General features: G+C 42.9%; 1 protein-coding gene, 1 long non-coding RNA gene, 1 other non-coding gene and 1 pseudogene across 5 annotated transcripts; 3 read left to right on the forward strand and 1 right to left on the reverse strand.

Annotated features, from left to right (window-relative positions):
• Positions 1-10893: 10893 nt before the first annotated feature.
• On the reverse strand, positions 10894-13086 carry LOC136529605 (uncharacterized; annotated as a pseudogene).
• A 9946-nt stretch (positions 13087-23032) lies between these two features.
• Positions 23033-23138, forward strand: LOC136530048 (small nucleolar RNA R71). Its single transcript, XR_010777556.1, has one exon. It is a non-coding gene; the product is annotated as a small nucleolar RNA R71 (small nucleolar RNA).
• Positions 23139-38895: 15757 nt separating this feature from the next.
• Positions 38896-51778, forward strand: LOC136525270 (uncharacterized). Of its 3 annotated transcripts, XM_066518275.1 has the most exons (16): positions 38896-39170; positions 40428-40561; positions 41812-41945; positions 48608-48761; positions 48896-49166; positions 49268-49370; positions 49471-49610; positions 49722-49803; positions 49879-50005; positions 50110-50260; positions 50356-50740; positions 50826-50881; positions 50986-51049; positions 51136-51233; positions 51318-51392; positions 51542-51778. In XM_066518275.1, the coding sequence occupies exons 10-15, from the start codon at positions 50250-50252 to the stop codon at positions 51367-51369; spliced, it is 666 nt and encodes a 221-aa protein (XP_066374372.1). In that variant the 5' UTR covers positions 38896-39170; positions 40428-40561; positions 41812-41945; positions 48608-48761; positions 48896-49166; positions 49268-49370; positions 49471-49610; positions 49722-49803; positions 49879-50005; positions 50110-50249; the 3' UTR covers positions 51370-51392; positions 51542-51778. The 3 variants fall into 3 exon arrangements, 1 of the variants encoding a protein (XP_066374372.1); XR_010776469.1 differs by lacking the exons at positions 38896-39170; positions 40428-40561; positions 41812-41945; ... (4 more) ...; positions 51318-51392; positions 51542-51778 and adding exons at positions 43260-43328; positions 43420-43515; positions 43596-43667 and having other exon boundaries at positions 50110-50254; XR_010776468.1 differs by lacking the exons at positions 38896-39170; positions 40428-40561; positions 41812-41945; ... (4 more) ...; positions 51318-51392; positions 51542-51778 and adding an exon at positions 46393-47745 and having other exon boundaries at positions 50110-50254.
• A 2544-nt stretch (positions 51779-54322) lies between these two features.
• LOC136525299 (uncharacterized) lies at positions 54323-55179 on the forward strand. The gene is made up of 3 exons (XR_010776483.1): positions 54323-54452; positions 54550-54627; positions 54828-55179. It is a non-coding gene; the product is annotated as an uncharacterized lncRNA (long non-coding RNA).
• Positions 55180-63496: the final 8317 nt, after the last annotated feature.

Genomic DNA, 63496 nt, shown 5'->3' on the forward strand with positions numbered 1-63496 from the left:
CCATTGATCTTTTTTGGAAAATTGGATCGGGTGCTCGGACCAGTTAAGGTACTTTGGTGTTGAGGGCTCTCCTGCCATGATGTCCTGAAGAGCCAACTTCCCTGAGCGCTTGTTTGATGAAGTCAGTAGCCCCAGAAAGATTACTACTATTTGGCCCTTAGACTATTGAAAGCCAGGGTTAGCATTGTCATCTTCATATTTGTTGTTATTAGCTTTACCCTTGCCCTTGTTGCTTTTATCATAGAAACCTAGTTCTTAGAGTTGTCTGCACTCGGCTAGCGTGTGCTTGTCATTCTTGTGGAAAGGGCAGGGTAAGTTCTTGAGGTCTTCGAACTTCTTATTGTTTTTGTTAGACTTCTTGGACGTGTCCATGGAAGCAAGGGTGTTGTCAGGTCCACTCTTTCTACCGGCCTGTCCACCCTGATTGCTTCTAGGGTCGTAACCTTTGTCTTCTTGGCCGCATGGGAATCGTTCACGAGTACGCTCTTCAGATGCAATCATCTTCTGTACTATATGCTTGAATTCCTTGGTGGTCTGTAGATTATTGTCGCATAATTTTTCAAACTACCACTTGTACTTGATCCCATTGGCGAAGTGATCTATCACCTCCCTGTCTATGATATCATAGACTTGGGCTCGTAACTTAGCAAAGCGGCAATAATATTGTTGGAAGGTTTCATCTGGTTTCTGCTTGCAAGTTCTGAGCTCGTTCTGAGTACTTGGGTGGGTGAGGACGCCGCAAATTTTTTTATAGAATTTATGCTGAAGCTGTTCCCAAGTATCAATGGAGTTGGCTCATAGCTTATCAAACCAGGCAAGAGGCATAGTGTCGAGTGCCATGGGAAAATATAACACTTTGATGTCATCGTCGTTGCCTACCAACTCGATGGACTGAGAGTAGATGCGCAACCATTAGTTGGGTTCTATCTTCCCATCGTACTTGGTATGGTTGGACGGCTTGAACTTGTAGGGAAGCCAGATAGAGAGTAGTCTATCAGAGAAACATGGGAACCTATCCGGTGAGATGCCAACCTCTCTGTATTTATACTCGCCTCTACCTTCCCTATTACTATATTGGTGCCCATGATAGGCCGACTGTGCGGCACCCTGATTCTTGTTTTGGTTACTCTACGGCCCTAGATGGGAGCGAGCTAGTACTCACTGTCCTCCTCCTTGGTTACCCTATGGTCCCAGATGAGAGTGGGATGGTGGCCGCACCTCTAGTCCTTAGGAAGTGTTAGCTTGGGATGTTGCTTTTGTAGCCTGCATCTGAAGGGCTATGGATTCCAGAATGACTTTGAGTCATTGCTGATCTAGAGTAGGGTTTTCTATGGCCACCATCTCTTCTACCAGGCATGGACGTTGGCATAAGGCATAGTGAAGACCCTATGGCTAGCTACTTCCATGAACTCAGGCTTAAGGTTGTGTGATGTAGAGGTTCTGACAGCATCATGGTCTTGGCGCTGTCATTCTGCTTCCTCATCCCGTAGACGCTGTTCATATGCTACCTCTACAGCCAAGCACCATTGTTCAATGTCTCAACAAGCCGACTAATACCGCTACCACTCTTCCTTGTGGTGTTGGGCATGGTTGCGCTGAGCCTATCGAGCTCTGTTCTTCCTTTCCCTAGCTGTCTTCTGCTCATCCGTCTCTCCGTTGGGTGGCGCAGTGTCCGAGGATATGTCGGACAAGGCTTCCTCTCCATCTTGGATATCTGGTGGGTTAGGCATAGGGATATGAGGTGGTTGCCCATCCATAAAGGCTTCTTTGTGAGTTCTAGATTCTGCAGTTGTCGCACTGTCCAAGATCTCTGTAGAACCATGATCGTTGTTGTCCGCTGGAAGAGTTCTGCTGTCCTGATAAGGCAAGAGTTCCACCATACTGACTAGATGAGATGGATCTATTAAAGGAGCACCTGGCCAATGGACGATGCCTCCTTTGGGTGTGATGGATAGAACCAAACCCCTCTAGGCACCCGTTAGAGGGATCTCTTGCTTAGACTGCATAAGGTAGCTGATCGTATCTTAATAGATTGAAGCTGAGTTCTTGAGTCCGAGTGGAAAATGAACTGGGTCTTCATGTTGGACTTTAGATGGGATCACTAGCCCGGACAAAGGTGATGTGTCCGAGTGGGAGTCGTGGTTGATGGTGACCTCCTAAGTCTGAGTTGGATCAGAGATTGAGAGGTGCAAAAACTTCTCGGTGAGTTGATCCAGCGTGGTTATCGAGACGTCTAGTAAAGCTTGAGGCGTCAGGATCTCCATGAGATGACTTTGGAGCTTGTCATTGTCATCTGCCTTACAAATCCAGGAGCCAAACATAAAGGTGGTACCCACCAAGCAAATCATGTCGTTGAGGTCCGCCAAGATCTCGATCACGAAGTCACCGAAAGCCCCTACCTGACACGCCAGCTGTCAGTGTTTGATGACTAGCAACTCATCACGGGGTTACCCGGGATGAGGTTCGAAGGGCTTCGGCGTACGCAAAACTCGATAGTAAATGCAAAGAGATGAATGATTTATACTGGTTCGGGCCCTCTTGTCAAGTAATAGCCTTTATGTCCAGTCGGTGTATAGCCTTTTGCATTGGATTGATTGTATGATTGTTAGGGTTATAAGAGGGTGCGCCGTACCTCTCTTTATATAAGGGAGAAGGTAAGGGCACGTATCTAGTCCTATTACAGAATCTACCTTTCATAGTAAGCCGACTAAGTCGATCTGGAATAGCTTGCAGTCTACGCCACCTTGTCTCGCGTCCTTCAACAGATCGTGGGCCATCCTAGGGCCCATCCAAGTAGTACCCCCATGGGGAACCCCTAGGACCTTGGTTCGTCAATAGTGTCATGGATGCCGAGGCACATGCACAAAGCACCAGCGCCACCCCCGCAGGCACCCCTCCACGATCAGGAGACTCTGCCGCCAAGAGGTTAAAGCGATTCACTAACAAGATCCTGTGTAAGGCGCCATCGCTGTTGCTGCCTCAACCAACTATGGAGGTACAACCAAAGTTGCCAACCCGTAGTAGAAGGATTGCCGCATAGGCGCTCTCATGCGTCCCAGCCTCTAAGCGAGGAGAGGTACTAATGATGAAGTGGATGGGTTTCATCGATGAACAGGCGAGACCTTCCATGGCAGACCAGAATGCCTATGATAGCATCTTCATTGACCAACTCAACCCCTCGCATGCTGAGGCAATGAGATAGCTCTTCCCGGACCCACAGGGAGAGCAGCCGAGGTGGTCGAGGCACCACGCAGGCCAGCGTGTCTGATCGTCAGTGATGGATAGGTAGCATGATTACTGAGTAATAGGCTATGATATCCTTCTGCCTGGGAGGGCAAAGCTGATTGTACAACACTATCCCCCTAGTGTGCCATTCATGGCGCGTCGTTGTAACTTTCACTATTTCTTGTTCTTAGTACAAAGATGCGCAAACCTTTTGTGTATTCAACAAAAAAGGTGTTGTCTAAGATTTAGCCAACCTTAAAAAATATCTTCATTAGATCACACAAGGGAGCTAAAGTGGAATAAAATTTGGCCCTTAACTTTCAACTAAACTTTAGACTAGGCATCCAAACACGTGCTTAGCAGGCATGCTTCCTGAATTAATTTTCTTTGTCTTTTAGACGAAGGAAACAAATTGTTGGCATTTCTAAATGCAATTACCAAGTATAAAGTTTTTAAGTCCATCCCCTGCAACGGCGCCAGAAATGCCTGTTGGCACTGCCGGGCACACGTGCGGCACTGCCGCATCCACAGACACCTGTGGAAGCACAATTCAAAAACTTCCCTAGGAAAAGTAGATCGAGCAAATTACTAATGTTCCTAGGGTAGTGTAGAGCCTATTCCACCACCTGGATGTTGGCGGAAGCACACGAGCAAGTAGATCAGGACCAAACCCTAGAATCATCACAAACACAAATATAGTAATGCAAATCACAAGAACACAAGTGAGACACCTAATTATCCCATGGTTCAGCTCGCCACCAAGGCTTGCCTATGTCCACATTGTTGAGGAAGCCACTATGGCTTTGGTCTCTTTCAACCTTATCCTCGTTCTCAAGTTAAAAGAATGAACTCTTGAGATGATGGGTGATTTCACTAGATGATTGGGGTGATTACAAACCTCTCGGGGCAACCACATAAGTTGGCAAGCTCCATGGACGATGCTCTAGCTGGGTAGGAGCAAGCTCCAAGAGTAACAAACACAATCCACCGGCTTGAACATGAATCAAGTGCTATAGGAGATGAACAACATATTGGCGAGCTCTCTAATGGAGTTTAGAGGCTCAAACTCTCATGGATTTGCAAGGGAAGCAAAGGAGAAGCTTGAGGGACTCCAATGGTGAGTGAGGGAGAGAGAGTTGTCCTGGTCACACTTGGGAAGGGAATGGCCAAGCTAACCATTGGGGGGAAGCAGGAAGGAGATAGACATACCCCCTGTTGTCCAATGGTAACTTTTAAGTCTCAGTAGTGCCGCTTGGAGAGCGGCAGTGCCACTCAAGCCAGGCAACTCAAAAGATAGGATTGTAAAGCTTACTGTCTTGGCTGAGGCTTTAAGGATATATAGTGGGTAAATGAGCACTTGGTTGCACATTAAAGCTTGTGCATTGTATCCCCCTTTATAGTACGGCTTTTCCTGAGCTCAAAATCAAAATATCAAATAATTTAAACACATTTGAGTTGGTCACCGCATCTTTTTATAATTGGGGACACCACCATCGAATGTATTGTCCTCTTTCTCAATATTACTTCATAAGGTTTGCAATTATCTTTGTCTCAACTCTTCAAGCAAACACATGTTGATCTTATGACTTGAATCTTTCCAACACATGTGAGTTCAGTCCATTGCTTCAAGTCACTTTCACTAATGATTTGATCCTTAACACAATATGACTCCACATAGCTTGATTAGTTCCTTGACTCAATGCAAGTACTCTCTTATTCACCTTAGCCATGGTACCTTGGTCCTTAAGCCATCGCTTGCCCTTCACATCTGATTAGTCCCTCGAAGCCCTTTCCTTGCTATCTTCACCTTATCAAGCCATACTCAAGTCATATCATACTAAGCATACATTGAAAAACCATTTCTTCAATATTGTGATCCTTGCTTGAATATCTTCTAGATATGAAAGTTTAGATCAATCAAGCTTTAGTTCGACTCACATAGAGACATATATGGATCAAAATCAATGTGGTCAAGCCAATTCACGATTCCTTATCTCCTCTTCATTTTGGTTTGACATTCTAAACACTCACTTCAATCTCTATCTTCATACTTCTAGCTTGATCAAATCAATGCAAAGTGATTTTCCAAATCTTTATCCATACAAGCAAACCAACATAGAGACCGACTTATATACAATATGAGTTGTGTCCTTTGCCATTTAACCTTTGCTTGGTATTTCTTCACTTATGCATTCTTTTTCTTAAATCCTTGATCAAAGCTAATCCACTATCAAACTCTTCTTGTTCACGATAAGCAAGCTAATATTGAGACCAATCCAAAATCATTAATTCATGTCTCATTTACCATTTGCCAAATATGCTTGCTTTCTCATGATACTATGATATCCCACAACATAGAAGCCATTTTAACAACTCCATTTGCATTGTTGTCTTTCTCTTGAACTATATTGTTTCTATGATCTTCCAACACAACAATACACTATTTTGGCCTTTATTTGAACATTATATGAAACATCATCAAGTTTGCCTTCTTGTTGAACCTATATACCCTTCTCATTCCACAATCCACAAGTGTATAAAATAAACACAATTTCCTATTCAACACTTAGCAAACTTGTTAGACCTTTAATGGTATTATCATTCAATTCATCAACCCACTAAAGGGCTAGATGCACTTACAATCTCTCCCTTTTTGGTGATTGATGACAACACAATTAAAGCTTACATGAGATTGATAAATAAGATTTTGAATCCTATGATATAGTGAGCTCCCCCTAAATGTGTGCATAGAATAGAATTTCAAATTTTGTCCTCAAATGCCAAATGCACATATTCAAGATGAAGTGTAGGAACTCTCTTATATGTTAGCATCCATGTGGTGCAAGGTGTCATCATGATAAATGTGATGCTCATGGCAGTTCATGCACTCAAGAAGTTTTTGAAGCTGTCATGTGCGACACTTCTGCTAGTGAGCGCAGCACTGCCGCACAGTGGCAGTCAGACAAAATAAACAATACAACATTCGAGGCATGAATGTCACACACTAGCATAAATGATCCTTATCAAGAGCATCAATTTAAACTATCTTTGCACACACCACACAATAAAAATTAAAAAATCTTATATGCCTCTCTTTTACCTCTTTAAATCCACACATCAATCTCTCCTCTCTTACACTCTCCCCCAATATTTCTCCCCCTTTGGCATTAATCTCCAAAAAGGATCTCTCCACCAAAAGGAAGAAATAATGGTAGACAAGTGAGGACAAGAGGTTGGTAAAAGTTCAGCATATAGGATTTCTCTCTTGAGTTTTCTACCAAACAAAGTATGCAATCATTTAAGTCAAGATTCTTGAGAAGTTAGCATATTTAGCTCATACCTCACTCTAGATGACACTTTTAACATGAGACTAACTCACACCATCACCACAAGAGGTATCAACCAAATAACTAACTCATTCTTTAATCGTCACCATAAGAACAAACTCATGGTGTGACCCAGTGTATTGCATACACATGCACACACTAGCATGTAAGGGGCCTAGATGCACAAAGGTAATACAAGAGTTCATGGAGCGATATACCTTCGTTCTAAGCCTCATAATCTCCACCATGATAATGATTTTCATTAGTTCAATTTAGTGCTTTGATGGGCTTAGCACTTCTTTATGCAAAAAGATTTCATTTGTGCCCATCTCTCTTCATCATCATCTTCAAGGAGATCTTGTGTTTGATTTAGGTGGAAAGTCCATTGCTAGCTCTTGTTGTCATTTTGAGGTACCAGTTGAAGACATATTTCTTGATATACCAAATTAAAAGATTTTCCACCAGTACCAATTGAAATATTATCTTCATAATTTTGACACCAAATAAAGGAATCTTCACAAGTTGATGCCAATTGGAAAGAATGCTCGTATCTCATAATGTCACCTAGGGAATGCTCACAAAGACAAGAGATAGAATTAAATTGCACAAGCTATAGTTTCACAACTAGTGACCCTTTAGATGTGGAAGGCATGTAAGTCACTAATTGCAAAACCTCATAACATAGACTAAATTCCCCCTTTTTGATAATGCATACATATATATGTGGAAGGCAAGAACATATGCACTTTTGGTCAATTAAGTCCAAACAAGGGAATTTAAGCTATATTATGGAGAGTAGCTACTTAAGAGATAAAAATACAATCTAAATGAATATGAGAGATAACTTTACCAATTTGGATTGAGTCAATGTACCATACCCATGAGAAACTCATTCTCACCGAGAGGCTACACAAATCACTAGAAGAAAAGGTTAGTCTCAAAAGACACGAGACATAGAATGGGATCCCCCTTAATATGTGCATCAAATACTCGAATTACTTGTGAAATGCACTTGAATCATTTTAAGAGTCTAGAGGAGTTCATCCTATATCTTGGTCAAGGCATAACAAATTTGCAATAATTGAAATTATGCCAAAGAACATACCACCACCAAGGTAGATAGATCAGCACACAAATTTTGATTGTCATGACCATCATAAATGAGACTTCAATGATTTGGATGGCCATAGTTCTCACTTGATGAAATGTGGTGAAATTGAGTTCTTGTGATCATCCAAGATCCATATTAGGTTCCTAGTTATTTCTTTACCTAAGGCAACCCACATAGAGAGCAAAAAGGTAAAATTCATGAAATTTGCAAATTGTAAACTAGGAGTTACCACTCTTTGTTGACAAGATCCTGGGTGATCAATGGGATGGATCATGTGCACTTGATGAGCTCTTGAGAGGAGAAATAACAATGAAAGTCCACTCTTCAATTCTTTTCTCCAACTCATTCAGATTTGGTTCCACTAAAGGATTAGGGCATCCGACACTAGATTAGAAGCACTTGGTTTATAAAGACCGAGACCTCCTAGAATAACCTTTGGAGTACCCAAAGATTCCATTGGAACCATCCATCCTCCTTTGATGTTCTTCTTTCTCCAATGTGTGAGACTATTCAATATGAACTTGAAAGAAGCCATTAGTCTCATAAGATATAAGCTAAACTCCTCAATTTATGCATACAAGAGTACACAAAGTATGCTCATGCATATCAATACTATGAGGTCAAGGGAGAAGTTTACACTATATTCCAACTGATTCAAACTCCTTCAAGCTGCTTGCAATCCGATTAGTTTCACTGGTTGTAGTTGCTTCTAATTGATTTCAGCTAGTTCCAACTGATTGTAACTTATTTCTGCTACTTGTAACTGCTAAAGTCAACCAGTTTCGTCTAGTTTCAATTGATTTCAGCTGCTATTTCTAAAAGCCTGCAACTGATTTCTTTTAGTTCCAACTAGTTGCAACTACTTGCTGCTACTTGTAATTGATTGCAACTCCTTTAGACCCTTGTATGAGTCTTTCTCTTTCATTGCAACTCCTTTAGACCAAACTGATGCATCTCATTTTTATTGATTCTTCATAACCAACTTGAGAGCCAATTTAATCTTGTTGATACAATGCCATCCAATTTCATCCAGTGAATTTTCAGATTATTTCTTTCTTGAAGCACAATTCTTATCTCCCAGACTACTAGTCCAATATGCATGAAATTTGGTAGATATGTGAACATATAAGTCCTCTAACTGTTATAAAAATTTCAGCTCATTTGGACTCTATTTGATCAGCCAAATTAATTTTCTACCAAAACTACTAGAGTCTGAAACTGCAATGCTAAAGCTGACAGAATTCATCTCAAAACTTACTTTCTTCTAAACCAATCTTCATGCCAATTGTACAGAAATAAGTATTAGATGTGTATAGCATGCTCACAAAGTTTCATCCCAATTTATCAGTATTTGAACTTCCAAATCCATGCTTGAAGGCAGCCAACTCAGAATTTCAATTTTCTGGACAGATTTGATAATTCCCAATTCTTCTCTTCTTCTTGTCCAATCTTGAGGTGAATTTGGTTGAGAATACCTCCAAGACTTTATTTCCATTCAGGCCTCTTATTAATACTTGTAATCTTGTGAATTCTTCCAATATAGCTTATCCAACTCAACCTTAAACTTGATTTTATCCAATACTTGAGAATTTGGTCTCTTTAGCCTCTAACACCCTCATCTTACTTTAGGTGAAGAGTGACCTTTAGACTTGTGATTTATTCAGTTAAACAAGCACAACCTCTTCTTCTTGATTTTCTATAAATAAGCTCAACACAAGAGGGCATTAGTAACACAAGCACTAGTTTCTCATTTAGTAACCTTTTATGTGTGAAAGGCAAATGGGTTACTAAAATAGAAACCTCATAACATGGACTAAATCTCCCTTGATGCCTCATGCACACGCTTTTGAGTGGAATGGAAATGTGAATATACATGATTGGTCAATTAAGTCCAAAGGGTATATTTAAGCCATATTATGGCGAGTGGCTAACATCGATGAATCAATTCTAAATTAACTAGAGAGAGAGTACATCACATAGTTGGATTGATGATCTTCCTATGATAGCACACTCCATTTGAGAAACACATTCGCATTTAGTGAGACTGCACAAATCACTTGGAGAAAGGTTAGTCTCACAACTCTAGTCATAGAGTAATTTCCCTTTTAGTAAGTGCTCTAAGTATTTGAATTTCTCATATAGCACTTTATTCACTTAAGAACTTGGGATTTCACTCTATGTCTAAGTCATGGCAACAATACATTTATCAAATTTAATTATGCCAAGAAATACTTACAACCATTATAGCATGTAGATGCCCATAAGATAAGAATGAGAATTTGGCAATCTACCATAAGACAAGATTCTATCAAGTAGAGAGTTCTTGAATTGTGAGTGATAAGTGCTTCTACTTGAGCTTGATTCTTTATTCTTGTCTTTCTTGAAATTCTTGGTTTGAAGTCCACAAAGGAAACCTAAGTCATGTATGTTGCTTGTTGTGGATGATCAATTCAATTGAAACCATACATATCTTCCATGACCAACAACCAATGTATATCCTCAAGTGCTTCAGTTTCCTAAGTGGCTACAAGAGGCACAAAGGAGTAAAATTTGATAATAGCATGCACTTGAGATTTTGTTATTACCACCCTTTTTGAATATAATGGACGAGGTGGTCTCTTCATCTTCACTTTGCTCATCATCATGTTGTAGGTTTTGTCCATGAATTGGACTATTGTCAGCTGCTGCTGTCTGTAGAGGCATGGTAGTGCTGCTTCTCTGTGTGGCATTGCTGCTTGTGTGAGCAGCACTGCTGCTCATACTTCAGCAGCAGGTGCAGATCAGCTGCAACATGAGGAGCTTCCACTTCTATAGCCTGTGCTTCTTGTGGTCTTATATCACCAATGGCTAATTGCTTGTTTGCCTCACAAGGTGGTTCCTCATTACCTACAACATGAATAAGATCATGCTCTACTAGAGAGCATTAAAAGCATCATATAGCAAATGATTCATTTAAACTTTAAGTACTCTAGCCACTCCTAATAATTCACAAACACATACATATTTGTGAACTACTAGAGACTACACAAGTTAAGTGGCTAGCTAGCAAGGGTTAGGTACTAATTACATAGGTGAGTATGAAGTTAGAAATATAACCATCAATTTGTCCTTGGGTCAATCTTGAGAGAATAAACAATATGAATAAGATTGATAGCTTGAAATCATATTTTTCAATAAACTTGCTCAAGTACCCCAAAGCTTCATATCACCTTCAAGCACCTACAACACTCATCAAGCACACTTTGGTACCCAAACTATGTTGGGTCCATCAAGGTTAGTCACAAGAGACTTAGGCACCCAAATGGCCTTTGTGCTAACGCGTGGTGAACCAATCACCTTTCTAGCACAAGTGTCATTTTTGGGCCTCCTAAGCAAATTTGAATCAATTAATGAGTTGAGCTTAGGAGTGTTACCCATGGGACAATCCATACTTAGATGTCCCTTTCCTCGATAAGTGTAGCAAATGCGGTGTTTGTTCTTGCAAGAAATCTTCTTCTCTAGCTTCTTGTTTGCTTCCTTATCGATGAGCCTCTTTCTTGATGACACAAGGCCTTCACTTTTCTTGTTAGGACATAAGCCAAGTTTATGTCTCTTCTCATTGCATCCATAACACTTTCTATTGATTTTTCTTGTCTTCTTGTTTGGATGTGTGGCTTGGTCATCAACCTTGTTGAAACACATAGATGCATTGTGTCCCATGTTGGAGCACTTTACATGAGCCATCTTCTTCTTCTCTTGGATCTTACTCATGCCCTTCTCTTTTTTCTTCAAGGAGCAATCTCTTCCATGGTGACCCTCCTTCTTGCACTTAAAATAAGTGATGAGAGTCTTCTTTGGTTGAAGTTGCACCTTGATGGCCTTGGGAGCTTTGTTGTTCTACCTAGGCATCTTCATTATGAGCTTAGTCTGATCAAGAGTCAGATTGGTAGCCTTCCTATTTTTGCGGGGCACAACACTATCGCCCTTGGGATGCAGCACTACCACGGTCTATGTTGGTTGAACTGTACCCATCTGTTCCTTCCTCTTAAAATGTACACATTCAAAGCCATTCACCAGTTTCCTACCATTTGTCATGGCTCCTTTTGTGTGCCTGAGCTTATCTTTGATTGAGGGATGACACCCATTCTTGTATTGTGGCCTTTTTGTTTCCTCAATTTTCTTGCCACCATTTTGAGTCATGTCATCCATGCATCCTCCTGCTATCATTTCATTGAGCCTAGCAATCTCTTTTCTCATGGCCTCCATATTAGCAAGGTTAGTGGAATAAATATTCATATCAAGATTATAACATTTTTCACAACCTTGACTAGTGGAAGGAGTAGAGGCATCATTTCTCTTAGAGGGATGTGAGTTGCTATCCCAAAAAATGCTATATTGCTCCTCAAGTTCTTTGTGTTTTCCATCCAAGATACAATACTTTTCCTTGAGAGCAATATGTGCTTTCTTTGTGATAGCATGGGCCTCTTGCTCTTTAGCCAAAGTCTTGCTCAAGGTGTCCACCTCACTTCTCTCCAATGTAAGAGCTTCCTTGCTAGCAATGTACATATCTTCTTGTTTAATAAGAGTGTCCTCTCTAGATTCTAGCTCGGCTTGAGTACTCTCTAATTCTTCCATTAGTTTAGTGATGAAGAATTTGGTCTTGCTATCTAAATTTTTAGTTATGTTATTAATTTCTTCATCACTAGAGTAATCACTTGTATCACTACTAGAGATGTCATTATGGGAAGAAGGTTTAGGATTGGATTTGAGTTTTACCTTCTCACCCTTTGCCATGAGACACACATGAGAAGTGGCATAGATAGTTGAGCTCCTTGATGAGGTGGATTCATCATTTGGCCTCCACCAATCACAAGCTTCTTCTTCCTTCAAAATGTTAGAACCACAAAAACTAGAGGAAGTAGAAGTAGCACACATAAAAGCATTATTCTCACCAACCATTTTATGGCCTTCCATTAAGTCATATGTTGGTGAGGAAGTGGATGTGGCATAATCACTTAGGCCTTTTGGGAGAATCACTTGAGCCTCTTCATTTGTCGGTGAAGTTGAACACTCCTCTAGTGGTTTCTTCAATGAGAGCAACTTCTCATCACATTTGGACTTGTCATATCTTTCTTTGAGCATGGTCCAAATGAGATGAGCATCATCAAACGGTTCACCATCTTCAAATATGATGGCATTATAAACATCTTCACTCAAAGCACTAAATAAGACATTAGTAGCTTGAGCATTGTGTTGTAAGCATTTCACTTCCTCTCTAGATCAAATGGCCAAATCATCACTAGGAGGTGAAATGCTCACATCTACAATACGCTCAATATGAGGACCCATGTCCCTAAAAATAGTAAGCACACTAGCAGACCAAGATGTATAATTTGAACCATCTAAAAGTAGAAGTTATAGAGATACCTCCTCAATTGTCGACATCGTCTCTCAAGGCGGTTAAGTTTGAAATTGAGAGCCTAGCTCCGATACTAATTGAAAGGACCTTGATGTTGCCTAGAGGGGGGGGGGGTGAATAGGCCTATTTAAAACAAAACTCAAAAATTGCTGTCAGTTCTAGAGCAGTACTACCGCTCTGTGACGGCACTGCTGGGCACACGTGCGGCACTGCCGCGTGCACAGACACCAGCGGAAGCACAATTCAAAAATTGCCCAAGGAAAAATAGATCGAGCAAAAATTACTGATGTTTCTAGAGTAGTGTAGAGCCTATTCCACCACCTAGATGTTGGCAGAAGTGTACGAGCAAGTAGATCATGACCAAACCCTAGAATCACCACAAACACAAATATAGCAAGGCAAATCACCAGAACACAAGTGAGACACCGATTTATCTTGTGGTTTAGCTCACCACCAAGGCTTACCTATGTCCATGTTATTGAGAAAGCCACTAAGACTTTGGTCTCTTTCAACCTTATCCTCGTTCTCAAGTCAAGAGAATGAATTCTTGAGATGAGGGGTGATTTCACTAGACGATTGGGATGATGACAAACCTATTGGGGCTACCACACAAGTTGGCAAGCTCCATGGGCGATGCTCTATCTAGCTAGGAGCAAGCTCCAAGAGTAACAAACACAATCCATCGGCTTGAACGTGAACCAAGTGCTATAGGAGATGAATAGATTGGTGAGATCTCTAATGCAGTTTGGAGGCTCAATCTCTCATGGATTTGTAAGGGGAGCAAAGGAGAAGCTTGAGGGGCTCCAATGGTGAGTGGGGGAGAGAGAGCTGCTCTGGTCGCACTAGGGAAGGAAATGGTCGAGCTAACCATTGGGGGGAAGTAGGAAGGAGATAGACATACGCCATGCTGTCCAATGGTAACTTTTAAGTCGTGGCAGTGCCGCTCCACGCGTGGCAGTGCCGCTCGAGTAGCAGTGCCGCTTGGAGAGCGGCAATGCCGCTCAAGCCAGGCAAATGAAAAAGATAGGATTGCAAAGCTTGCTGTCTTGGCTGAGGCTTTAAGAATATATGCTGGGTAAATGAGCACTTGATTGCGCATTAAAGCTTGTGCATTGTATCCTTGTTTATAGTATGGCTTTTCCCAAGCTTAAATTCAAAATATCAAGGAAGTTAAACACCTTTGAGTTGGTCACCGCATCCTTTTATAATTGGGGGCTCCACCATTGAATGTATTGTCCTCTTTCTCAATATTACTTCATAAGGTTTGCAATTATCTTTGTCTCATCTCTTCGAGCAAACACATGTTGATCTTTTTACTTGAATCTTTCCAACACATGTGAGCTCAGTCCATTGCTTCAAGTCACTTTCACTAATTATTTGATTCTTAACACAATATGAATCCACATAACTTGATTAGTTCTTCAATTCAATGCAAGTACTCTCTTCTTCACCTCCGCTTAGTGCCTTGAAGCCCTTTCCTTGCTATCTTCACCTTATCAAGCCATACTCAAGTCACATCATACTAAGCATACATTGAAAAACCATTTTTTCAATATTGTGATCCTTGCTTGAATATCTTTTAGATATGAAAGTTCAGATCAATCAAGCTTCAACTAGACTCACATAGAGACATATATGGATCAACATCAATGTGGTCAAGCCAATTCATGATTCCTTATCTCGTCTTTATTTTGGCTTGACATTCCAAACACTCACTTCAATCTCTATCTTCATACTTCTAGCTTGATCAAATCAATGCAAAGTGATCTTTCCAAATCTTTATCCATACAAGCAAACCAACATAGAGACCGACTTATATCCAATATGAGTTGTGTCCTTTGCCATTTAACCTTTGCTTGGTATTTCTTCATTTATGCATTCTTGTCTCATTCTTCAATCCTTGATCAAAGCTAATCCACTATCAAACTCTTCTTGTTCACAATAAGCAAGCCATTATTGAGACCAATCCAAAATCATCAACTCATGTCTCATTAACCATTTGCCAAATATGATTGTTTTCTCATGATACTATGATACCCCACAATATAGAAACCATTTCAACAACTCCATTTGCATTGTTGTCTTTCTCTTAAACTATATTGTTTCTATGATCTTCCAACACAACAATACACAATTTTGGCCTTTATTTGAACATTATGTGAAACATCATCAAGTTTGCCTTCTTGTTGAACCTATATACCCTTCTCATTCCACAATGCAAAGTATATACAATAAACACAATTTCCTGTTTAACACTTTACAAACTTATTAGACCTTTAATGGTGTTGTCATTCAATTCACAAAAACCCACTAAAGGGCTAGATGCACTTACAAGGCATGTTCTAATATAGCCATGCAAAGAACAGTTAATGATCATACAAATTACATGATTAGAGTTAGAACTAAGTGTAAGATAGTTTAGGAGGCCACTGAGTACTGGTCTGCCAGCAACCTCATGTGACCATTTAGACTCTACACCTACCTGAACGTGGAGGATTACAAGGGATGGATAGGGCTATCACCACATACTACCTACCCCTCAACCATGGAGTAGGAAATGCATTCACCTGTCCCTATGTACCCAGGCACCATGCTCGATTACACAGAAACTACCCACATCCCCCAGGACTCCGACCCTACGGATCGACAAGCATAGAACATGGGCACACCCAAAGGCACGATGAACCGCCACCTCAACTTAGCCCTAATTCTATTCATATAAGTTATATGAATGGTTAAGCATAAAGTTGCACATGATAAGATCATAACACTCAAACTATATTCTAGTTCTTATGTCATGATTATAACATGTAAACTATACTCTAATTCAATAGCACAACTATATTGATAATATGAGAGCAAGACTTTGGAAGAACTCTTCATACTATTGATACCAAGATGTCTCTCTTCTTTCAAGGAGCCAAGCTCTCCTTGATAGCTTTGTTAGCTCACAAAAGACTACTAAAGGTAAAAATACAAGAGGTGGTAGTGAGGTGTGTAGATCCAAATGGTGTGTGTTTTGAAGGTGAGCTCTATCTTCCTATTTATACTAATCCATGGTCAGTTTGGCGCAGGTATTTTTGGAAACCACCAGGAGCCGCCTCAGCATGCCGCCATGCAACTGTCAAAGCAAGGTGGGCTCGAGAGGTGGTGTTGGGGGGTATGGGACACCCCAGGTGTGGCCGCACCAGGGCTAGCCCTGCTGGTCACCGCCTTGCTCTGGTGGGCTGCTGGCTGGGCCTGGGTTGCTCCCCCGGTGGTGCTCGGCCCAGGTTTTGTTGTGAAGATGGGCTACTCCACTTGTTTCATTGCGTATTTCTGCATTACGCTTTTTGAATTGCGCCTTTTTTCTTGTTTTCTACTTGTATTCAAATGTATGTCCTACAAAACATGTTTCTTCCAATATAAGTGGAACTAGGCTAACAGTAAAAGCATATGTGCTACAAGTTTGTTTATTTCTTTTGTTTTGGATAGTTATTGCGGTCGGATTTGATCGTGAAGGACCGCTAGCAAATCCCCCAAGCTTAACCTTTGCTTGTCCCGAGCAAATAGCTAAGTACTTGGTTGTTGATCAGGAGTTGCTACTATGCCGAATATATTTCACAAGTGCTATGCCTATAACAAAGTATTCTTCTGCAATTTAAATAAGTCAGCATTTTTATCCACCCTTTTACCTTGATCCCTGTGGGGCATATAGCTTTTTCCAAGTTCTCGGGCGGTTGCAAGATAGAACGGTTGTAACAGAATCACCAATCATTCATTCCTCGATTAACCATCTATCTGGAAGTTTTATGAATTTTGTAAAATAAAAGTAAGTTCCTCAAATGATTCTCTTGATCGCTCAATGTGTATGAAACCTCACCAAGACATTTTGATATTGCCTTCTTTTCATCCTACCACTAAAGGCTTTTTCGTGGAGTTTTGGGTAGGTATGAAATTGAGGCATACTTGCATCATATATTTTGCAAAGTCAAAAACCGAACCTCAAGGAGATGCAAGTCATACACATTGATCAAGACGTGCAAGTGTGTGAAATTTTTATAATTTCCTAATTCTAAATATTTTTTGTACTCCTTCGAATCATAAATCTCTCTCTTTTTGAATAAATGCCTTTTATTTGAAAGTATGGGCTATCTTTCTTTCTTTCTTTTTTCTTTTCTTTTCTTTATGCTCTTTGGCATGCATTTTTTTTCTCTTATGCCTTTTGGCATGGATATTTTTCTTTTCTTTTCCTTCTTATTTTTTTAGCATTGCCCATACTATTCTTTTGGCATATGAAACTTTAGAAAGAGAGACTCATGATAAATGGATAGAATAATTATTTTGGTGGACAGAAAAAGTATGTTTTTGTGTAACTCAGTGTAAGAGTTAGCATTTTATTTATGGGTGTATGTGTGTCTTGATCATGGACGCATGATGAGAATCTCAACAAGGGTCACAACAATTTGACAAAGCTCAATGCTCAAACAAGTAGCATATGACTAAGGTTTGAATTTGAATCATGTCATATGGCCTTGGTAGGTATTCATAATGATTGAGGAACTTTGAATTTTAGCATTTTTGAAATTTAAAACTCCGGATGTCTAGTCTCTCTTAGAACAAAATCATAGTAAATTCTATTTGTACCATATCATAACTCGTAACAACTTAGAAAAGGAGCATTAGCAACTCATAAGTTTTCAAGTTTTTAGGATGAGTCATTTTTAGCTAACAAACTTAAATCTTGGGGAATATTAAGTTACAGCCTAGGCACAGATGAATTATAGACAGAGCAACTATTTATCATTTTAACTTAGAAGAAACTAAAAATTCTTAAAACACATATGAAGAGTGGAATTCATATTTTTGGTATTTTTATCATATTTCATTTTTTGGTATTTTTAATTTTTTCAATTTTTAATGCTAATAAATAAATAAATGTAGAAAAATAAATACGAAAATTTAAAATACGAAAAATAAAAGATACAAGTTATCTCAGCAGGGGTCTTTCCCCAAGCTAGCTCATGGCCTATGGTCCAGGATTGTATCCCATGGACCGCCAGTAGGCCACCTACGCGTCGTGCTGTTGCATCAACAGCGCGTTCATTTGCGCCATCTGTTGCTGCTACTGAAGCCGCCACTAGGTCATATCTTGCACATGTATTTTAAATTTCACCTATGCGGATCTCCAGTCCTCTCAGGCGTGTGTTGATGCCGTCTAGCTCGCGACGATCCGAAGTAGACTGTGGTGGCTGGATAGGTGGTGGTAGTCCCTCGGAATCGGAGGAGTGAGCATGTCTCCATGCTGCATCGTTGGCCTTGTGCCATCTCGATCCACTGGCATCGTGTGGTTGCGGGGTGTTGAAAGGTCCAAATATGGCTAGAGGGGAGTGAATAGCCTATTTAAAAATTCTATGAAGCACTAGAGCAATTGATTAGTACAACAAACGGCTTAATGCAATTTTGTTCTAGCTCTACAAGGGTTGCAAGCCACCTATCTAAACAATTCTAGTTGCTATGATTACTAGGCACACAACAAGTTAGGTCACTGCTCACTAAGCTAGTGTGCTCTAAAAGACTAACTAAAGAGCCATATTAACCAAACTAACAAGCTCTCAAAGACTAACTACACTGAAGAGCTTGACAACTAGTTTGCAAGGAATGTAAAGGAGTGAGTAGGGTGATTATACAGCTGTGCCGAGGAATGAACCAATCATAATATGATGACCACCAATCACCGAAAGAAATTCAATTACAAGAATGACACATGATTTTTCTCTCGAGGTTCACGTGCTTACCGACATGCTAGTCCCCGTTGTGTCGACCAACACTTGGTGGTTCGGCGGCCAAGAGGTGTTGCACAAACCTCGTCCAACAAATAGACACTGCAAGAACCTATCCACAAGTGAGGTAACTCAATGACATGAACAATCCACTAGAGTTACCTTTCGGCTCTCCGTCGGGGAAGGTACAAGACCCCTCACAATCACCGAAGCCAGCCACGAATAATCACTAACATGTGCCGAAGCTTCTTCGCTGCTCCAAGCCATCTAGGTGGTGGCAACCACCAAGAGAAACAAGAAATCTGTAGCTACAACAATCCCCACGTGCCACTAGATACAATCACTCAAACAAATGCACTTGGAATCACTCACAATCTCATTATGATGATGAATCAAAGATGGAGATGAGTAGGAGGTGTTTGCTTAGGCTCACAAGGATGTATCACAGGTCAAAATGTGCAAGAGAGTGAGCCAAAGCCGAGCCACTTCTATTTATAGAGCCCTCAAGGCTCCACTAGCCAGTATGCCTCATGGAGGACCATCAGACCATCCCTGCAGGGGCGTTGGACTATCCAACACAGGGTCCAACACCCTACCGCGGCCACTCCTGAGCTGCCACGCGTCCCTATTCAATTGAGACGACCATTGCTGCCAACAACTCTCTGTCATGCGCTCATCGCTGTTGTCGAACTGAGCCTCGGACCCACCATAGGACCACGCACCAAGCAAGTCTGATGCGGTCCAATAAGGTCTAGAGAGGGCAAAACTCGTCGAACACCGGTCCCACGCCCTTCGTTGGACCCAGGGGCGGTCTGACGCTACCATGCGTCACACCCTCGCGCGCCTCGCTCTCTCCCACGAAGTTGAACAGTGCACGCGGTCAGTCCAACGCGTTTGATCGGGAGGGTCCAATGCTGCGGCACTCAAGCTGCCGCTCTCGGGTAGACCATCGAACCCAACCAGGCAGGGTCCAATGTCTCCTGAGCTAGGGTTCGACGCCCCTAACTCTTCTACTTTTCTTTTTCAAACTCAACAACCACTTCACCCTTGCTTCCAACTTGCTAAACACAAGGTGTAGAACTTGTGTGCACATGTGTTAGCATTTTTCAAAGCATTTTACATGGGTTAAAGTTAGCACACTAGGTTCCTAAATGCATATACAAGAATCATGTCACCTAGTGGCACTTGATAAACCGATTTGCCAAAGATTTCCCCTCTTTATAGTACGGCTATCTATCCTAAATGCACTTGCACCCTCTATGGTGTCTTAAGTGCCAAAACAAAATCATATTAGATACATTTGCCTTGATCTCCTTGGATTTTGTTTTTCTCTTTCTTCTTTTCAAGTTGAGCACTTGATCATCATCACATGTGGCCATCTCATTCACCATGACCATCTTCTAGCTCCACAATTTGGATTGGACCACCTTGTCTAAATCACACACTTAGATCAAAGGTTAGTCCTAGGTTTCATCAATTATCCAAAACCAAACTATGGCTTTCAGGTGTGCCCCTAGCCAGGCTGGTACTCGGGTGTGAACCCAGGCATCTACATGGCAAGGAACCACTCCGCATGGTACGCCTGAGGTACAAGTGGCATCAGTGTTGGCGGTGGCTATTGAGAGCCGCCTGCTTCGTTTCTAGTCCTGCTCCTTGTTGCCCTGTGAGAAATAGAACTCCTACATGCTTCCTCTTGCTCGACAAGAGTGAAAATTAGCTCCGAGGACTTATACAAAGAGAATTCTGGGTTCGGTAACAGAATCTCGTTTGTATACCCCGGGAAGAAAAACACAAGGTTCCCTGTATCATCATATTTCGTATCATCATATTTCAAATGATGCCCTTGCATCAAGTAGTGCTCATCAATATCGATGCGTGGAGTAGAGAAGTATGTCACATCTTGTCCATCCAATGCACCAATACTAGCGGCAATACGAGTCATAAGGGACGTGCAAGAGATAAATGTAGAAGCCTTGAATGTTTCTAACCAATGTTTAAGAATAATTTATTTCATAGGAGAAATTTAAGTCTTTTTAAGCATAGCATAGAGAATTTGCATTTCCGCATGGTAAACAAATTGAATACTTGTCTAGCAAACAAAGTCATGGCAATCCATCGATGCATGAACCTCAAAGTAGGATGGTGAATATTCATATTTCGAGTTTGAAACTTGCCAACTACGTTTTGACCTGAAATTACTCTCCAAAATTCATGGCGATTAAAACCTTTGAGAGCATGATCTAACTCAATTGAGCATTTTGTACTAAAGCCTAAGTGAGAACTGAGATTCCTCCATGTAAGATAATATTCTTTCTCAAAAAGATAGAAAGTAATCCCACCCTCAACTTCTTGCAAAGAGCATAAGAATTGAATTGTTAGGAGCTGAGAACCTAGCTCGTCAATGGGAGCAGCGTTCTCCCATCCAATGGCTTTCCAGATGGTAATGAATTCGGTGTCCATACCTATCTTTTAGAGAAGGTCGGGATCATATGCAGGCATGTGGACAAACTCATGATTCTTGATGAGGTTCTACGCTTGCATCTCCCGATCTCCCTCCAAATCAAGGTGTGGATCATCATCACCTTCCTCCATTGGTTGCTCTTGCTCTTTCGGCGGCTTGGTTTCTTTATCTTCATGCATCGGGCTCTCTTCAGGCTCGGTGTAGCATGCGCTTGAGCTTTCACGGGAGCGACTTGAGCTTGCTCTTACAACCTTCTTGAAAGCACCGATGAGCTTCCTACCGAACTTGCCCATGGCAAAAACAACACAACAAGCTCAAAAATGGGTTACATTAGCGAAAATAAATCAAACAGCCCACGAGCTTGACTTGGTGGTCTTGAGTTTAGGAATTTTCAGTAGAGTTTCCTTGCTCTCAAGCTTTGTGGAAAAATATTTTGCAAGTGGTGAAGCAAAGAGAGTGAGAGGGAGTGAAAAATGGACAGTGTGAGGATGAGCAGGGCCTCAACCCGAGCTCTCGGTATTTATAAAAGGGAGCACCGGCTGAGAGGGCGAGGATGCAACGGCTAGGAGTCGTTGGAGCAGTAGCAGCTGTAGCGGCGCTAGGTAGGGTGCGGCCGCACCCCTAGTGCACCCACACCCCTGGTGTGCCCGCTCGATCCCTCCTTTGGCAGGTTGCTCCCAACGACCATTTTGAAGATGTAGCCATTGGTGCTTCCCTTGGTTTCAAAATTTTGCTCACGAAATTGATTTTTTAACAAAGCTTTTTATTATATTTTGAATTTACATAAATATTTTAAAAATAAGAAATGATAAGAGAAAAATCTATACTATTAGAAAATGATTTTATTTTACTTTTCTAAAAAGTTTATTTTGAAGTAAAATTTTAAATTTTGAATTTTGAAAATTTTAATTTTTTTAATTTTTAAAAGATAACTACCGATTTACCTTCAGCAAGGGCTCGGCATTTATAGTCCGTTGGTAAGACTTCTCCTCCTCTATTGCTCTGTAGCTGCATGAACAATCTCGGGGGAATTCTCGGGTTGCCCCGAGATTTTCCTCGAATGGTTGACATGAATAGCGGCAGCTATTTGAGCAATTTGAGTTTCAATCATTTTATTAAAACTTAATTGATTCTTGATGGAGGAGGATAAACTTTTAATTTTAGAATTAATATTTTCAATCATTTTATCATTATACATCAACTTTTTAGTGATATTTTCATTAATTTTAGCCTGGCCTAAGACCAGGTCTTTCAAGGAAGGTTGATTTGAATTAAAATTTGAGTTGAAATTTGAATTATAATTATTGTTACCTCCTTGTGGGCGGGACTGGTTGTTCCACCCGTTATTATTTTGCTATCCGAACCCGTTGTTGATATCTGCGGCGTCTTCACGAGTTTCGGGGCAATCATTCCCCGAGTGTCGACTTCTCCACAGACTTCGCAAGTCATTTGCGAGTCCATGGCCTTGACAGTGCCTTTCATTGTCTCCTTGTCGGTGGCACGCTCGTCAAGTCTTTTTAATAACAAGTCCATTTTTGCGGCAAGCATATCCGCCTCCTTCATGGTATGCATGTCTTTTTGTTGTTTTCTTTCTTCCCCCAACTCTGATTGGCTTCCATCTTTTCAAAGATAGCCGTGGCTCCAATGATGGTGAGAGAAAGAAACGTGCCTCGAGCAGCGGCATCTACGTGCCCCTTCGACATGGGCGTAAGCCCCTCATAGAAGTTCTAGAGCATGAGCTAGTTTTCCATCCCATGGTGCGGGCATGTCTGGATATAATCCTGTAGCCTCTCCCATGCCTCGGGATGGATTCCATTAAAGTCTGCTGGAAAATTAAAATTTTCACCCTCAGGGCATTGGTTTTGCCCATGGGGAAAAATTTCGTGAGGAACGTCGTGAAACATTTGTCCCATGTGTTGACAGCTTCCTTCTCCTTGTAAAACCATTGTTTCGCATTCCCCGTGAGGGAGAAGAGAAACGAACAGAGCCTGATGCTAGCTGGTGCGACGTCTTTGATGATAATAGTGTCGCATAGCTCCAAGAAGTGTTGCAAGTGTGCACTTCCATCTTCGCTAGGCAAACCACAGAATTGGTTTGCCTGCACCATGGTGGTCAGGCCAGTGCGCAGCTCGAAGTTTCCATTGCCCGTGTTGACAGCGAGCCCAATGGGCACATTGGCAACAGTGGGGGTGGAGTAGTCGCGGAGTGTCTTGGCCATAGCGGTAGTAGCGGATGGTACGGAGGTGACTGGTTCACTTGCCAGTGGAGTATAGAAGAAGAAACGGCACGAAACAGGCTCTTCCATAGGAGTGCCTCTGGGTTTTTTGTGTAGTTATTCGACAGGTCGAAACCACTCATACACTGTCCTATTTTCATCCACAACAGAAAGAAAACAAGCAAAGTTAGCCTATATAAACAATGGCTACCCATACATGCATGTGATCATGATCATGTCATTCTAGATTCTTTTAACCTATGCCTTCCTCGGCAACGGCGCCAAAATGCTTGTTGGCATTTCTAAACGCAATTACCAAGTATGGAGTTTTTAAGTCCATCCCCGGCAACGGCACCAGAAATGCTTGTTGGCGTTTCTTAACACAATCACTAAGATTTGGTAAACCTTAGCAATGCCACTAATAAGCACCAACCACGATAGTTCTTAACGATTACAAAAGTAATATCCGCAAGCGCACGGATCTATCGTTGTAGCATTTCACCCGAAAGTATTCAGGGTATCGTTATTTATATTTTCCCAAAGGAGGGCAAGGTATACGAGTCTAACAAAGATATGAACAAGATTACATACTTGCATAGTAAACCATTAGTATATGACAGGGGTAAAAATGGTATATTCAGGATAGTGGACACACACTTGGGCCAAGCTCAAGGATAAAAGGAAAATAAAGAATAAAACAATAATCCTAAGTGGAGCAGGCATGTTCTAATATAGCTATGCAAAGAACAGTTAATGATCATATAAATTACATGATTAGAGTTAGAACTAAGTGTAAGATAGGTTGGGAGGCCATTTAGTACTGGTCTGCCAGCAACCTCATGTGACCATTTAGACTCCTACACCTACCCGAATATGGGGGATTACGAGGGATGGATAGGGCTATCACCACCTACCGCTTATCCCTCAATCGTGGAGTAGGAAATGCATTCACCTGTCCCTATGTACCCGGGCATCGCGCCCGATTACACAGAAACTACCCACATCCCCCTCGGGACTCCGACCCTACAGATCAACAAGCATAGAACATGGGCACACCCAAAGGCACAATGAACCGCCATCTCAACTTAGCCCTAATTATATTCATATAAGTTATATTAATGGTTAAGCATAAAGTTGCACATGATAAGATCATAACACTCAAACTATATTCTAGTTCATATGTCATGATTATAACATGTAAACTATACTCTAATTCAATAGCACAACTATATAATATGAGAGCAAAACTTTAAAAGAACTCTTCATAGTATTCATATCGAGATGTCTCTTCTTCTAAGGAGCCAAGCTCTCATTGATAGCTTTACTAGCTCACAAAAGACTACTAAAGGTAAAAATACAAGAGGTGGTAGTGAGGTGTTTAGCTCCAAAATGGTGTGTGTTTTGAAGGTGAGCTCTATCCTCCTATTTATACTAATCCATGGTTGGTTTGGCGTAGGTATTTTTAGAAACCACCGAGAGCCACCTCAGCATGCCACCATGCAACCGCTAGAGCAAGGTGGGCCCGAGAGGCGGTGCTGGGGTGCGGGCGCACCCCTGGTGCGGTTGCACCAAGGCTGGCCCTGCTGGCCACCGCCTTGCTCTGGTGGGCTGCTGGCTAGGCCTAGGTTACTCCCCCGGTGGTGCTCGGCCTAGGTTTTGTTGTGAAGGTGGGCTTCTCCATTTGTTTCATTGCGTATTTCTGCATTACGCTTTCTGAATTACATCTTTTGTCTTGTTTTCCACTTGTATTCAAGTGTATGTCCTACAAAACATGTTTCTTCCAATACAAGTGGAACTAGGTTAATAGTAAAAGCAAATGTGCCAAAAATTTGTTTATTACTCCCGCTTTGGATAGTAATTGGTTGTCAGATTTGATCGTTAAGGACCGCCAACCCAAATCCTGCTTCATCTCTTAAAACCAAATGGTTCACACGAATTATTATGATTTTAAAAACAAAAAGCCACAAGTGTCAAACTCAAATATCAATTTTAAAATTGTTTGGCCATCCAAAGTAGACAAAGAAGTTCGTTGCGTCTGTCTTTAATGATCGATAAACTTGGAAGTTGTGTTTCTTGTTATCTTCATGTTGTTGCAACTGCGCCCACTGGCGTAACTAATGTGTTTCTCTGAACACTAAACATATACAATCATTGTACGCATAGAGATCAACATGTAGGCTCCGTTTGGCGCGGCTCCACTTCATTACTGAAGCCATTTTTTGTGCTTTAGCTCCATGAACAACTCCATCGGTGAAGTTGGAGCCATTCTAGTAAACTGTTTGGCAAAACAGCTCCACATATAGAGCTTATTACAGCATGCTCTCACACAACACTATGCAGGGCCCACCAGGACGAGGTAAAACCGGGTAGAGCCACTATTTTTTTTGTCATCATCCTGCCTCAAACCTCTATGAGAGCATGATTTAAGGAGCTTTCTAGATAAAGATATTTTATTTTATTCCGTGAGGTACAAAATAGCTTAGGACAACTTTAAGGCTATCCGCACTCATCCACCTCTATTTCCATCTCTTAAAAGGAATATTCTATCCTAGTCATCGAGATTCTCTACTCTATATCCATTTCTTCCGCACATGTGTTATCTCTATCCCATACTCTATATCAACTATTCTATATTTTATTCACCTCCCCCCCTTACTCTCTCTCACCAACTCTCTCTCGCTACAGTGTTGCTACCTCTGTTTAGCGTGGCCTCTCGCGTGCACTAGCTCTAGCGGTTTCCTGTACAGCCGGTATGCTACCGCGCGCATTGCAGGCGCGCGGTGCGGGCGCGCAGTACGCCACCACTAGCGTACCGGCCGCTTTAGCGCTCTGCGGTGCGGACAGCCTAAAGCCGTGCCGAACGGCGCCGTAGTAACTGCACGTGCCACTGCCGTGTGTAGCACAGTAGCACGTATAGTTACGGCAGCACACATATAATGCCTGCCCCAATAAACACCTAGCGGACATTGGACCTTCAGATTTAAGAATAACAATTGGTCGAAAAAATATTTAAGGATAACAAAGTGACAACATACTTACTATTTACATCTGTTTATAAAAAAAAGCATAACTGTATCGATGAACACAGCGGTACACCGAGAAGTTTTATGTTATTTTATTTTCTCTTCTCCAACACATTTTCAAATCAGTATAATTTTTAGAGGGATCAATTTCTGTTTTTATAAGTGCCGCTGTGGTCCTTGGAAATTTTCCAAAGAGACATCACCCAATTGCCCAAGCCAAACCACGTCGCTTTAATGAAAGGGTGGGAAGACTTTTATAGTTACTAGGTAGCGTGTCTGAGCGTTACTACGGGACAACTAAATCTTTTGTACTAAAAACACACGGATCGCACGATAAGATAACAATAATGTTAAATTAAATACCGACGTTAAAGTGATATTTAATTCAAAAAGCAAAGTTCGTGAAATTAACACAGTCACGAATAGCACGGCGTCGCAGGCTCACAAACTCTACTGTATAGACTTTTTCGTGATATGGCTAAGATAATATTTTATATCGGCAGAAATAATTCTCCGATATCCATTTCTTTCATGTGCTAATAAATCCATGAATAAGTTCCGCTGTATCTCCATATAATCATGTACACACAGGTTCGAGTATATATATAAATATTAGTGCCTGTCACATAGATAATACTGCGTGTCTTAAAAAATCTCTCATAAAATTTTAAAACAAAGTATGTTATACTCACCGTATAAATATGTGTGGCTTTAGGACTATTCCACACAGACATATATTGTAGAATAAGGTATCCACTTAAGTGTCTGTTCCAAGATATTGAATTAAGTGTTGTAATTCTTAATTTCGACATATTTTTCAGGTCAAGGCAATCAATGGTGACATTTTTCTTAGTGGTGCATAATTTTATGGTGCACCTCTTGACTATCTAAGTAAAGACAAGTTAGCTCTGCAAAGGCTCAGAAAAGCTGCTGAGAAAGCCAAGGTTGAGTTTTCCTCCACTATGCATACTAAAATCTATGTCCCCGTTTCTCATTGCTGATGCTTTTGATGCAAAGCAATTCAACATTATCATGATCAGATATAAGTCTGAGTCTCTTGTGAGCAATCTCATAGAGGAACTCTCATTCTATATGTGATCTGTCTCAAGGATATTGGCCCGACGATAGACCCATGTTGGAATATCGTACCAAAAAGTGTCCACGTTTTGTCCACGATTTATTTCCCATGAATATATATGGGTACTATGATAACACTAACTACACCCAAATGAAAGATTAAAGAGAATTTGCATTACCTCCAGAAGGATTTATTTATTAAGTTCTTTAGACTCTACAGGTAGTTTTAAAATATCTGTTTGCATGTCTTACCTCATATCCTAATTCAAAATTTTGTAGTTTAATTAGAATATTTAGGTGATTGTATATATATAATATTCAATACAAGAATAATCTATGCATGATCTTTTTGAAAGATTTCTGCAGTGTAAAGACATCTTCGTTTTTCATGCATGCCCGTGCTAACGCTACGGTAAAAACAGAAGGACAATATATCAATTAAAAAATAAAAACAAAACTCATGCTCAAAGTCAAAGAGATAAATTATGGATGCTTGAATTTTGTCATCCATTATCTACCGACGTGCCTATAAAATAGACTGAATAAACAATTAAACATAGATAGAAAACTAAATTAATGAAAGGATCATTGCAAGACATCAATCATCTCATAGCTTCGGACAATATCGCAAAGCTACTAAAAACTACAACCGTGCCCTGACCTCAAACATTGTCCAGATAAATAGATTATAATGAAAGAAATGGATATCAGAGATTTCTTCCTGCCAATATAAAACATTATCTTAGCCGCATCACGAAAAGGTCTATAAAGTAAAGTTTGTGAGCCTGCGACGCCGCGCACTCCGTGATTGTGTTAAATTCATAAACTTTGCCTTTTGGATTAAATGTCACTTTAATATTGGTATTTAATTTTTATAGTATTGTTATCTTATCGTGCGATCCGTGTGTTTTTAGTATAAATTATTAGTTACCCCGTAGCAACGCATAGGCACGCTACCTAGTATAAATATAAAGAATGAAAAAGACGACAAGAATGATTGGCATTAGGCAAACTCCTTTTGATTCTTTACAAACACATCTGAAAGTTAACATGTGAGCTGTGGGCTGTGCGCATCAAATCAAAACAACAAAAAGAACATGGATTCGACCATAAGTAGCATTTGTCCTCTTTTTTTTTAAAGAAAAAGAAAGGTACTGCAGAGTTACAGGATTATCAGTCTTATCAGCACCATCAATTTTTTACGATTGTAGAACCCAACCAAGACATCTATTGAAGTGCTACATCCCTGGCTCGCAACCCAATTAAGAGTAAGTTCTCGCAAGCCTAGCTCCACAGCCATTATTAAACTGCATGAAGGGCTCCGAATTGAAGATCACTATTTAAAAAAAAGTAAATGATTATTGTTTCTTTCCATGCATGATTGTTTCCTTCCGTGCATGATTATTGTTTTCTTCCATGCATGATTATTGTTTCATCCCATGCATGATTGTTTCCTCCCATGCATGATTATTGTTTCCTTCCATGCATGATTATTATTTCCTTTCATGCATGTGGCCTCAGGTGATCGATTTGTTTACTTCAAAGCAGGCGGGGATCGCAGGGATGACAGTTTCTTTTTTTATCGCGCGGGGTATCGCACGGGGTGGGCAGACAGACGAACCGAAACAAATGTCGCACCAAAAGATGTCCATGTTTTGTTCTTTTTAGTTGTAGGAGATTCTAAATTAAACTTTTGTAAATTTATCGAAGTTTATAGAAAACCACAAAAGTTTATGTATATCATGACATAGTATACTTATTTCATTCTGTAGATGTTGATATTCCTTTTTATAAATAAAAAAAATCAGTAATATGATAAGATACAAAAGGGTCGACATAAGACAACTCTGATACGTTGACTTATATTTGGTAACGAGGGAATATTAGGAATGGTAGTCGATATAGAAAATAACAAAGGATCCAAAACAAAAGGGCCGGTCAACGAAAAAATTGTACCTGCAAGAAATTAAAAAATGTACCATGGATTGTGAGGCACGGCATGCCATGGACAAACTATTCCGAACACGTTCTATTCTATTCTATTCTATTAATAACCCCGTGGTCAAACTACGTTTCCCATTGGTTCGATCTGGTGCACCGCTCGATTATTCTTCCAGCATGTACCTATTCGAGGAGCAGTTTATATTCCATAATAAATAATATACATGTAGATTTCCAAATTCCCCATGCCTCTCTCTATCTGGTCAACTAACGAACAGACGACGACTTCCAATGCCACATGTCACGTAATTGATCGAAGTGCTCGGCTAGCTAGGGTCTCCATGGAAATCAAACGTACAAATCAGTTGTGTCCGTGTATCCATCATCAATGGCGAGTTGGCGACTGCAAGGCTACCTGGGTTCATGCATCCTCCCAAACCAATGCAACTCCACTGCCACGGTGACAAGTTGGGGCCGGACTTGTTGACACGAGCCACGGGATGACGGGACAATCAATCCAACGGGAAACGAGCTCTGATCGATCAACTCAAAAGTCAAAACTCAACAGATCTGCGCGCGGACCGGCCGGCAGCGAAGCAAGCCGCCTCGGACAGTTCACGGTTGGACGACGCTCGGCGGTACACGCGACGGAATGGATGCGGCATGCGTCTCGATTGTATCTCCGGCGGCCGTTCAGCCGACGGCGCGTGGCGCGCGTGCAACTGCCGCCGAGTCTGGTCTGAAGAGTGGCTGGCAGGAGACGATGACGCCTGCCGTGGCATGAGGTTCAGAATCGAACAATCGTGGACCGTGGTTTTTTTTTTCAGAAAAAAAAAGAACCTGAGAGCGGCTGTTGCACAACGAACTCGTATCATAAATATCCACGCGTTCGTGACGCCCGCCGCCTCCCGCGCCGCACCATGGCCAAGTTGTCCTCGTCCACGCGCCGGCCTCACCAATCTCGATGCATTAGCCTCAGACAAGAACATCGAGCCGCGCACCGGCTTTGGAGGAAAGGATGCAAGCGAGCGAGCTAGAGGATCGGCTCTCTATACGAGCCGCATCTCCCTTCCCCCACGGCTCCACCCTTGTTCCTGCATTTTTCTACAACACGACTTCACGCGTATTTCACTCAGAAGAAGAGTACCGAAAGAGCGGCTTACACAACGCAACTACGAGCAGACCCATAGTGCCAGTTACAGAACTACAAAGAAAGTGGTTAGAAACCTAAGCGACAAACGGAACAGAAAGAACAGCGAAAGGGGAGACCCGTCCACCACGACCCTATCCGACTGGACCTGCAAAGGAGAAATACAACATCGCTGGGCTGCCAACACAAGAGGTGAAGCCGTGGTGGCAAAGCATCCACCAAGAGGAGAACGGCGGCAAAGCATCCGCCCAAGCACACACGGCGGCAAAGCATCCGCCAGGGTCAACGCGGCAAAGCATCCGCAAGAAGGGCATCACGCACACGTCGGAGCCCAAGTGACGTCGGCGGCAAAGCATCGGCCCGAACAACAATGACACCAAAGCATCCGAAGAAGCAGCGGCAAAGTATCCGCTGCGAAGAATCTAACGACTGTGGCAACACCTGGCAAGCTGGACAGATCCATGCGAAGAGTAGCTTGAAGTACACACAGGCACAACACAAGGAGAGCAACTCCGGCGAGAGCAACGGGAGATGGGCTGCAGCAGTGCTCCAGCGACGCCTTCAGGAAGGAAATTGACGTCCTCAGACGCCAATCAACGCTGGAAGAAGCACACAAGTAGGACTTTCGACCCCGGCCTGGCCCCGACGAACCGAAACTTCGACGAGGCCTCCAAGGAGGTAGATGGCACATGCTGCGCCACCGCCGCCGGCCCGGAGGAAACGGGCAAGGTTTTCACCTAGTTTCTACGAGTCTGCAGACGCAGGCCACTCGTGGCACTCGTAGTGACAGCACCGACGGCAAAAAGCCAAAGCCGCCGGCACACCACCGCAGCACTTGCCAGCAGCCCACCAGCCGCCGGCAACTCGACCGTCAGAGGAAGGCATATCTGTCCCCGCCCACCACCGTCGTAGCCCTGGACGCCACCAGAGAGGGGAGGCCACCGGCCAGCCGCCATCACCGTGGCGCAGCAGTGGAGCACCGGCCCCAGCCACAGCAGGTCAGCCACCAGGCAACCACGGGCCGGCCAGCGCCAGGCCGGCCACACCGCGCACACCCCGCGCGGAGGAGAGGCAACGCCGCGCAAAGAATGAGTGGACCCGCCCCAAAAGCTGCAGGGAGGCGCAGATCCAGCCAGGAACCACGACAAACACTAGATCCGCAACAGAGCTTGAGAGATCCAGCCATGGAGGTTCCAAAACCGCCTCGAGCTCGCCGGAGTTGATAGAGAAGAGGAGGTGTGGTGGGGGTGCGATGTCGGAGGGGAAGTCGGTGGGGTGGGGGTCCGACGGTGCCGGCGAGCCCCCCCCCCCCCCCCCCCCCCCCCCCCAAGTCGCCGGTTGGGGAGAGCTCGGGGGTGGGGGTTGATTTTGGGTCCACTCCCAAGCTCATGCGCACGCCCCACCCTTGTTCCTGCGCTCGGCTACCTCTGCCGTAGCCGTACCTGCAGATGCTGTTGGAGACAATGCGCCCGGAGACGCTATGGCCGTGTATGAATCTCAATTTTTTTGCCGGTCATGGTGTGGACTCCGCAGCTACAGCTACCTAGATGGAGCCTAAGCTAGGTTGATGGCCAGTTGGCTACCTGCAGTCCTATTTGACTACATTTGGTATTCAACTCATTCCACGTGTGTTTTAGTGGGAAAATTAGTTTTTTTTTAATCTCAGGCCACCTTAACAAATATGCAATAAAGTAGATAAGAGCAGCCGAACAAAACCTGCTTGTTATTTATGCGATAATTCCAACGTGGGTTCCCTACCCTCATGTACTGAATTTTCTAGCCGCAGTGGATGGAGTCATGGAGCCGCTGGCGAAGCCACCCGGCAATCGCATACGACCGTGCTGGTCGACAGAGTGCCAAGATCTTTTTTTTTTCTGTATGAACGAGAAATACTATATTTTTCTACACATACATTTCTGCATAAACAAGAATTACCCATGCTCCTAAAACTTTCTCGCTTTGTCACTGCATATGGAGCCGCGTGCATTGCCGTAAGTGGTGTATTGCTCTCATTGCCATCACTCTTTGTATTGTATTGCTCTGGACGCACTGACAGGCCGCCACTAGATATTGTATTGCTCATGGCATAGACTGTGACACAACACATTGCTTTAATGACTCAGAAAAGTTTCTCGATGAATTTGGAGCTAGGAACCCAACCAAAACGATGTATCCAAAGAATGCCTTGGTTGGACTCTGTATAAGGTTATCATCACCGATTATTTAGCTCATGGTTGTCTGTTGACTCCAAACCGAACTTTGATTTCAAGTAAAAAAACTATTTTGAGCTCAACACGACTTGACTTATCCTTAGATCTTCCATATTCCTAAGCATTAAAATATCACAAGAAATCAAGATCATTCTGATGTAGAGTAGGCCCGATCTTCTGAAAGCCCGATCTTCCGAAAGGTATAATAGCATCGATTGGTGGAGACTCGATGTTCACGATCTAGGCTTCGAACCAAGACTGATTCGGACCCCCGCAACCGTTACACCACTGCTCCGTTGGTTATCAACCACGCGAACACGATTGACCTCATCGAGAAGGCTTTTCTGCAAGCGAATCAAGAACACAAGCAAGAATGGGATGAACGTAATCTGAAATTGCAAATAAATATGAGGCTTATGATAACAAGAAGGAGTTCAAATCTTTATTCGAAAGGACTAATCGTCACAGGCGAAAAAGATCAAGAACTGGGGCACTGGTTCACAGCAAGCAGCCTTGGCGGCACAGTTGCAGCAAAACGACGTCTGTTTCACGAGAAAATTAAGAACTAAATAAAACCCAAACCCTAAGAAGAGCGACGGCTGCTATTTATAGAGTCTTGTGCGTCATCCCCTGGACGCGCCCCCTAATAGGCCCAAACACGATACACGGTCCAACGGACAAAAGACGGTGTCGTAGCACCCTGGTAGATTCTGGATGCTGACTTGTTCCGATGATTCCTGTTGATTCCGAAGGTATTTTGACGTGATATCACTTGGACTGGCTTTCTTATCAAATTAGCTTTCCAACCATATGTGGATCATCGAAAACGGAGTTCGGATGCATCCTGGGTGACCAGTTTAAGGCAGACTGGTCCTGAAACATGAGATGGGCTCCAACTTCAGTTGGACTGGGCCTCCACCATGAGAAAGATGAATTGGACGCCCATGCTAGTCCCCCTCCTCTCCTTGGCTTGTATGTGATGAAGAAGTGATGTCCTCATCATCCTCCCTTTCTTGAATTGAAGTCGTCCTCGACTGAAGTAGATCGTCTCCTCCATTGGATGACAGCAACGATGCCTCCGGAAGAAGACGTTCATCTTGGCACCCAATCCTTCGCAAAGATGGCTGTCATGGTGGCTTCCCTGCTGGGAATTTATCCTCCTCCTCCAAAAGGTTAGTACCAACAAGAGGCATAGCACTAGAAGTAGAACCAAGTGGACATATAGATGATGTACAAGTTAAAGCATAACAAGGTTCATCATGATCAGCAAGAACAGATTTAAGAGCAAATAAAACTTCTTTCATGTTACTTGATGGTTCATTTATTGGTTTGCTAAAGTCTTTATCATGGTCTTTCTTTTTCTTTTCAGCAAGTCCTTTTCATATTGCACAATTTTAGTAGGAGTTAAAGGAAGTAAAACAATGGTCTTTCCCTTAAATATAAAAGTATATCTATTTTGCCTACCATGATGTAGAACATTATTATCATATTGTCAAGGGTGGCCTAACAAAAGTGAACAAACTTGCATATGCACGACATCAAAATCAGCATAATCATGGTATGATCCGATAGAAAAATGCACACGAGCAGATTGTGTTACCTTTGCCTTACCACTATTGTTGAACCACGAAACATGATATGAATGTGGAAGAGCATGTGTAGATAAACCAAGGGTCTTGACAAGCTCAGAACTTACCAAGTTATTGCTGTTCCCTCCATCAATTATAGCATGAACACGGAAATTATTGACAATGAGGAACATTTGAAATAAATTATGGCGTTGTAGCTTGTCTACTGGCTCAACTTGTGTACTCAAAACACGCTGAATAAGGATTGATTTGTAGTTTGCAGTGCATGTCACACTATCAATTACCTCATCAGGATCTTCAGCACTATCCGTAAATTTATCTGCATAAAGATCAGTTGCAAGTGCAAATTTATTCTCTTCAACACTAGCACTAGCATACCCACCATCATCAGTAGCAATATATGCGCGTTTGCTAGGGCATTCTTTAACAATATGTCCCATGCCCTTGCAGCGGTGGCAAACAATTTTAGAAGAGCTGCTAGAGGAAGGTGTGATAGAAGAACTCTTCTTTACAGGCGCTGGTGGTGTCTGCACATCAGAAAATTTACTCACCTCGGTTGGACGTGAAGAAGTAGACGGAGTCGTGGAACGTCTAGGTTGTCGTCCCTGTACTTTCCTTTCAGCTTTAAGAGCATAATGATATAATTGGGAAAATCTAGTCTATTTTTTATAGTCAAGAACATCCTGTATTTCACGACGCAAACCTCCAAAAAATCTAGAACACTTATCCATTTCATCCTCTTGTATGTTACTACATGCTAGACCAATTAAAAGCTCCTGATAATATTCCTCAATAGTCTTACTACCTTGATTTAAACGTTGCAGTTTTAATCACAGATCACGCTGATAGTATGGAGGAATAAATCTCGATTTCATTCGTCGTTTATGTACAGTCCAGGTTTGAGGTATTTGAGCATTAGGATTAGCATTAACATTATTGCAAATATCATTCCACCAGAAAAGAGTAAAACAAGTAAACTCACTAGTAGCAAGTCCAACTCTATATTCTTCAGGCACTTAATTGGAGCTAAATTTTTTATCTACAACCATCTCCCAATCTAAATATGCTTCAGGATAAGCAGAACCAGAAAAATAAGGTATCTTAAACTTGGTTTTAGAGAAAGGATCATTATTACCTTGGTTATTACCTCCCATACCGCGTCGGTTAAAGTTCAACCGATTACGGTTACGTGCATCCTCAGCACGTCGTTGAGCTTCGGCTTTAGCCTCCGCGTCGTCATCCTCCTCCTCAGAGAGATCATCATCATCATCTTTAGGACGTGGTCCAGGATGTCGTTGTTCAACATATTCAATCCTCTTGACCAAGTTGGTGATTTGTTGAATGATCTCATTGAACTTGTCATCAAGAACGGCACGAAGCTCATTCTTAGAAACACAGTCATTAAAATCTGTATGTGTGTCCCCGTTTCCTTTGCCGCTGCCTTCCGCTTTTCCTGACATGGTTAATAGAAAGAAGAAGACAACACAAATAGTATTATTCCTACCAACTACTTAAGGTTATGGACAAGAAAAAATAAGGCACTTAACTCTCAAGCGTCTTACCACGGTCTTATAAGTGTTCTTACCAAAGCAACAGGCGGTGCAATCGGTCGGTGACTATGATACCGTTGTAGCTTGAGTGTAACAGTTGCAAGGTGAACCTGTACTTGGTTAGAAAAAAGTGGAGCTTGGATAGGCACAATATAGTAGCAAGGAATAGCAAAATTTGCAACTGAATAGCAAAGATAAATAAGTATCCCAAGTACTTGTCTTAGTTGCTGGCCTACTCACATTCCAAGTACCAGATGTATCAAGTGATGTGAACAGCAGGAATATGATTAGGAACAAGGCAGAAATCAGCACACGCAAACACAGCTCAAATGACGCTCTCTATGTGCTCTCTAGATATTATTCTACTTTTGCTACTCTCTTTTTCTCTATTTTTGGGTGTCATTGTTTTTTTGGGATTCTTTGACTTTTTCTTTTTATTTTTTTATATTTTTTCTTCACTTAGGAGCACAAAAGAAGTAACCATAGAATATATGAGCTTAAACAAGTGAAAGGCATGGCCTGTGAAAAATTTAGAAGACGTGCTCAAAATCGATAAAAAGCTTGTGGCCACGAAAAGAGGATTTTGTGACCAGTTTTTGACCAAAATAAAAATCTCCAACCCCATCAGAGTGGGGGATGGACGGATTCAAAAAAAAATTCGAATCGATTTTGATATATGGAACGTCGAAATCCAAGTTCGTATGCGAAAACTAGACCAGTTTTACGAACTGACTCCGAATTAGAGGACAAAACAGGAACAATGCGTGCAAAATTGGTCACGGCAGCAAGGATTTAATAGAAACAGTGAAGACAAGTATAACAAATTAGATGGCGTGGACTAGGGTTTGATGGATATAAAGGAAACACAACAAGACTTGAAGGTTTTCATGGATTATGATGAAAAACAAAAGGAAAAACACAAACTGAACTAAAAACGATCTAAAACCAGCAACCAGAGCTTGACCTAGGGCACAAACTCAATCACGCGACACAGAGACGAAATTGCACGGCACAACGAGGCTATAGGACAGGGAATATGTGGCGGTGTATATTTTGTTGGCTTTTTATGGACTATAGGTAATGCAAAAACAGTAACAATCTAAAGAGAAAAAACAAAGTTATACCTAAAGAGCAATAAGGTCTCTTATACTACTTGATGTAGACTAGGCCCGATCTTCCGAAAGGTATAATAGCGTCGATTGATGGAGACTCGACGTTCATGATCTAAGCTTCGAACCAAGACTGATTCGGACCCCCGCAACCGTTACACCACTGCTCCATTGGTTATCAACCACGCGAACACGATTGACCTCGCCGAGAAGGCTTTCCTACAAGCGAATCGAGAACACAAAATAGAACGGGATGAACGTAATCTAAAATTATAAATAAATATGAGGCTTATGATAACAAGAAGGAGTAAGTCTTTATTCGAAAGGACTAATCGCCACAGACGAACAAGATTAAGAACTGGGGATCTGGTTCACAGCAAGCAGTCTTGGTGGCACAGTTACAGCAAAACGATGTCTGTTTCATGAGGAAATTAAGAACTAAACAAAACATAAACCCTAAGAAGAGCGACGGCAGCTATTTATAGAGTATTGGGCGTCACTCCTCTGGACGCGCCTCCTAATGGGCCCAAACACGATACACGGTCCAACGGACTAAAAGACGGTGTCGTAGCACCCTGGTAGATTCTAGACGCTGTCTTGTTCCGACAATTCCCGTTGATTCCGAAGGTATTTTGACGTGAGACCACTTGAACTGACTTCCTTATCAAATTAGCTTTCCAACCATATGTGGATCATCGAAAATAGAGTTCGGATGCGTCCTGGGTGATCAATTTAAGGAAGACTGGTCCTGGAACCCGAAATGGGCTCCAACTTCAGTTGAACTAGGCCTCCACCATGAGAAAGATGAATTGGAAGTCCAAGCTGGTTCTCCTTATCTCCTTGGCTTGTATGCGACGAAGAAGTGATGTCCTCGTCACATTCTATGCTTATGATTCAACTCACGAAATAAGCAATGTGCACGAAGCCGAGTACCCGATCCTTGTAAACGGAGGCGAAGTATCACTTGCTTGTTTTGTATCTACGGCAGTCGTGTCTTATCGACTAACTATTAGCAAATAATGGATCAATGTTGACCTCAACTGTAATAGAACAATGTCAGTTATGCGCATGATTAGGGGCGCAAGCATCGGCGTCCGAATCTGTTCAGCCACAGTGCGAATCACCCTGCTCTGCCATATTCATCCATCCAGACTGAAAATCTGATTGGGTTGGCCACTCAACCACCCTGAGCTGTACAAGCTGAGCTGCAGACGCCTTTTCTTTGTTCTCTCATTTTCCTGTAAATGTGTTATGATTGTAATAGTTTTCATTCTAGGAGGAGTACAGATAGTGTCCTGTTGTGTTTGTTGCCTTCCTTCCATGGACAAATTAGGAATCTCTCGCTAGCTATGGATGTGTATGTGTTGCTGTCAGCATGATTAGTAGAGATGGTACTAATCGGTGGTTAACTCATGTGTTTAACAATGCAACAGGCGTGCGAATGTGTTTTCATGGATACCTCAATGGACCCACAGAATATAAAGCTGGAGGAGATTGCAATTAAGACAGACAAGCCGGACATGCTCCTCCGCCAGGGAGCCTATCCACGTCGGCCAAAATTCTCCCAGCCGTCTGATCTTGAATCGGGTGGCTGTGATTGCTTCGATTGAATTTCACTGGAATCCGCTTCCGCCGCTCCTTATTGGCTTGCACCGGCTTCTCTCAGCATAGTCCGGCTTCTGCTCCGGAGTCGGCCCACCGAATATATACCGCGGCTTCGATTTTGGGTCCACACAGTCGGCCTCATCTCTTCCGCGTCTTACCCCATTCCTCTCGTGGGTCGCACGGACGCCGCCGCCGCCCACCCGCCGCTCGCGCCCCCGCTGCCGCTCCCGCCGCTGCTCGCGCCTCCCCTTCGTCTCCTTGTCTCACACGGCGACGCACCGGCTACGGCCACGCTGCTGGTCGCGGGTGGAGCTGGCGCGCAGCCCCGGGCCGGCGCGCCTGCCGAGAGCGCCGCCGGCGACCGGCGTGGAGGCCGGCGCGGGTGGCTCGGCGACGACCCGCCGCGACCAAGCCCCAAGTAAAGGCGGCCTCCCTCCCTTGCTCCTCGTCTCCTTCGCACTCCGGCGCCTAGGTCAATCGGGAATCTTCTCGGCCGCTTTTGCTAGGGTTCATCCGGGGCCTCCATGACCGGATCCAGCGGCTCCATGGCCGGATCCGTTAGTTCCCCCACAGGATTTGTGTCTGCCGTTCACGGATGCGACACGGGGGCGTCATGCAGCGTTATGGGCTCTAGGATCTGTGCTTGTCGGCGTATGGCGGCCTGTGCAACCTTGCCCGCTGATTAGCATGAGCGTAGAGCGCCGGCAGCTCCGGCCTGCCGTGTCGGCGGTTGGTCTGGGACTGCTGCTGCCCACTGTCTACTCAGGCGTGCCCGCTGTCTGCTCAGCCGTACAGTGGTTGCGGCCATGTTATGCGTGCAGCTTGATGTGGAGAAAGGTTTGTGCGATCGGCACTTGAGCACTCTAGGAATTTGTATGTGGCAGGCAGGTGTTCATTGAATCCAAGATTAAAAATGCCCGGCGCCCTTTGATCTAGGAGAGAGATAGGATAACGTGCGGTGTAGGCTTAGAATGATTGCCTATATTAAATTTTATTGTTATAGATTGCTCCATCAAATGTCTCTTAAGGTTGTATTGAAAAATTTAGAAGTAGACAGAGGTAAGCTGATAAGAAGCAGCTGTTCAATTGCTTCTTATGATGAATCTGGACATATATGTTCCATATACATAGAAACAGGCCAAATTAGAATCTGGATGGGCTGGGTTGTGTTGAAAAATTTAGAAGGTTGAGTTTTATATTAAAAAGTCTGTGTTCCAATTTGCATTTACCCGTCCAAAATGATTTCGGTATTAGTGGAATGAGATTTGGCTGTGCATGCTGCTGCCTGCCTTCACTGCTTTTTTTTCCAACTGTATGCCAGTTCATGTTTTTGTTTGCCGCATGCCAACGCTTGGGGTGCCATATGATTTATGTTTGGTTTCCTACACGGATAACACAGCCAGGGGCCGCTCGTGAGGATGAGGTGGACATTATAAGTCAAAAAAATTATTTGGACTGCTTTGAAAATTAGTTTTTTCCTCTTATACATCTAAGGTTCTTAGTGCTAACCGATATGTATATAGGGGCCAAATTAGAATATGATTTCTGTCATCTATCGGGTTTAGCCTAAAGTATTTCGTATGTTGGTGCACGCGCCGTTTTGTTTTATGATTTATGCCCTTTGTGTATTCACCTAATTTGCTGTTGCTCTCGCTATTATTATGAGATAATACAGGTTCTTCACCGTGCATCGCTGTCCTGGGTTGAGGTATTTCGCTCTGCTAGACAGAAGGTGCTACAGCGTGCAAGGTTCGATACCTGTTCGGTGTTCCTCAAGATTCTCTGTATTTGGTTCCTGCTTGCTCTCAGGTAAGAGTGCCTCATCCTTGTATGCACACTTATTCTGCAAAGCAGGGCTTCTTATGATGAAGTAAACTGATATCGGTCTCCTTTGTTTTGGGTTCTACAAACACATTAGAAGGACATGGTCGCTTCTTACGGCTATCTGGATATCGACGCTGGTTTTAGTTTTGGCTCCGCGCGAAGGCTTTGCGCAAAAAAAAATTATATTTTACATCTGCAAAATTCCCACCAAAAGTTTTTTTCTCGGCAGACAAAATTTTTATTTGCCAAACCCAGCATTGGCGTCATGCTTGATTTATGTTTGATTTTCTACAAGAGTAACACACCCGAGGGTCACTGCTAATGACGAGTTGGACATTATAAGTCATAAAAATTATTTGGGCTGCTTTCAAAATTAGTTTTTCCCTGTTATACATGGATTCACTGCTTTCTTTTTCAATTGTATGTCAATTGATGCTTTTGTTTGCCGCATGCCAACACTTGGGGTACCGTATCATTTATGTTTGATTTTCTACACGAGTACCACAGCCAGGGGCCGCGGGTGAGGACGAGCTGGACATTATAAGTTATAAAAATTATTTGGGCTGCTTTGAAAATTAGTTTTTTCCTCTTATACATCTAAGGCTCTTAGTGCTAACCAATATGTATATAGGGGCCAGATTGGAATCTGATTTATGTCGTCTATCGGGTTTCGCCTACTGACACATAGAAGCAGGTTGAGTTTTATATTAGAGTCTGGACACATATGTATAAGAGGAACATGCGACATATATTAGAATCTAATCTGAACACATAGAATCCAGAAACAGGTTTCACCTACTGACACATATGTATATAGGGAGCGATAGGTGATAGTAGTGTAACGATGAGTTAGCCAATATTTGGGTAAGCCAAAGACATGCCTTTGGGTTACAGGTCGTTCCTTGCTGACTGAATCAACGCTATTTATTTGATGCAGGATCAGCCATTTCAGAATAACATCTTTTATGTATAGGGAGCAATAAGCGATAGTACTGTAACATTATCTTTTACTTGCTGTTTGTTTGCTAACCATATATATATATATTTTTGGGGAAATTAGGCCACTCTTTTCTATATGGTGTTCCTCAAAATTAGAATCTGATTTCTGTCATGTATTGGGTTTCACCTAAACTACTTCATATGTTGCTGCACACACCGTTTTGTTTTATGATTCATACCCTTTGTGTAATGACCTAATTTGCTCTTGTTTTTGATATTGTTATGATATAATACAGGTTCCTCGGCGTGCATCACTGTCCTGGGTTGGGTTATTTCACTCTGCTAGACAAAGGCTGCTACGCCGTGCTCAGTTGGATAGCTGTTCGGTGTTCCTCGAGATCCTTTGTGCTTGATTCCTGCTTCCTCTCACGTAAGAATGACTCATCCTTATATGCACACCTATTCTCCAAAACAGTGCTTCTTATGATGAAGTAAGCTAATATCAGTCTGCTTTCTTTTGGGTTCTGCAAACACATTAGAGGGACGCGGTCGCTTCTTACGGCTGTCTGGATATCGACGCTGATTTTAGTTTTGGCTCCGCACGGAGACTTTGCAAAAAAAAATTCTCATCTGCAAAATCCCCGCCAAAAGTTTTTTTCTGGGGAAACAAACTTTTTTTTCGCAAACCCAGCGTTGACGTCATGTTTTCTTCCAGCTTATCATATATAACTATTTTGAGAGATATTGCACAGCAATGTTGCTTACCTTATATATCTTGTATACATGAGGTGATACAGGATGGGACACATCTTTATGGTATAGAGATTGAACTACCATCCAGTGTGCTCCACGCCAGCCCCCGCACATTATTTTTTTGGGGTCATCCACATTTAGATGAGGCTTTAATGTATGAGGCCGCAGCGTTCCAAGCTATTGTTGCTTTGCAAAGGCTATATGGTTTGCCTGCTGTTGATTGCAGTATGCATGGATTACATATGTATAGAGCTATTGCCCAGCGGCTCCTCCCAATTGCAAATAGGGGTACACAACTTGCTAGATTGGTGATAGCAGCCTCAGAACACCCAAATGTGCTTTTGCCTGCGCTCGAAGTTTGTGCGCGGCTCCTGTTAGATGAGGTCGCGGCTATTCCGCACGGTACTACTCTTTAGTGTTTCTAGCCTGTGTCTTCTTAGACTATCTCTCTGTAATATTTTTTTTCTTCTATTGTAATTACAACTTCCTAAAGCAATAAATCAGATTCAATTGTGGAACTATGTTTTCGCGTTCCGTTACTTACATCTTGTTTGGCACTGAAACTATGGTCGTATGACCGCGTTCTGCCATATAGACGCAGATTCCTGGCCTATAGCTGTGTCCAAGATTTTTTACTGCACAGCCAATTTGTTCATGCCATTTATGGCTATTTACCTTTTTTCCAAGTACCTGGTTCATAGCTTTTCCCATGTCAAAACTCTTATCTCTCTATATTACTCATATTATGTATCGATCATGTATTTTTTTTGCTCACACAAACAAAAAAAAAACTGTTTATGTCTCTTCATAGTAAGATGCACAGCCAGCGAAACCACATGGAGTAGCCGCTTCTTATGGCTGCAGAGCAGACATGTATGTAAAACGCACTTTGTTTTACTCGCTATTTTATATAAAAGATCTCTGGAACTAATTCCCGAGAACTGCATATTTGTCTATATTGGTTAGCCTAACAGTATATGCCTATATATGGCAGTGGAGGCTCCTGTGCATGCAGAGAGCTCCGGTATACCGACATCGGCAGGCCACCGCGCGAGACCACGTATGTGCCATCGGCTGTACAGCCCTCCATGTGTACATACAGCATTATATTCATGCCGTTCCTGCGTTAGCCTTACAATTCTTCTACTCAGGAAATAATACTTCGTGTCCTCTAGAAACATCCAATCCTGCTGCATGTAGGAGCAAAAGAAGGAAACTGTTAAACCAACATCGCCTTGTCTGGAGAGGTATTTAGACCTACTAGACACACAGTCTCTATCTATCTCCTTCCATATCCATATTCCTAAGACCTATAGTACCTGTACAGGTGCTGCATCTAGGCACAGTGCTGATCTAGACTGTGGCCAGTTTGATGAGGCCTTCGTAGAAGCCCTCAAAGGTACTGATTCCATATCTTCATAGCACATGTGCTTTTACTTTTAGCACGGTGCACAGCCCAGGCCCAAAAAAAAATGAGCTTCTTACTATGCATCTGCCTGTTCCATATCTATGAATCAGTTTCATATCCTGGAAGATCATATTATGGTCCACCTGATCAGCAATGCTGCAACTGCCGAGCCATTTTTTGGCACGCTGAAAGGATTGGCAAGGACTCCCAGGGTTCTTCGGGCTCAGTTATCTACAATAGGTGCTGCAAAGGAGGCAGAGTCGCCATTCCGCGGTTCCTGCCAAGACCTGAGCCTCTAGCAACTCTTGCGAGATTTGACGGTGGTCCTATCTCTAATAAATTCATGAAAAATATCAGGCAGTACAATTGCCTTTTTGCCTTCACTTCGATGGGAGCAAACATAGACCGATCCATGAATGATGGTGGAGGTCCTCCGGTTTTTAAGATTTGTGGACAAATTCATCACCACATAGGTTCTTTGCTGCCACCGGATGATGAGCCTACCAAGTTCATACAACTATATGTGTATGATACATCGCACGAGGTGCAAAATAGAATTGCTTCTTTAGGTCATCATGACGCTACAGGATCGGATCTAGATCCTGCTATTGTTGAGTCCCTAGCTGCCATGCTTGATCAACACAACTCATTCGCACAGCAGTTTCGGATGGCGAGGGACCGGTTGACAGATGATGAAACAGAAGACTTTGTTATTCGCATAGTTGGCCCAAGAGACGGTGATCCGCCTTAGTACAGCTTACCAACTACAGATCAGCTGGCTATGTTAGTAGTTGGTGATTTCAGCTACGAAGCCTTTGAGCGGGATATTATTGTGCAAAAACAAGCAGGAGATCTTCAACAGATTTCTGCTCTGCATCCCGCTTTCATGGCGCTTCAATATCCTTTATTATTTCCATATGCTGAGCGCGGTTGGCAACCTGGGGTTCTCTACAGTGGAGCCATACAGACAAGAGCCAATGCCCATATAAAAATCACCATGCAGGACTACTACTGCTACATGTTCCATTATAGGAAAGATGAACCAAATCCGTATTTGTGTTATGGTGCACTCTCAAGTCAGGCTAAGGTGGATGCTCGGGCCTGTGTAGATGAAAACAGGCTACGGTACATAGTAGAAAACCAAGCTGATATTAGAATGGAAAGTATCCAAGGAATTTGTGATGCAGTAAACAGAGGATCCACAGAGGGCAGCGAGATGGGGAAGATGACTGTGCTACCAGCGTTGCACACAGGTGGCAGACGTTACATGATACAAAATTATCATGATGGGATCACAATTTGTCGAGAATATGGTCCTCCAGATTTCTTCGTTACTTTCACATGCAATCCCAAATGGCCTGAAATCGCTGAAGCCATCTTTGATCCTGGACAAAAGCCTGTTGATAGGAATGATCTGATAGTCAGGGTCTTTAATATGAAATTAGAGGAACTTCTGCATGATATCAAAGCTGGTATATCTTTTGGACCCTGCAATGCAGGTACACTCATGTTTATGCATAGTGTCTTGCTATCCTTGCTTCGATAAAGTCCTTTCCATTCGTACGTACCTGCGTGCGGTTTCCTAACAACCCACTATTTCTTACAAATTCTTAAGATCCCTCTTTTTCCAATGCAGTGCTCCACACTGTCGAATTCCAGAAAAGGGGACTGCCACATGCCCATATTATTCTATGGACTTCCACGGATACATCAACTCCAACTGCAGCAATGATTGACAAATATGTCACTGCAGAGATACCTGATCCAAAAATAGATCCACTTGGCTATGCTCTTGTCTCCGAACATATGATACATGGCCCTTGTGGTAAAGACAACCCAAAATGTCCCTGCATGAAAAAGAATAAATGCTCAAAACATTTTCCCAAGCCATATGAGGCAGCTACTATGGTTAGCAAGAATGGTTTTGCAGTGTACAAGAGACAAACAAATACACTTTTTGTTCGCAAAGGAGGCTTCCAAATGGATAATAGATGGGTTGTCCCATATAATATGCTGCTACTCAAAAAGTACCAGGCACATATAAATGTTGAATGGTGCAATAAAACGACCTTCATCAAGTACCTTTTCAAATATGTGACCAAGGGAGCAGATTGTAGCAAAGCTTACCTACAGAGAGTTAAGAAAGGCCAACTAGCACCATATGATAACGAAACAAACACTATAAATGAGGTAAAAGAATACCTCGATTGCAGATATATCTGTGAACAAGATGCATGCTGGAGAATATTTGGATATGATATCCACAAACACCACCCAGCGGTAGAGAGAATGCCTGTTCACCTTCCGAACGAAAATTTTGTCAGCTTTAGCGCAAGGACCAAAATGGAGAAATTAGTATCAGCAGAGTTTTTGAGAAGAACAATGTTGACTCAGTGGTTTAAGTGTAATGCAATTTTTCCTGAAGCTAGAGCGCTCACTTATCCGCAATTTCCCTCTAGATGGTTATGGGATCAAAGAGACAGGAAATGGCATAAGCGGAGGCAAAAGTTTGGTAAGATAGGCAGGCTCCATTATGTACACCCATCGGCTGGTGAGCGGTACTACCTTTGCATGCTGCTTCTGATAGTGAAAGGTGCTACCAGCTATGAAAACCTTAGATTTCATAATGGAACATATCATCACACTTTTAAAGAGGCATGCCGATCACATGGTCTCCTTGGTGATGACCAAGAGTGGTATAATGCCTTTGATGAGTCGGTTGCTTGGGCTACTTCAGCGCAACTACGAAGCTTGTTCGTTACCATGATCCTATTCTGTGAGGTAGGTGACGAAAAGAGTTTCTTTGAAAAAGTATGGCGCCATCTGTCTGATGACATTATCTATCAATATAGAGATATGGTCGGTGATCCAAACTACGCAGTACCTGATTCACGGGCTAGAGATTTTCTTCTTGATGAGCTAGCCATTTTATTCTCGCAGAGTGGTAAGAACATAGCTGACTACAATCTACCTCCAAAGACCCATTCTGAATATCCTGTTCTATACAATCGTTTGGTTGAAGAGGAGCTATCACATCCCTCGGATCCATCCATTGATATGAATAATCCAACTATTTCTCTCAACGAAGATCAGGCAAATGCTTTCAACACAATAGTCCAGAGAGTTGAACAAAACCAGCCTGGATTCTTCTTTGTTTCAGGATACGGAGGCACCGGTAAAACATACTTATGGAATAGAATGGTTGGATATCTTAGAGCAAAGAATAAGATTGTACTGACCGTGGCTTCCTCGGGTGTAGCAGCGCTGCTGCTCCAAGGAGGTCGTACGGCTCACTCAAGGTTCAAAATTCCTTGTGAGATAGAAGAGGATACAGTCTGCGATGTTAGTAGGGGCACAATGCTTTCTGAGCTTATTGAGCTCACAAGCCTGGTCATCTGGGATGAGGCCCTCATGGCTAATAGAAGATGCTTCGAGGCCTTAGACCGCACATTCAGGGATATTGAAAAAGCCAAAAGCCCAGAAGCTGCTCATATACCATTTGGTGGAAAAGTTGTTGTTCTAGGAGGAGACCTCAGACAAATCTTACCTGTGGTTGAAGGTGGTACCAAAGAAGATATCATTAGCTCCGCTGTCATCGGGTCTCGGTTATGGACCCATGTTGAAATCCTGCGTCTAAAACAGAATATGCGATTGGTATGTTCACCGGATGATCCTTCTAAACAGCAAGAGGTGGCAGCATTTAGTAGGTGGATATTGGACATCGGTGAGGGCAAAATACCATGCATAGCTAGAGACACAGACGACGAACCAAGCTGGATTACAGTACCACAGCAGCTGCTTATCACTCCCGATGAGGACAGGCTTGCAGCTATTGTCCACTCAGTTTATCCTAGCTTTCGTGCCAGATACAAAGACCCTATATACTTATCACAGAGAGCTATACTAGCTCCAACAAATGAACTAACAGATACTGTTAATGATTACATGATCCCCTTAGTCCCTGGTACAGAGAAGGAATGCCTGAGCTCAGATACTATTGACAAATCCACTGCTCAACAAGAAGCATATGACCTCTTATACCCAGTTGAGTTCTTAAACTCAATCAATGGTAATAATTTCCCACAACATAAAATCATTTTGAAAACCAGGAATCCCTAGTAATGTTGCTGCGCAATCTCAACCAAAGGGCTGGTCTTTGCAATGGTACAAGACTGATCGTCACTTCGGTTGGAGAATGGACAATTGAGGCTAAGATTATGAATGGGCGACACGCGAATCAAGCCTTCGCTATACCTCGCATAACCTTAAGTTTAAAAAGTAACAGATGGCCATTTGTTCTACAGCGCCGACAATATCCTATCAAAGTATGCTACGCTATGACAATCAACAAGAGCCAGGGACAAACTCTCTCAGCTGTTGGCGTCTACCTCAAAAAGCCTATTTTTTCACATGGACAGCTATACGTTGCTGTATCACGTGCAACTACAAAGCAAGGTCTCAAGATATGCATCGAAGATGACGATGGAAAAGCTACCGATGAGACCAAGAATGTAGTCTACAGAGAAGTGCTTCAGTATTTAGACTAGATAAAAGATGAAGCCAGCCATATCTATGCATTTGATGTACCAAACTCCACCTGCTTTCAATAGTATTTTGCTTTCTGTTTGCATCTGTTAAGCCCATGATAATTTAAGTAGTGTACCTATATATGCACAGTCCATTGCAAGAGGCCTGCGTGCCTGCCATAGCCAAAATTTGGCCTGTATAGATGCTTTTGAAAATCCTTCCACGGAGGGATTTAGGTAGTGCTATCAATATGTACAGGAATGCAGCATCTGCACTTTTTTTGATAAACTAAGAAATGAAACAATAATTGCTTATCCAAAATGGAAAAAGAGAGCAAGCTTCTATTTCTGCTATTTTAAAACTGCCTCCATACTACAAATAACAACTTCTTTCATATATACTAGGTGCACCATGCAGCAGCCAAGGTTTCTCAGCAATCTGTAGAAAGGTCGCCACGCACAAGGCATAACTACTCGAGTCATCAGAAAATGGACACACTATGAAAACATGGGCCAAGGACCACCTCTGTATGTTGGCATGGTTCTAGCAGACGCACGGGTGCCTTCCTGACTTGGTCAAAACCATCTTAAAATTAGTTAGCCTTCAAACAATAGAATCAATACTATACCTTTTGCTATTACATGTTCATATTGATAGCATCTAATCAATTCATTGCATATTTACAATTACAGGGACATGCCATGTATGCAGAGATTTCAAATGACCTAATCAAATCCAAGGCATCTCTTTTTGAAGTTGGAAAGGTTTATATCATCAAGAAATTTCTCGTTGACAGTGCGAAGAAAAGCTATAGGCCAGTTGACAGAGATCTGATGATAGAGATGGCAGCCCAGACAACTGTTGAGGTTGTTCAAAACCCTCCACAGACAATTCCTGAATACATTTATAGGATCACTCAGTTCCCAGCCATAAAACCAACACGAATGGTCTACAACTTAACAGGTTTGTTCTAGGTCTAGAATATGTTGCAGATAAACTCTAATCTTCACTTTCAATTAGTCATTTTCTTGTTGACTGGTGCTGTTGGCCTCTAAATTTTTAAGATGTCGTTGGTTACCTCGTCAAGTACGAAGCAACACATACATTTGTGCCAGAGAACCAAGAAAAGGCAAAAACCCTCAGAGAGATCTATATCAAGGATCTAAGGTATGTAACTGCCTATGTCACAGACTACAATACCTTGCGCTTACCGCTCGCCTATACAGATGTAAAAATATATATTCATCCAGAATTAATTCCTATCCAGAGACAATATCATCAAGATTACCCTGTGGAGCGAGCATGCTAGAGCTTTCAACATTAACAATATATACGACAATGAGGCTGGTAATGTTATTGTTTGCCTTGTTGTTGGATGCGTACCATGAGAGGATATTAAAAATAATGGTAATTTATCTTCTACATTTCAGACCAAAGATCATAAGCATACACCCATCTGCCATAATAAACCAACATACTTTTTCGTTCTGAAAATTGTTCGCCTCTGGCGTCTCGCAGGTAAACCATGCTTGACAGGAAGTTCAGCCTGCTGCTACTACCTCAACCCCAACATTCCAGAGGCATGTCCTTTCTACTCTAGGTACAGCCTTCATCGACCTGACCTCATATATAACTAAACCATCATATGCTGCAACACTAAAATTGCCGTTCTCAGATTCAAAAACACCCCGGTGTACATCGATCGACCAGCAGGTGAAGACACTCACTCTCCAGCTGAAGACATCGAGCTTCCAGAGAAAACTATAGATGCACTCAACCAGGTTGACCCTTTTGATGAAGAGGTACGTATCACATATATTACACTCATCTTTTCACATCTTTCTACATTATAAACACGGTAACAGTTTATAAACACACCTATCTACTAACTCTATAATATGAACAGGGACCCTTCAAGTGCACGGTAACAGTTGTCTCCATTATAAACACAACCAGCTGGTGGTACATGTCTTGCAAACTGTGTAAAAAAAGGCTAAACAGCAGGCAGATGGAAGCTATAAATGTCCAAAATGTCAAGGCACAACTATGGTTCCTAGGTCCGTATTGCTGAAACCGCTTCCGCCTAAAATACAGGCATACACACACTGTTTCTCTAAGTACTTACAGATCCACTGTTTCCTAAATTGCACAGGTATCTAATATCGTTCACAGCAAGAGATGAGACAGGTGAAGCTAGGTTCTTTGCTTATGATGATGAAGCCTACAAAATGATTCAGAGAGACTGTGAATTAGTGATGAACCCGTTAGCTCCACGAGATGCCTTGCCTCAGCCATTACAGAAGATCATTAATAGCACGTTTGTGCTCTCTGTTGATCTTACTAATGATTCATGCAAGAGCACAAAATACAAACAATACCAAGTCAAGGCTGTTTTAGCAAGACCAGCAAAACAGTCTGAAACAGACACTATTTCCATGTCTCAGTATGAAGAAGAGAACCCAACAAATGCCTCTACAGATATCAATAGTCCACAACATCCAAGTGAGGTGCTTCTGATTGAGTCAGGAACACAACAGGTAACCAGATCCTATACAAGCTTATTCCATTACACCAATGTTTATAAACATACTGCCATATTTGTCTTGCTGTGACATGAAACAGACTCCAATACCAGCTCTTGACGCTGATAAAGAGACCTGTAAAGATGATGATACCAGGTGCTTTAAAAAAATACTCTAACCAGCAATTTTACATGATCCATACACGACAGACTTTAGTCAATACATTTATCTAATAATACTTCATTCTCTGTCTCTGTAAGATCGTCGCCGGTTCATCCCCATGCTCAGAGGAACCTATTCGGCCACCCAGATTCGACGAACAAGGTCAGTTGCATTGATGTATATAATTCAGTATTCCATACATATCATAGTGACAGAAAGCTCTAACATATTCGTGGTACAAATTATAGCATGATAATATTCAGAACGATGAAGAAGACCAAACCATCAACGACCTTAAAAGACTTGCTGCGCAGGATGTTTCATCATCGAAGACAAAATCCAAGAAGTATGCTAGAAACACTAATATGGTTTGCGTATTTATAAACCCATATCACTTCTCTTTGTTTACTGACTCTTTAAAAAATTACAGAGCAAGGTCTCTCTCTGAAGACCACGCTGCAAAGAATGGCTCCCATAGCTAAAATACCTTTCTGGTATCGCTAAGGTAATCTTATACATCAGCTACACGCAAAATACATTTATGACAACAGAGTTGGGATCAATCCATCAGTTCACTTCAGATAACACACAAAACAGTCTCAACAAGAAATCTTGCATTGTTCATTTACACTAACTAATTTTTTTTTCAAACAGGTAATGCCGATGATGTAACCGAATGCTCCAAGATTTTGCTGCAAACTCTTGTTGTCTATGCTATGAAACTGTGTTTCAGTGTTTTGTAGCCGCATGGACTTAGAAAGGAGCCTGTTCCCTGTACAGTTCCCAGGCTTCTTTCATATGGTACAATGTTCACCAAGACTCGAACAATTCGACTCCAAACTTAAAACAGGAGCCTCTTCCCTGTATAATTCCCAGTCTCCTTTTATATTCTATGCTTGTACTCATGATCAGCTCAGTTTATCTCCGCTTAAACTATGGCATGTTATAAACATGTGAACTTCCTGCAATGGCAAACACATCATGCTGAAACACAGATTATGTAGTGTTAACTATTTGCTGTATTTTCATCTGTCCTACAACTTGGACCTTTATCAGTCAGTCTATGACTGCTGCTATGCCTTCAGCCCCTCATTCTTAATTGGACGTTTAATTACTATAGCAGTCAAACTGCAGCTGTTCCTATATGGATCAGCCTGTAACTGTTGTTATAGCCTGTGACGGCGTGCTCGAAACAGAGCATCCTCTTCGCTTTTGTCAGTCTGTCATGATCATTCTGAAATGGCAAGTGTTCGCTCCGCTGAGACTCGCATGGTCTTGCATTTGTCAACTATATATCCTTTGTTGTAGCCTGGGTGTAGATTGATTCTCTGAACTTGATGCTGTTTTCAACAAAACTGTAAGATACTCTTGTGATGGCTCACCGATTCAGATTCAGCGTTCTAAGTACATGCATAGCACTGTCATGATTTCTACGTATTGAATGTTGGATTCCTTCAAATGATCCGGTGGATGAGTCTTGCCCTGTACAAGCAACCTTTTCGTATTTAACCATTGTCCATCGCCTATATATCAGTATCCAGAGCCCAGACACCGACCATCTGATCTTATCCTGGTTTGACAGGGATAGACCATTGTATGCATACATCCATGATCTTGTATACATAATGATGCTGCGGCATCTGTATGCAATCTTTTTAGTTTTCATCCACCGAGATGGTAAACACCACCGTGCAGCAATGTTGTTCTTCATGTTAGTGTTTCTCTATGTTGATTCAAGCCCAGTTAGGAGGTCACAAAAAAAACGCGGCATCGTTTCTTTAGTATTTCATGGTGACTACCGTTGCTTTTTTTTTTCTCTCGGCTCAGGTGTTTAACGCTTCTTCCACAAAAATATGCTTGGCCATGTCGTCAAACCAGACAAAAAAAATGTACACAGCATTATACCAAAACTCATTTGGACCCAAAAAAAGCCCGCATAGGCCCATCAGGCAAATATGCATAAGCCCGCATAGGCCCGTTCCAGTCATAGAAAAAAAGGCCCCAACCTCCTTATCTGAAACAGACGACGGCTTCCACCCCACCGCTCGTTTTCCCCAAATCCACGCCTCGACCACGCCAGCAAACAATCAGAGCGGTGCCGACCTCGCCATCCGCCGCCGCGCTGTGCTTCCCTGCTCCTTCTCCTCCTCCTCCCATCTGAGACGGTAGCGGCGAGGCAGCAGCTCCTCCTCCTCCTCCTCCACGCCGCTCGCTCCTCGCAGCCCCTAGAAAGGAAACCTCAGCCCTGGCTATAGCGGTCAGACGCGGCGGCGCAAGAGGCAAGCGTGGCGACCTCACCTAGGGCGGGCCCTACCTAGAAGTGAGGCGACCGCACGGGGTGAGCACACAGCGGGCGATTGTCTAGGCAAAACATTGGCCCAATTTGGTGGCCACGGCGATGCGGGGATAAGACGCGGCGAACCTCTTATCTCCGACAAAAGAAAACGTGTAGCTGCTATCCACCACGGATACAAGGTATACATCCTTCGCCTCACCCTCATTCGTTGCTCAGCCTAATATCTACGATTACGATTCATGCACCCATGGTTACCGTCGTTACCAACAAAGAAGCCAAATTTTCCACAAATCATTTTACTCATACTACAAGTCACAAGTAGACCATGACAACCTACCGGTGCTTAGACACCAAAACAACCACAGGAATGTAACTGTAAAGTTCTTCCCTGCACACTGCAGACAACATACAATGGTGCTCCTTTTTTTTAATAGATACGAAGACGGCCTTTATTCAATATATGCCAACAAATTTCTTAGATATTACATTAATACTGTTTATATATATATATATATATATATATATATATATATATATATATATATATATATATATATATATAGATGCCAAGACCCCCTTTCTCCAATCTTACAATCATCGACAACACAGACCTGACAGATCTTGAGACAAACTCTTTTGCCAATGCCATCATGGTAGCTGCTCCAGACACAGATTCACTCTCATGCAATGCCTATGAGCTCAAAGATGCAATCTACCAGCATCATGGAATCACCGTAACCCTCGAAAGCATATCCTACTATGGACCAGGATTTTTCCTTCGCCTACCCACACCAGCTGCCAAAACTCACCTGCTAACCAGCTGTTTCATAAGGATCAACAATAACAGCTTCGTATTCATGCCATGGAAACCACAACACGGTGCCACCTCAGTTCCACTACAGGATTTGCTCAGATCCAATCCATTAAATCTGCACCTCGCTAGGGATACCCCTACAAATGAACCATACGAGCGACTCATCATCTACGTCTCCGGCATACCACCGCACCTATGCTCCAGCTCAGTCATATACCGCCTGTTTGATAGACTTTGCACTATCAATGAAATAAACTTCATACCTGCTACTCTCCAATATGAAATAACAGTCCATGCCCAGCTCTCTGCACTACCCCTCCAAGCCCACATAGGTTTCAGAAACACACCTGCGACCAATGATATTGTCGATATCTGGGCACTGAAATATGAAATACTCATAGAGCAAATGCAAGGCAGGGACACTCCACCAGAGGAACGCATCTCTCATATTCGAGGTAATTATTGATTAACAGCGCAACGAGAATTACTACGTCCACCTACCTATGCTTGCTTTATCACAGTAACTCTTTTTTCTCCTTTTGTTTCATACAGGAGACTCAGTGCTTGATACGTCAGACCGCCGCGACCTATACTCCTACTCCGATGATGAGATCACATCTCATCCACATGGTACAGCCATAAGTCATCAACTCCAAAAACAGCTCCTTATATTTATACTTGCTACCACATCCCATAGGTACAGCCACATAACCTAAAAAAAACTAATGCCTCCTACAAAACAAAGTCATCGGCTATCATTATCTGCATACAAAAATAATTAGGCACACAAATCAATGACTCGCTCTAACACAAACACTAATATCACGCAGTTACTTGTGCAGGCCCACGTCTCCATCCACCTGAAGACGACTCCTACTACAACCGTAAGTCCATGCTAATACTTATTTACACATACAACTCTTTACTAATTTACAGTTATGAAACTTGTGTCTCTGTAAACAATGGTCCGCCACAGCTACTCCAAGGCGCAACTCCGAAACTGATGAATCCAGTTAGGAAACAGGCAGCGCCGGCGACTCTGAAGACAAGCGCACGCGCCAAAACGGCTACTTCAGCAGAGTCTGCTAGCCCAAAAGTTTATCAACTGCCGCCTCTAATTATTGTAATTTTTATATAGCCTATATGTGATCGCGAACATATGTGCTATGATAGTAGCAAATACTCTTGTAATATAGATATCTTTTAATCTTCGGTGTACTAATGGACCACCATCCTATATCTCGCACAAATACACTAACATTAGATCCCTGCAATTAGTTGCCCCAACACCTCACGGGCGCGCGAATGCGCGCGCCCCAGACACTAGTCTGGAACGAACAGTCCGACAGCCTCTGCTTCAGGCTGCATGCGTACTGAACCAACCACCTGCAGCCAGTTTGGAATCGTGGTGGCAAATTGGGCTACTCTGATCAGGACACCATTTTTACCTCAAAAGGAAGAAAAAAAAAATTGGCCCCTTCCCGTACGATTAGCTACTTGCCTACTTCCCGTACGATCCTTTGTTATTTTCTATATCGAATTTCATCAGTGGTCATTCCTATTTGTTGTTTTATCTATCTTTTCAATTGAATTTGGTTCCAGCTTGGTTTTTTCCTTGTCTTTTCTTTTCCAAAACTAATAGTATGAACCTTAGAGCATCTCCAAGAGACTCTTTGGCCCCGTTTGCTGGTCTGAAACTTGGCTGAAAAACACTGTTTCGGCTGAATTGTTGTGAAAGAAAAACATTGTTCCAGCTGAAAAAAGAAGCCGTACAAACCGAATATGGGGTAAGCCGGCCATCATTCCTAAATGCTAGGAAAAGATATTTTGGTGAAAAACTATCATTCAACAACTTTTCTAAATGGTCATCTAAATATAGCCATCTTCTATTCCGGATTCTTCGCTATTCAAAAATAGAAGACGAGAATGGCTCTATAGAGTGTGCATGAGATATACAAAAACTATTGGAGAGTGAAAAAATATAGAAATCGATTTTTATGCAAATAGCTCTCCAAATGATGATTTAGAGAGTGAGATTTAGAAAAACTCTGGGCGATGCTCTAGTTGACATCACTATGCTGTGAAAACCAAAGTGTAAACGTATAAGGCTACAATGTTGGATAAATTGACCTTGCAAAAAGCAAATATGTTGAGATGCCAAATGTCCATTATTGAACACCGGTATTGTTGATTAAGCCCGGATGTTGAACTGGTTATGTTCTTGCGTTTTGCAGGCCAGGAAAAATATCACAAGTTGTCAAGATCATATATTTTTGCCACCGTGCCTTGGAAGGCCTCATATACCTTTTAAAAAAGTTAGAATTATTGATAGTACTTATTTGTATGGGAGAAAAATAAGGCACTCTAGTAACTGGACCAAAAACAGATTTGAATCTGGCATGACACATTCTGAGACATTTTTTTTAGCTGCGCGTTAGTCCTCCTAGCAAGACCGGTATTATCTTCTTTTTAACATCTATTGGGTTTAAAAGTGAAATGCACCGTAGATTCTTAAACTTTTTTTTTCATATTATCGTCTAGACCCATGAGCTCTTGAAGTGACCATATGGGCCCTTCGGCTTTTCAAGTGGGTTAAGGTGCATTTAGAATGAACTCTTCATCTGAAGCCCACAATTTGGATTCCTTTGAAGTGTGAATTCATCAGCTACATGAACAGATCTAGATTGGACTTATGCTCATTTGGGATAGCGCCATACAAGAGTTCAGGAATAATAGGTGACCACCGTTTTCATCCTTGTAATCGGCGGTCGACGACTAGGGTATGCTGATGGGCATGAGAAAAGGGAAGAGCTCCCAAACTTCATCTCTAGAGAAGATGGAAAGTGACTACTGAGTAATGAGTACTGACTGACTTGTGCGCATCCTCATCTAACTGCTGGTGGCTATTTATAGCCAAAAGTGTCATTAGTACCAATGGTAATGCCGTTTGTCTGCTTAGAGTAAACCTGGTTTAATTATCACTCGACGCTTGTTAACATATTCCTGTCAAGAATGATGGTACAGCCGAGGTAAATCTTTGCCATTCAATTGAATGGCGACAAAAGTTCATCACTCATCAGTGGCCTAATGCATCCAAGACTACAGATAGGTGGAATCTCATTGCATTTGCTGTGGATCATATAGGCAGTGTCGGAGCTATGGAACGTGCCTCGACGGCCACGTTTAGTTCCACCAAAATCCAAACTTTTGTACTATGTAAAAAAAAGATTCTCCGTCACATCAAACTTGCGGTACATGCATGGAGTACTAAATGTTGACGAAATCAAAAACTAATTGCACAGTTTGGTTGTACTTTACGAGACGAACGTTTTGAGCCTAATTAGTCAACGATTGGATAATTATTACCAAATACAAACGAAATGCTACATCGCGCTACAGTATCTGAATTCCGGCGGCGCCAACTTCGGCAGGCAACTAAACGCGGCCCTATATGCCCATGCCAAATGCAAATGCTTCACCCAAAACACTGTCACTTGTCTATCAACAGAGACAGGGTAGTCCTGCATGTCTGCAAGACTGCAACAATAGATCATGGAGCGCCAGACCTGAAACAGTGGGCCACAAGCTCTGAATGCTCCGAATTCACAAAGAAGGCCCCGTTTAGTTGCCGGCCGAATTGGCGCCGTCTGAATTCTGGCGCCACTGTAGCACAATGTAGCATTTCGTTTGTATTTGGTAATAATTGTCCAATCGTTGACTAATTAGGCTCAAAACGTTCGTCTCGCAAAGTACAACCAAACTGTGCAATTAGTTTTTGATTTCGTCAACATTTAGTACTCCATACATGTACCGCAAGTTTGATGTGACGGGAGATCTTCTTTTTGCATAGTACCAAAGTTTAGATTCTGGGGTAACTAAACAAGGGCGAAGATGCACACCCTCAGCTAGTCAGCTTGGATCAGTTTTACTATTTTTTTCGTGAAATGCCTTTATCAATAATGTGCACCATGGCATGGCATGCAACTTCAGGTCCAGGATTCCTTGCATTTCTCGAGACTTTCATTCTGTTGTCGTAATTTGAAATACAACTCAGCTTTTCAGCTATACCTTAGTAGGGGGGGCTAGAGACTGTTGTGGCGGCCAATACCCTGTTGTGGCTGGCTACCTAGTGATTTGGAAAAGATAGGGCCAGAGTGTCAGAGTAATATGGTGAATTTTTTTAACAACATCAAATAGTGACTAATTTACCAAAGCTACAGTCATTCTGTTTGGTGCTCACTCAGATTACATATATACCAATACCGACATAATTTTACAGCTGAGGAAGATAAACCCTTTGTTTAGGATCGCTGTCGAGGCCTAACCATTCAGCCAATGATGTGTTACAGGATCAGTTTTGCAGAGTATGGTTTTATATGACACAAAGTTAGCCTTAGATGAATGCATATGAGAAGTTTTTTCTTTAAACCTATATTTTTTTAATATAAAATTATACCGAGAGCATGAATTGATAAAATTAAAGTTCCAAAAACAATGTATAATAAGTCAAGGCACCGCAAATGCTAACATCCTACTATTTTATAATGCAAAAACAACTTCTGTGACAAGTATCGATGATGGTCTATCCAATGGTGGAATGTTGGTTTCATGTATGTGCCTTTACTTAAAACTTTTCTCATGAGTTAGAATTGACTTCAGCTCTGGTTCTATTGATGCCCTAATTAGTGTAAAGATGGATCATCAAGAGCCGACAGTACGGAACAAGCCACAAAGGATGCTACTTCTGGCTACAAACTGGAGGGGGGCCTTTCTTTTTTTGTTTGTTTGTTCTAGTTCATCTTGTATGCAATAGTGATGCATTGTACCTTGGGATATATGCTGGTGTTGGTAATGGTAGCTATATTCTTGTATTAAGTTTTATATGTGATGCATCAAAATCACACTGTCTGATGAAGCCGAAATTTCATCCATTATCTATAAAAAAAGTAAGGCCAAGTAAAAATGTTGTTTTGAAAGAGATTGAATTGAAGCATGGTTTTGCTATAATTTTTTTAGTAGACAAAATGGAAATGTTGTACCTAAGAACTTGGTCATCTTTGTTGATGCAACTAATTTAGTTTTCGAGAAAGATCAGAGAGAACACTATTAATTATATAGAAGGAAAATGTCTAGTTAACCCTTCTAGCCATATTGGCATCTGCTTACTTCACCCATTACCTAGAAAACCAAGTAGTTTATCCTTAAAGTATTGAAAATTATCTAAATAATCCCATGGGGTGGTTTAGAAGGCGGTCAATATTGTTTAAATGTTGAGGCACATCGGGAAGTTGAGAAAACGCAGGAGATCATAGGCTACTTGCAGTGGTGAGAGGAGAGAGAAAGAGGTGAAGAGAAGCGGGGAACATGGGTAAAAATGAAATAAAAGAACCTACATGCAAGCATGGCCCAACATGGCATGCTACTATGGCCAAAATAGCCCTACAAAACTATCAGCACGATTTGAAAGTTATTAGATACTTAAGGGTTACAATACTAGGTTTTATAGTTAAGTGGTTTATGTAGCTAACTCTTGATAAGTTGGGGGGCAGGGGGTTATGTAGATTTTTTCATGTTTCTCTTGACTCACAACCATGGCATCAATCAAGTAATATGCCACGCTAGTAGAACCGCCTTCAAAACCTAATATTGAGTTTACCTGGACGATTTTAAATAATTTAATGCGTAAAACATCTGGTTCTATAGATGAACGCAAATAATTAGGGGTTAAGTAGTCTGTTCCTTACTCAAAACAAGAACTATAATCCTAGGCCACCAAACACATCACAAACTAGAGATCTTACGCACACAAAACAACAAAATGCAAGGTGTGTTTTGGCGTCCACACGTGAAAAGGATGCAATTCTAGCACTCATGTCTGTATCATCCTACAAATAATACAACTCTCCATTTTTAAATTGATTTCCAAGATAGGCTTACTAATATGCATGCAGGCCCCACATGCTAGCATCATTCCTTGCCCTTTGCATGCATCTATGGAGGCCCTCTGTAACAATCCAAAAATCCACACACCAAAAATCACAACTACAAAATTTTTCTTAAAAACTCTCATGTGTTGATGAGTGTCATGTATAGAAACCCAACCTAAGAGATGCATTAGGTCTAACCCCAACCTAAGTCATCACACAAGCATGGCATGCCATTGTTAATCATGTTTATTTAAATACTAACAAATGAAACATAGCATATATTGTTAACTCACATGGTGATTTGGATTTTCATTTGCTTTATGTAATGCCTAAAACTCCTTTAAAGAAACACACCATAAAGCAAATATTATTCCAACCAAAGGATAAATGTTTAAAAAGAAAACTATTTCCATTTGTGTATAACAAAACTACACCTATTTTTGTTATACAAAATAGCTAAATAAATTCCTAATATATATATATAAATGATATGGGCATCATATCTAAAAGGTACACCAATTTGGAATTCAAAATTTCAAACCAAATTTGAAATCAAAACAAAGAAGAAGAAAAAAGAAAATAGGAAAAGAAGAAGCAGCCTCTCGGCCCGCCAGTGCGCAGCAGCCCAGCAAGCAGCCCCCGCCTGCGCGCGCAGCAGCAGGCCGGCCCACGAGCTCGCGCAGGCCCAGCAAGCCAGCCAGCACGCCGCGCACGCCCGCGCGCCCTCCGCTTCGCCTGCTGTCGCTGCCTGCCGAGCCCCACCTGTCAGCTTTTCCCTGTTCATCTTCTCCACGCCACGCCTCGACCGCTCACGCCTCCGACCAAGCCCCGACAGCCCTGGCGGGGGCGGGCCAGGGGGTCACGCCCGGGGCATGGCCCTGTCTCCTTGGCGCTGTGCCCACACAACCATTCGCGGCCGTTGGATGCAAGCTCACGCCCCGATCACCCTTGATCCCCATCCGCCGATCACCAGCCGTCCGCCATTGGAGCTTGGAGCTCCGGCTATAAAAGCCCCGGCTCCGGTTGCCCTAGCGCATTCCCGTGCCCGCCGCCACCTTGCGGCCACCCCCTGCACACCCGAGCCAAGAGAGAGAGCCAAGAGAGGAAGAAGGAAGGGAGAGGGAGAAAGAAGAAGGAGGCGTCGACGAAGCACCTCCGAAGCCGTCGGAGCAAGGACGACGCCACGACGCTACATGGCACTGCACGGCTTCTGGAGCTACATGGCCTCGAACCGCCACTGCGTCACCATCCAATCCTCCACGACACCAACGGTGAGCCCCCAGTCATTCCCCTGCTTGCCACCGGACCGCACCGTGTCGGCCATGGCGCTCCACACCGAGAGCGCGTAGGCCAGGGCCGTCTCCGGCCTCTAGGTACACACGCACCCACGCGCACACCCGCAACCACGCCGTGACCACCCCACTGGAGCCCCGTGGTGCACCCGCGTGCCTCGCGTTGTCATCATGATCGCCGTGGCCGCCGGGGAGCCCCTACCGGCCACATGGGGACCCGAAGCCCCGCCTTGAGCCCTGGACGCCTTCGCCGTGCACCCACGGATTCGCAGAAGCCCTTATCTGCCCAGCCGAGCCACCGGAGAGCCTGCATGCGCGACCTCGCCATCGGCGAGCACCGCCGGGCCGCCAGCCGCCGTGGCCAACGCCCTAGAAGGCCTCGGGCACCACTTAGACCCCAGCATCATGATCGCCGTGGCCTGGGGAAGCTTTTCCCCTCCCCAATTGGACACCAGCGCCGCTATCGGAGCTCACCGGGCGCTCGCCGCCGACGGAAGCACGGCGGGAGAGGAGGCAGGGGAATTCCCCTCGTCGGCCACACGCGCATGCGCCCGGCGCACGTGGACCACAGAGAGAGAGGAGAAGTGTGGACGCGGTTCACCGGAAGGAGAGGCAGTCCACCGTAGACCGGCGCATGCGTCCACCGTGGACCGCGAGCCGTAGGCCACAGCCCAGTGGAGGCCCAAGGTCGTGACGTGGCAGCGCCACATCATGCCACGTGTCCGGGTCAGCCCGGCCTAGACCGGCCCAACCCGAGCCCACCAAAGCCCATTTGAGACCCGGCCCATGTTGACCATTGACCTGGCCCCACATGTCAGTGGCATGGACACTCTGGACCCACATGTCAGATGCTGACATCATGCTGACGTCACACGGGACGCACACGTCAGAAGCCAACACAGCTAAGGTGACGTCATGCTGACGTCACGATGACATCAGTTGCTGACGTCAGCAGCCCTGGCCCCACACGTCAGTGACCCTGACTGTTGACCGTAGACCGTTGACCGTTGACTCGCCGTTGACTGACATTGACTTTGACCAGACCCACATGTCAGTGGCCCAAGAGCCCCTGGACCCACCTGCCAGAACTGATGACGTTGCTGACGTCAGCTGGACCCCACCTATCAGCTCGGAACCGAGACGATGACGTCATGCTGACGTCAGCATGCCACGTGAACCAGTCACAGCGTGACACGTGTCAGCCCAGGGTTAATTCAGCCTTTTCCATTTTCAGAAATGATTTAAACTTCGGAAATTCATAACTAATTCATACAACCTCGGAAAAATACGAAACCAGGACCAAAATTCATCTAAAATCGAGCTTTACGCAATGAACCCATGTTTGAGTGCATTTGGCTCTTTTGAATTTCCATTGCTTCTTTGTGCTATTCTATAGACGTCGCTAACGCGACCCTAATGCGATCGTTTGCAGATTCAGAGAAGAATCAGACGGACGAGGATCATGAGTACCGTGAGGGGAACGGAGACGACTACACTGAAGGTGCCACGTCCCACCCAATCTCGTAGCACCTATTACGCATGGCTAATATAGAACTGCTATTGCTTTACTTTACTGCTACAGTCATATTATGATAGGAATTGCATGGTAGTATGCTTACTTGAAGGCCTTTACCTTGACGCAACCTTACCCCTGCATACCCTGCTATTAGTCTAGACACACGCTTACTACTATATATTTCACTACTTATACTTCTACTACGCTTATACTACATGCGTGGTGGAAACTGGTGTTATCTGGACTATAGGGAGAGTGTTGCGTGTGTGACTTGGGTGTGTGGAGGATGAGGGTTGTGTCGACCAAGTTGGAGTATACGACGAGCCTGAGGCAAGTCTTGCCATGGGGTGCTACCTAGGCATCCTTGGAAATGGATACCTGTAGTGAGTAAAAGGTATATGAGGTGGTCCTGGGTGTGAACCTGTGATGGGAGGAGCCCGGGATGGAGGTGCTGTGGTGGCATGATAAATGGAAACCCTGATGGAGACATTCTGGCTTGGTCATCCCTAAGGACTTACTAGTACTCATATTCACCGGGAAGCCTTACGTACCACTCGCCCTATATGGTGCGGGACGGCCGGACTACTTGGTAGGATATTGCCACTACTGCTAGGTTGATAGCAGACAGTGTAAGGAGGTACGGGGCGCAGAGGATTTCCCCCACACCCTTTCGAGACTTCATGGAGACCTTGTGGACCCGGCTCATGACTCACAGTTTTAGCCACCCCAGACTAGACTTGGGGTGTACCAGGGCTAAATGGTAG

The sequence above is a fragment of the Miscanthus floridulus genome, chromosome 19, assembly GCF_019320115.1.
Source record: "Miscanthus floridulus cultivar M001 chromosome 19, ASM1932011v1, whole genome shotgun sequence".
NCBI classification, from domain to species: domain Eukaryota; kingdom Viridiplantae; phylum Streptophyta; class Magnoliopsida; order Poales; family Poaceae; genus Miscanthus; species Miscanthus floridulus.

Excerpts from the sequence above, each read along its gene's own strand:
- LOC136525270 (XM_066518275.1), top strand. Across the intron at positions 50,882-50,985 it reads TGTAAAGATGATGATACCAG|ATCGTCGCCGGTTCATCCCC; the intron begins GTGCTTTAAAAA and ends TGTCTCTGTAAG. Across the intron at positions 51,050-51,135 it reads ACCCAGATTCGACGAACAAG|CATGATAATATTCAGAACGA; the intron begins GTCAGTTGCATT and ends TACAAATTATAG.